Source organism: Tenrec ecaudatus, chromosome 4 (genome assembly GCF_050624435.1).
Source record: "Tenrec ecaudatus isolate mTenEca1 chromosome 4, mTenEca1.hap1, whole genome shotgun sequence".
NCBI lineage: Eukaryota > Metazoa > Chordata > Mammalia > Afrosoricida > Tenrecidae > Tenrec > Tenrec ecaudatus.
Genome location: NC_134533.1, coordinates 19,596,892 through 19,668,980, shown reverse-complemented (window position 1 = coordinate 19,668,980; position 72,089 = coordinate 19,596,892). Strand labels below are relative to the sequence as shown.

The 72,089-nt window shown below is 37.6% G+C and overlaps 3 protein-coding genes and 1 pseudogene across 3 annotated transcripts; 3 read left to right on the top strand and 1 right to left on the bottom strand.

The window, feature by feature from the left end:
• The first annotated feature begins 22,946 nt into the window (after positions 1-22,946).
• LOC142446449 (olfactory receptor 5J3-like) lies at positions 22,947-23,884 on the top strand (annotated as a pseudogene).
• A 9,576-nt stretch (positions 23,885-33,460) lies between these two features.
• Positions 33,461-33,825, bottom strand: LOC142446448 (translation machinery-associated protein 7-like). Its single transcript, XM_075548198.1, has one exon. The coding sequence runs from the start codon at positions 33,758-33,760 to the stop codon at positions 33,566-33,568; it is 195 nt and encodes a 64-aa protein (XP_075404313.1). The 5' UTR covers positions 33,761-33,825; the 3' UTR covers positions 33,461-33,565.
• A 12,783-nt stretch (positions 33,826-46,608) lies between these two features.
• Positions 46,609-47,553, top strand: LOC142446447 (olfactory receptor 5J3-like). The gene has a single exon (XM_075548197.1). The coding sequence runs from the start codon at positions 46,615-46,617 to the stop codon at positions 47,551-47,553; it is 939 nt and encodes a 312-aa protein (XP_075404312.1). The 5' UTR covers positions 46,609-46,614.
• A 6,214-nt stretch (positions 47,554-53,767) lies between these two features.
• Positions 53,768-54,700, top strand: LOC142446445 (olfactory receptor 8I2-like). The gene has a single exon (XM_075548196.1). It carries the CDS (start codon positions 53,768-53,770, stop codon positions 54,698-54,700), a length of 933 nt encoding a protein of 310 aa, XP_075404311.1.
• The last annotated feature ends 17,389 nt before the right edge of the window (positions 54,701-72,089 follow it).

The following is a 72,089-nucleotide window of genomic DNA, read 5'->3' as shown; positions in this document are numbered from 1 at the left end:
ATCGGTCTAAGTATGTTCAATTCAGAACTGAATAAACATGATCACCCCTCTCTCTTTCTGTCTGCATAAGAAATAAACTCATTCAACTGGTAAAAAAAATATCATTTTCATTTCCATTGTGCTCTCCTACAAACACCGTCAGAATGTATAATCAGGTCAAAAAGCAAAATATGCCATCAGGCCCATAGATAATCAATCTTGCAAAGAACTGTGAAGATAGCCAAATCAATATGCTAAAGAAAATGGAGAAATGTTACGAATGCTAAAGAATGAGATGGGATTTATGCCTTTCATCATATACAAAAATTAACTAAACATAAATCAGTCAGAAATATAAAAACTGAAACCTAAAATTCTTAGCTGAAAATTTAGGAGTATAACTACAGCTACATAAAAAAATAACAATCTCTGCCATTGTCATTTAGACTCAGCAACTCTACAGAATAAAACTTAGCTTTAAGTGTTTCTAAGATTGTCTATCTCTCCAGGAGCAGAGAACCTGATATTTCTTGCCAAGTGTGACCAGTGTGTGAGAACTACTTACTCTGTTTTTAGGAGTCCAACTCATCTCCCTTTAAGTGGAACAAAATGAAACTTACTGATGTAAATTCACGTGCAATGTTTTTAAGTTTAAATTTATAATAGAAAGTGCACTAAGTTTTGATCAAGAACACAAACAATACATTGACACTAATACTGAAACTTAAAAGAAAATCTGCTTACAGTTAGAATGAAATTAGAGTCCACTTCTCAATACTTTTATTAAGCATTATCTTAAAAGTCAGAAAACTTGTATTATGTCAAGAAAAAATGAAAGTAGAAAAAATTGTCAAATTTTAGATGAAAAGTTTTTGCTTAGACACTCCAGGTTTTAGATTGTTAAATGCCTATGGGATTATCAATAAACAAGAGAAAAATACATATATAAATTTTACTTCCAATACCTGGCACTGGTATAAAAAATTAATGTTTTAAAATGACAAGCACAGAGAAGGACGAGCAATGTAAAGAGGTCTTATTTATTCCCCCATTAAAAGAGCCACTGAACAAAAACTAAAAGTAAGAACAAACAGATCTCAGATATCTGTTGGCAGCTGAGGCATTGACAAGTCAGAGTGAATTGAAAGAAGCTGGGTAAAGAAGAGGACTGGTCCAGAAGCTGAGGGCACCTATGCACTATTATTGGTGTGTTCGCACAACATCTGTTTAGAGAAGGAGCTGAGCAAAAACAAACAGGGAACACAACAAGGGAACTTCATGAAGAAGCTGCAGCCCAGTATTTTGAAGGTACAGTATACCGGCCACAGGGATTCCTGGGCAATGCAATTGGGAAAGTGCAAAGCCTGTTGTTGAATTTTACTGAGATCTGAGACAGATGGGCATTAAGACAAGAAAAAGAGTGAATAGAGGCAAAGGAATGATGCGAGATGTATTCCAAATAGAAGGCAGGAGGATTTTATACGGACTCATATCTATAAATGGGGAAAATTAGAGAATTGTCTAAAAATGCAACAATTCAGGCAACTAGAGGGCAGGAGGTTTTCTAACTCAATAGTTAAGAACCATAAATATTACAACATCAGGTGTGTAAGAAATGAACACAGAGTAAACTTATCAAATACAAAGAACCCCCTTCCAAAATATCAAAATCTTTTTTTCAAAGATATGTACAAATTTGTTTAGTTTTATTTTTTAACAAAATAACCCTATCACCTTCAAAGCACTCTTCACTACACTTAATACATCTGTCAAGTTTGCTATTCCATTCTTGGAAACATTTTTCAATCTCATCTCTTTGGATGACTGACAGCCCCTCCCTCTATTGTTCTTCACCTATTCTCCATTGTCAAATCAATGTCCTTTCATGTTCATGTCCATCTGCATTCATGGAAACAAAAAGAAGTCACACAGGGTGAGGTCAGAAGAGTCGGGTGTGTGCGGCAAGAGAGGTATGCTGTTTTTGCCCAAAACTGGTGCACTGAGATGGCTGCATGAGCAGGTGAATTGTTGTGGTGGCAGAACCAGTATATTGTCCGACGCAAATCAGGCCTTTTTTGTCACACACTGCTACACAATATTTTCAGAACCTCTAAATAGAAAGCTTAATTAACAGTCTCATCTAGTGGAATGAACTCTAAATTCAAAACGACTTGACATTTTCATCCATTTGGGAAGTTGACAGGCATAGAGAACAAGGTTTGTCATCAATTGAAATTTCTACTTTTTAGAAAGGAGGAAAACCACTCATACACTTGAGTTTTTTCCCATAGCACTGTGCTTGCAAGCTGTGCTCAACATCAAAATAGTTTCTGTGACATTTTTCCGTGAGCAGGAAACAAAATTTTAACAGTCTCATGCTGTTCTCTTAAATCAGCCAACAAAACAATCACGGTTCAAAAGACATTGCTTTTACGAAAAAATTCACTGTGACAAGAAATAACCTTCCCAAGTGACACCACTGAATTGACTTTCTCAGAGAAAATTGCTGAATGCTTGCCTCATGGGAAAAATGTCAACTCTGAAAGCTCTGCTCTGCCCAGCACAATTCTGTTTTTTATGGAGTATGCATTTTAATTTAAATACCAACCTTAAACATAAATGATCTAAATGCCCTATGCAAAAGGCAGACAAAGAAGACCCATTATTTTGCTGTCTACAAAAATCACATTTTAGAATAAGGTCTCAAACAAACTGAAAATGAAAGAATGAAAAAAAATTACTCCAAGTAAACAAAATAGAGACGTCTATACTGATACCAGATAAAAAATGTAATTTAAATTTATAATTTAAATCACAATCTACTACAACAGATAAGAATGGCATAGCATAATAACAAACAAGTTCTTCCATTAAGAGGGCATAACAAATACACATATGTTTGCATTAATAGCAATGCATGAATCTTGGTGCCCTAGTGTTTATGAGCTGGGCTGTAATCTACAAGGTCAGGAGTTTGAAACCACTAGCCACTCCTCAGAAGACGTGGCTTTCTACGCCCCACACTCTCAGGGGCAAGTCTCCTGTGTCCTATAAGTCACTATGGTTTGACATTGACCTGAGAGTAGTGAGTTCACATTTTTTTGTTTAATAGCCATGCAACAAAAATACATAAAACAAATATGCAAGGATAGTAGATATCTCCACAATCATATTAGCGAGTGCCATCACTTTAAATTATAGACACAATGTCATAAAGAAGATAACTAAAACTAATGAGAAATTAAATAAAGCTGTGCCATCACTTAGATCAAATGGACATAGAAGAGGGCTTTAAAATTTGTGATGGAAATTCCATTGTCTTTTCATTCTAATTTATGTTGGATTTCCAACAGCATAAAAAGTCTAGAACCAAATAGTTACAGTGAAAAATTCTACCAATAGGTGAAAAGTTTATTTTTATGACATGACTGCTACCTAAGTGAGGTAAAGACTTCACACAAAATTTAAAAATATATATTACCGACAAAAGCCATTAAGAGAAGATAGTATGGAAAGACAGTAAGTACAGCAAAGATTAATAAGCAAAATATGCTTCAATCACAAAGTGGGTCACCTCAGGATTTGAGGAAGACTACCATACCTAAGGGTGTGATATTGGCTCTAGGAGCAGTACATCATTGGCTCCCCTCATTCCATATCCTGTTTCCTATTGGCCCTTATTCTTGCCTCTCAATTCATTCTTATTCCACCATAATGGTTGGTCTCTCAATCCAAGGTTTCTACACCCCGTTATCATGTAGACCAAATGTTAGTCAATAGGTTATTGGATATGACGTCTGGAATGAATAATGCCAGGCAATTTGGGATATGTAATCCAAATCTTTAATTGTCCTTGACATGACCAGTGGAATGGATCAGATAACATAATACAGGATAGGTCATTTGGAACTCATAGTAGGTCATTCAGGTCTCTACCCTGACAAAAATCTTAGGGACTTATTAACTGATGCAAAAAAGGCATTCAATGAAATTCAACATTCTTGTTAAAATATTTCAATGAAGCTGAAATAGAAGAGATGAAATTTCTCAACATAATTAAGGGCAAATATGCAACTTGAACAACCATCATTGTAGTCAATGGAGAATAGCTAAGCACCTTTGAGAGAATATGAATGAGACAAGGATACCCATTAATCACCCTTCCCCCACCCCCATCAAATGTGTGCAGAAGTCCTAGTCGTAACAATTTGGAAAGAGAGAGAAATAAAAAGGATCCAAATTACAAAGGAATTCTCTCTATTTGCAGATCACTTAGTCCTATTCAAAGAAGCCCTGGGATAGTCCATAAAAAACTGATAACAGAACAATTTAACATTGCTGGGTAGAAAAGCTCACAAATATCACTTATGTTCCTCTACATTAACAGACTACTCTGAAAAAATAAATTTAAAATATGCCATTTGCAGTAGCCTTCAAATCAATTAAATACATAAGAAATAATCTAACAAGAGAAATAAATGTTATACACTGATAACCACAAACACTGTTACAAGAGACTAAACCGACTTACAAAAATGGAAAGACACCTCTGGCTCACAGATCATTAAAGTTAATATAGTGTAAACCTTCATTTTGACTAAAGCAATCTGTGGATACAATGTAATCTTCATTGAAATTCAAACAACCTCCTTTAAGCAAATAGAAAAATCAATGGTTGATGGCATATGAAAAGGAAAATACAGTCAATTGACACAGAAGAAAAAGTACATCCTCCATGTGAAACATAAAGTACAGTCTGTACACAGAACAGCGTACTGCTGGTTCAAGACTCATACTGTTTTTAGGTGCCATTGAGTTGGGTCTCACCCATAGCAGCCCTATTCAGCACAGAACAAAACATTGCCTGCTCGTGCACCAACTTCACAATTGTTCCTACACTTGAGCTCCTTGTTGCAGCCACTTTGTCAATCTATGTCTTGGGGCAGACAAATGGAATTGAATAGATTTCAGAATTAAACCAGCCATTTGTGGACAACGGATTTTCAAAATGGAAAAAGATCCATTCAGTGTGGCAAAAGAAATATTCACTTTAATAAATGGCCCTGGAAAAATTGAATATTAACCTATAGAAAAAATGAAACAGGATCAATATTTCATCTTTTCTAGATGATTGACCAGGCAACTGTCTTCCAAACTTTTTGGCATATAGGCAAGTGAGAATTACCAATGTCTCAACAACTTGTGGTAAAATTTTAATTTGATTTTATGAATTCCTAGATCCTTGGTTTTCATTATTGCCTTGAGTACAGTGTAACGTACTTCCTTTTGGTCCATCCGTTTTTGAAATGTCTTTACATATTTGGAAATGGCTTTACATCAACCAATTCTCTTTGGGACAATACTGTTGTAATTCTTCCATCGTCTTTTAATGGTTCCTGCATTGGGCCATATTTTGCCTGTGGATTCCTTAAACAGTCAAGCTTGCACTTTTCTTTATATATGGTCGAAATATGCTGAGCATGTTATTCCTTTTTGTTTTGTTTTTCTAATTCCAGATCTTTGCACTTTTCATTACAATACTTTACGTTGTTTACCAGAGCTGCCATTTGAAAATCTGTTGTGTTCTTTTCCTTTCTCAGTTCTTCCATTTTTTTTAACTCTGTTCAAGAGCAAGTTTCTGAGTCTCTTCTAGAATTCATTTTGATCTAATCTTTCTTGTGTGTTAATGACCCTTGGTTTTCTTCATGTGTGATCTGCTTATTGTCACTCCGCAGCTTGTCAGATCTTCTGCCGTTAGTGTTCAATGTGTCAAATATGTTTTTGAGATGTTGTCAATAAATTATGTAAAACTATCTTTCTAAGATTGGAAAAATAGAAAGGTTGATCAGTGACATTAATAATCTCATCAATGCAATTTAAGGCAATAAAAGATATAATACACTTTCACTAGAATGTCGGAGAAAAGAAGAGAGAGAGTGGTGTGGTCAGAGACACACAGAGAGTACAAAGGCACTCCAGTAGGAACCACCAAGTAACCAAGTACTGACAGAGATGTGGGGTATTGGGAATTATCATAAACAAAAGATGAAAGCATTAATTGGAATATCTTCTCTGAAAAAAATGATAATTTCTAAGAAAGCTATGCACAATAGATATGGATTTCCTATAGTAAATTTTCTATGTTCTCTGGCTTACATACATATGGAAAAGAGATCTGTAATCAAGGGAAATCAGTAGAAACGATGCTACTCCTGGAGACCTCACCGCAGATCCACATAGCAGCCACTCAGCAGACATTCCCCTCCATTTGTTTCAAGCTGACAGGAGGTGACCTCCGGCCAAGTGACTTACACAATTCTTACCTAGATGATGTATGGTTCATTGGCACCAGTCAGTCTCTCTACCAGGATGTCTGGTACAGACCCCACCCTGGCCCCCTCCCAGCCAGAAGACTGGTTGACTGACAAACCTGAGCTTATGCCCATTCCACTGTTTGTTCCTACAGCAGTGGACTCAGACATTATTTTCTTCCTGTACTTGACTAACTTCATTCAACATAATGCCTTCCAGATCCCTCCATGTCTTGAGATGTTTCATGGTCAGATCACTGTTTTTTAGGGATGTAGTATTCAATTGTGATTATATACAAGAGGTGTGTTATCCAATCTTCTGCTGATGGGAATTTAGGCTATTTCCAGGTCTTGCTATTGTGAACTGTGCTGCAATGAACATGGAGGAGCAAATGTCTGTCTGTGACCTGTTTGTTATTCCTTTGGGGAATTTGCCAAGTAATGGTAGTGCTGGATCATATGATATTTCAATTGCCATCTGATTTATGTATCACCATATCATCTTTCACAGTGACTGTATGCATTTACAAGTCCATCAGCATCGGATAAGAGGTCCTATCTTTTGAGGTATCAAGGACCACAATTGAATGGGTCCAACGGGAAGTTGTGTAATTGAGGGGTAAAATTAAAATTAAAGAGACATTAAACAAGATAAAACCTGGGATTTCTCACCTCTGCAACCATCATGATTCAGCAGCAAGATCCATGCAGAGAGATAGAATATATTTTCAACCAAGGCTTATACACTCAGGGGGCGTGCAAGCCTCCCTTATTACAGGTAACCACAGACCAAACAAAATAGGCTCTACTCTAACATTAAAGGTCCCTGAGTATATTGGAGGAGTAATCTAACAGCACTGCCTGGGGCAGGTAAAGGAGGAGGGGCTGTCTTCAGAGCCTAGAGAGCCATAGCACTTGTCTGCACATAAATTTAAGGCTGACAGCTACACAGCAAATCAGCCATGTGTTTGTAAGAGGTAACTTTAAGGCAGCATTATTATGGGGGGTTAGAGTGGGGAACAATATTAATTATGAGAATGTGATTGGGACTCACCTCCAATTCACAAGGTTGAAGGCCTCTCTCCACCCCAGAAACCCAGCCTGCCAGGCTCCTTAATATATGAGACTAAAGGATTAATTACATACACTCCCTTGCCTTTCTCTGGTCCCTACAAGTCTCCCTTTTGTTCTATGTGTAAAACTCAAAAGGGCCATTGAGACTACATAATTCTCTTTCATATGCTTTAGCTTTGTACAGAAGCAGCACATGATTGCCGGGACAAAAATCATGATTATGAGAAGCAACTCAAACTGGAACTCAAGCTAAGGAAAATGCTCTGAATAGAGCCCAGGAGGTCAAGTCCCCCCACATTAACTGCCAGTCATCTAATTGCATCAGAGCTAGGGGACGATTGTAGCATGTTTCTAAATGTATGCAAGATTATCCATGTTTAAAGGTTTTTTTTAAATAATTTTATTGGGGGCTCTTAGATCTCTTATCATAATCTACATTCATCTACTGTGTCAAACATAATCCACACATTCTTCCACTGTGTCAAGCAAATTTGCACATATGTTGCCATCATCGTCTTCAACGCCTTCTCTTCCCACTTGAACCCTTGATATCAGCTTTCCATTTCTTCCCTTTCCCTCCCCCACCTGCCCTCCCTCATGAAACCTTGATAACTTATAAATTACTATTTTCATATCTTATGTGTTCCTCTGTTGCCCCTTACCCACTTTTCCGTGGTTCATCCCCCTGGGAAGGGGTTTTAGTTGATCCATGTGATCAGTTCCCTTTTCCTCTCGCCACCATCCCTTGTACTCTTGGTGTCTCTACTCTCATTGTGGGCCCTGAATTGTTTATCTATCCTGGATTCCCTGTGTTGTGGGCTCTTATCTGTAGCAGTGTGCATATTCTGGTCTAATCCTATTTGTAAAGTAGAACTGAGGTTCTGATATTGGTGGGAAGGAAGCACCATAGAACTAGAGGAAAGTTGTGTTTTTTATCATTGCTAGGCTGCACCCTGCCCAGCTCATCTCTTTCCTATGACCTCTCTGTGAAGGGATGTCCAATTGTTTGAAGATGGGCATGCGGCTCCACTCATGCACCACCATCCCATTCCAAATGGTTATGATTTTTTTCTGGGTCTTAGATTCCTGCTACCTGATTCCATCGGGACCTCATGATCACACAGGATGATGAACTTCTTCCATGTGGACTGTGTTGCCTCTCAGCTAGATGGTCACTTGTTTATCTTTAAGCCTTTAAAACTCCAGATGCTATATCTTTTGATAGCTGAGCACCATTGGCTTTTTTCACCACATTTACTTATGCACCCATTTTGTCTTCAACAATCATGTTGGGTAGGTGAGCATGACAGAATACCAGATTAATAGAACACAGTGTTCTTGCATCGAGGGAGTACTTGATTCGAAACCCAATGTCCATCTGTTACCTTAATTATTAATACATATATGTATGTATATATATATATATATATATATATATATATATTAGTACACAGTTCTATTCCCCTCTCATTATATACACACATATGTGCATGCCTATATTTGGGCCTCTATAAAAGTCCTTTGCCTCCTGGTCTTTTCCTCTATTTCCTTTTACTCTCCTCTTGTCCCATCATCATGTTTAGTCTTCATTCTGGCTTGGTAATTCCTAAATGCTACATTGCCTTTGATTGAGCCGCATTAGACATCCTACACCCTTCTCTCCATTGATTTTAGTTCACTTGTTCCCTTTTCTCTGGGTTGGCCCCCCACCCCCCAACCCCCGCTTCCTTTCTCCCACCTCCCCTTCTCCTGTACCCCCCCAGAAACATCATTCCAGTTCTTTTAATCTCCAAGTGGTTTATCCCACCTAGATGGGCATGAAGATACATTAATAAGTGCAAGTGTCTCTTAAACCCCTGCAAATGATTTCTAATTAAAGCCCAACGGTGTAAGGTTACATTGGAGTTACACAAAATCAGTGATGTTCCAGTCACACCTCAGCTTTTCTCCATTGAGTGTTACTTTGGCTATCGGTTTTTAGTATAGGTCCATTAGTTTACTGAGGATTTTCCCTTCTAATCCTATCTCCTTGAGAGTTTTATCAGGAATGGGTAAGGGATGTTAACAAATGCTTTATATTCATCAATTGATATGATCATATGCTTCTTTGCCTTTTCTCCTTTTTGATGTGGTAGATTATTTTAATTTTTTCAAATGTTGAAACATCCCTCTAACCCTGGTATGAATCCCACTTGGTCAAGCATTATTTTTTGATAATTTTTTTGCCAAGATTTTTTGAGGTATATTGCACCTATGTTCCCGAGAGAGATTTGTTGGTAATTCTCTATTCTTTTGGGGCCATTGCCCTATTTTGTTAACAGATTTATGACTTTATAGAATGAGTTTGGGGCCGTGCTGTCCGTTTGTATTTTCTGGATGCGATTGTGTAGGATTAGTGTTGGGTCTTCTCTGAATACATGGTATAATTCTCCTGTGAAATTATCTGGACCAGGAATATTTTTAAGTAAGAAGTTTCTTATTGACCTTTTCTATTTCTTCATTTACTATGGGTCTGTTCAAGTTCTTAATGGCCACTTGCTTTTATTTGGGGAGAGAATGATTTTCTAAGTGTTTGTTCATGTCTTCCAAATTATTTAACTTTTTACAAAACCATCTTTTGTAATACTGCAATATTACTCTTTTTATTTCATTAGTGTCTGTTGTGACTTCCCCTTTCCACCTCCAATTCAACATATTAATGCCTGGTCCTTCTTTTATTTGCTTTGCTAGTGGTTTGTCAATTTTGTTGATCCTTTTAAAGTACCAAATTTTGGCTTCGTTTATGTTTCCCTATATTCTTCTTTTTCCTAGCTCATTTATCTCTGCAATAATGTTTTATGATATTTTTTCTTGTGCTGTTAGGAGGATTATGCTGTTGATTCTATTCTAATGGCTGGAGGTACTGTGTTCAAGTGCTGACTCTGATTCTCTTCTCTTTTTTCATGTATGCATTTACTTCAACAAAATGACCTCTGACAACTGTATTTAATGTGTCCCATAGGCTTTAGTATATTGTGTTGTCCTTCGTAGTGGTTTCTAGGCATTTCCTGATTTGCTCTCTAATTTAATACCCAGTCTTTATAAAACATCGTGTTGTTGAGTCTCCATGTGTTTGATGTTGTGGAGGGGCTATGTGGTCTCCAGGCAGAGACCACAAAGCCCCTCCACAATTCCAAGGAGCTTATCTCTCTGGGCAGGGTCCACACAGCAGCTTCCCCCAGCATTTTGAGAAGAAAGTCTGCAAAACTCAAGATGCTTTACTCACAGACGCCAACCTGACTGAAATCTTGAAGCTGCAGCATTAAAAGCCTCCCTTCATCTTCTCAGAAAATACGTCCTTGGCTCGAGACCTATATATATATCCCACTGCCTCACTGCCGGGCAAGACTTCTCTGACCTAGCTCACGGTGCTATGGAATCCACCCAGGCATTCTTTCCCAGCCTCAGTAAAGCCATTCTTAACCTCACATTCTTGGCTAAATTGTATCTCTGCTCTGTCTCCATTTCTACCTCTCATTTGGTGGTGAAAACCTGAGATTGGTATAAGGGGCTCAGTGCCACCCCGGCCTCCCTCTGGCTGGTGCTTAGCCCCATCCTCCTCTTCCCTGAACCTCAGATGCCTGTATGAACAAGCAAGTTCTGGTCGGTACCTCTCTGTATATGTTTGTTCTTTCCTGTTTGTCTTGCTTGTCTTTCTGGACACTGAGGACCAGCAAACACATATAGGAACTTCGGGCCCCCGTTTTTCCAGGATGCCGCTGCATGGGTTTATTCTGCCACACTATTACTAAGGGGAGCTTTAAATAACTGCCTTTCACTGAAAGGGGTGTGATGATAAGGTCAGTTCCTTGTGTCCATCTTTTTTCTGTGCTATCTTCTCTCATGTGGCCTTCAGCCTTTTGACCCTGTGTTTACGTCCTGTGATTCTTGTCACTAACAGGACTCTTAGCAGTCACTGCACCTTCCAACTGGACTAAAATGAGAGGGTGAATCTGAGCTTCTACCTGTTTGTGTATTTTGTGTTTGCAGCTCTGAGGTGCCTGCTCCCAGAACTGCTTTAGGAGTTCCTACGTCCCCATTTCCTCACTCTGAACAAAGGCCTCTGACCTTCCTCTATTTTTATCAGCCACAAGGCCAAGCACCTCTCACCCCTTAGCTCCCTGCAGTGTCTCTCACTGATCCAAGGCCCCTGAGTGCCAGGAAAAGCCACAAGCCTGCACCAGGGAAGCTTCCTGCTCCACAGAATCTAGGACTCTCCCCTGGGTCCCTAACTCTGAACAACATGCATCTCAAGGTTACCAGGCCACTTCCAAGCTGACTGGTGTGGATGGGGACCAGGAGACATCCTCCTCTGCTCATACCCCCTGCAGCTTGAAACACTACAGGAAGTACCCTCTTTATACCCCCTAAGGACAGTCCTTTGGGATGCTTACTGGCAAATAGCACCAAGCTAGGCCTGGCTCCAGACATTCGCCCCTTATAAGCATCTAGTCTTTTTCTGTAACCAAGTGTGGCCACAATACCAATTAGACAATGGTCGTGCTGTCCAGAAAATGGTACTTTTGATTTTAATATTTTGTGTGACCTCAACAATTTTTCTCGCCAGACTAAAAAATGATCTGAGGTTCTGTACATTCAGGCTTTCTTTTTCCTTTACTCTTACTCATCTTTATGTTCCTCCTGACACCAACCAAGTCCTCCTTGCCCAATCACCCATGGTGGTCACCCGTTACCTCGTCATTGCATAGACTAATCTCACGCCGTATGATTCCATGGAAATGTTGTCATTCCTGCCTTCTCATCCTCCACCCTATTCCTTACCATCTCCTGCAAATCCTGTGCCTACTGAAGTCCCTCCTCAGTCTTAACATACCCCTGAACCCCATCAATACTCACAACCTCCTCAACCCCAACGCCCTCAGCCCCAACCTGCCCAACCCTCTACTATCCCTGAACCTCCTTAATCACAATGCCCTCAACCTCAACCTCCTGAACGCTCTCTTACCCCTCTAAACTCCCATGTTGCTTCCCACACCAGTTCACATCAAGTGTGCCAACTCCGTGAAGTAAAGTGACTGGGGTAGAAGGTCCTGTCAGGGTCCATGCACAATTTTCCCTCACGATGTACCTAAAATAGAAATACATTTAGGGACCTTTTCTAATGACCCTACTACCTATATATTCAAGAGTTCTGATACCTCACCCAAGTTCATTACTTAACCTGGTACAATCTTTATATCGTCCTCACCTCTACCCTCACCACTGATGAGCAAGAGTGGGTTTTCACAGCCACCCAACAGCATGCAGACCAGGTCCATCTCACAGATGTCACCAGGCCTGTAGGCCTTCAGACAGTTCCTAGAGAAGAGCCAGTTTGGACTTATCAGACAGACACCCAGCCTGGACAAGAAGGCCGAGCTAAACAAGACCACATGATATGATGCATGCTGGCCTGCTTAAAAGCCATTTCTCACAAAGCAGTCAATATTGACAAGCTCAGAGAGATTACCTAGCAGCCAAGTGAGAACCCTGCAGATTTTCTTTTGCGCATAACTAAAAGCTTACCCCAGTACACTAGGTTAGAACCCACCCCTTCAGCAGACGCTACTGTTTTAGCCACTCTTTTAATAACACAGTCAGCTTCAGATATTAAAAAGAAACTTAAAAAATGCTGAGGATAGCCCTCAAATGCCCATCTGTGACCCGTTAAACAGCGTATTTAAAGTTTTTAATGCACAAGAGGAACAGGCTTGGGCAGCGCACGAATCCTGAGCCCATCAAAAGGCTAGTTGGCAAGGCCAAGCTTTGGGTGCCACCCTGATGCCGGCTGGAGGGAAGGGTCAGAAGACATCAGGAAGTAGCAACTACAACCACATCTCTAACTGTCCACTGCTGGGACCAGGCTTCAAATATAACCAGGAGGGACCCTGGAATAAACATTGCCTGGAGCCCTGGCCAACCAGTAAGCTTTGCCAGGTGTGCAGTCAGCAGGGCCACCGGAGAAGCGACTGTCCCTCGAATCCTAGCCATAGAGTGACTTTCCTTCCAAACACCAGCCTGTCATTTGTGCTGCTGGGTCTGGCCATCAATAACAACTGAAGACACCGGACTCAACAACCCTGGTGACCCTTGCTGAGCCTTGGGAGCAATCAAGTTAGTGCATACGCCAGTTTCCTTTTTGGTGGACATGGGAGCTGTCTTTTCAGTCCTTCCTTCCTACTCCAGCCCAACTTCCTCTTCCTCATCATGGTTTTAGGAATGGATGGCAATCCCTAAAAACCTTTTGTAACCCCTCCTTTGTTTCTAGATATAGAAAACTCCCCACTTTCCCACTCCTTTTTAATAATCCCTTCTTGCCCTGCGTCATTACTAGGTAGAGATCTCCTTTTAAAGCTAGGGGTTAGTCTTCAGGGGAACCGTTTACTACCTGCTTCTCCTTCCCCAACTTCCTATTGTTAACACTTTATTCCACTGAACCTCAGTCCACACCCTCTCCACTCCACTTCCAGAGTGGGTGAACCCAGAAGTGTAGAATACCTCTAACCTGTCATTGTAAAGCATCACCAACCTGTTTTTATCTGCCTGAAAGATCCTTCCACTTTCCTATAACATCTGTGTTAGGCAGCCTTCTCTAAAGAGATAAAACCAGATTGCTGATAATTATATATATATATATATATATATATATATATATCACATGAAATGAATATTTAAATTATAAATCAGTACAAATGGCTCAGTGCAATTCACTCCGGTGAGAGAGTTGTGAGACACTGGCAGTCCTTCGAGTCTTGAGGGCCGCCAGGGAGTCCTCCATAGAAAGAGCTAGGTTATCCCAGCACAGGCAGCAAACAGTAAGGCAGGTCACCAACCGTCAGTCCCCAGCTCCAGAGATGTACATTCCAATTCTCTGGTGAGGCAAGTCTTAAAGGAATCTCAATTTCCAGTTTCAACGTTCACAGTGTAGGTGTCCCACGGGTAGTGTAACTTGCAAATTGAGACACAGAACAAGCAAGGCACCTGCATACTGGTCCGATGATGAAAGAGCCAGAATTAAGAAAGGTGAGGCTCACCAAGCCATTTATCTCTGTCCTACAATTAATTCCACATGTGTTTATCAGCCAGGCTGGCACAATAAACTATCTCACATCCCCACTTTCAAATCTCACTCACTCAATCACTCACTGTAAGGGCTTAAAACTTACCATCCAACACCTCCTGACTACCCAGCTCATTGTGCCTGCTCACTCTCCATGAAACACTCCTATTTTGCCCATCAAGCATGTGGAAAATTCCTATTGCATAGTATAGAACGTGTGCCTTATCAATGAAGCTGTAGTCCCTGTCTTCCCTGTAGTCCCTAACCCTTACACTCTCCTGTCGTGTATTCCACCTAATATAAGCCATTTTCCATCCTCGATTCAAAGGACAATTTCTTTACAATTCCACTATACCCAGCCTGTTAGTTTTTGTTTGCCTTCACTTGGAAAGACCCAGACACTGGAACTGCCTCCCAGTACACTTGAGCCATCCTCCCCAGAACTACCACAACTCTCCCCACTTATTTTGCCAAGCACTAGTTACCGACCTTTAACACTGCCCCTTCTCGCCGCCTTTCTTGCTACAGTACATAGGTCACCTGCTGCTGTGAAGCCCGTCTGAAACCAGTTCATTGGAACACATTGTCCAACTCAAACTTTTTAGCTTCTAGAGGCTATTGAGGGTCACAAACTAAAGCCCAACTCTCTCACAAAACCGTCACCTAGTTAGACCTATAGCTCACTCCCACCACCCGGGAACTTACCAGAGACTTATGCTAGGCAGTAAATAACTCCAAGCTCCAGAAACCATGGATCAGATACTTTCCTTCATAGGCTTTGTAGGGTTTTTCAGACACTGGATTCTTAACTTCTCTTTACTTGGCACTCTGGACTCTTCCTGGTTAGTCAAAGCAGCTTTTAATTAACCACAGCAAACTCTCCTTTAGTCTCCACCTTCATGCCTACCAAACCCTAATAAGTCTTTCTTGTTTCACACAGATGAAAATTAAGGTATAGCATTTGGATTCCCAATTCAGACCCTGGGGCCCACTCACTCCCCCCTAGCTTATCTGTCCAAACAGCCAGATATGACAGTCTGAGTCTCGCAACCATGCCTCCGACCCTGGTGGCAGCCACCAACCTTACCAAAGAAGCTCTAAAGCTGAGTCTTCCTTAAGGCAATGTCTTCCTTAAGGAATTCCACCCACAGGCAGCAAACAGTGTGGTGGGTCACCAATAGTCAGCAGCTCAGGAGCTTGGCAATGCAGGTCCAGGTGGGATCTCAAACTCAAGCAATGCAAGACAACAGAATCAGACAGCTTCAAGCTCAAGGAATGTATATAAATGCAGCTTCGTGAAGCAGGTCTTGAATGAACTTCAAGGTTTAGCAGCATGATCCACGTGTTGACTGTCCCAGAGGTATTGTATCTCACAAGAAAAGGCAGAGAACTGGCTAAAGCAGCCACAAGGTGGTCTGATCACCAGAGAGCAAGAGAGAGAGGGGCGGGGCATGCAAAGCCATTTATCTCTTGGTCCTCCAATCAAACTGTGACCCTATTAATCTCATATGTTCCTGTTGGCTAGGTTGGCCAATAACCTATCACACTGCGGCTTCCATGAGCATTAATCCTATATGCAAGGAATGAAAAATCCTTCACAAGTTCAATGTTTTCTCTGTTTATGATGAGGTTTCTATTGTTCCGTCATCAGGATTTTGGCTTTCTTTACATTGATGTAATCCATTCTGAAGACTATGGTACTATTTGACCATAGGCAAGTGCTTCAAGTCCTCTTTTCTATGAGCCAGCAAGTTTGTATCATCTGCATATTGAAAGTTTTTTTCTTGTTGCTGAGTTATTTTTATATAGTCAGCTATTATAATTATTGGTACATCAAATAGATTGAATAAGTATGGCGAAAGGATACAATCCTGCTGTATATTTTTCTTAATTTTAAAATATGCAATAATCTTAAATTCCATTTTACAAGTGCCTCTGGGTCTTTGTACACGTGTTGATTGAAGACGATGATGTATTCTGGAAGTTTTATTCTTCCCAAGGCTATCCATAGTTTGTTATTATCTACCTAAATGCTTTTGTGTAAGCAATAAGCAGTAGGGAATATAATTTTGGTATTCTCATATATCCATCTGACACCAGCAATGATATTCCATATTCCTTATATGCTTCTGAATCTGGCTCAAGCTTCTGGAAGCTCCCTGTCAGTGTAATGCTGCAGGATTTGTTGAATCAGATTCAGCAAATGTTGCATGTAATCTTACTGATATCATTTAATGATTTCCACATAAGCTTGCATCACCTTTATTTGGAATGGGTGAAGAAATGGGTCTCTTCCCGTCTGTTTGTTATTTAACTACATATAGAGTTATACAGAAAAAGTAGTAGAGAATAATCCATTGGGCACCACAGTACTGTGGACTACGTTTTATAATTTCTTTGCAGTTTTTATTCAAATTAATAGATAGTAGGCACAAATTTAGTGTGGAATATAGATATATGCATCATATGTTTATGCAGACACACATATATATACACTACACTTATACTCTATCTTTTGGTGCTCTGGAGGTATAGTGACTTATATTTAGGCTGTTAACCCCAAGGTCAGCAGTTCGATAGGGCCAGAAATTCCATGAGAGACATATAAGGCTTTATGATCCTTTAAAATGTACAGCTTGGGAAATTCAAAGGTCATAATGAGTCAGAATTGACTGAGTAGCAGTCAGGTATGGTTTCTGGGGCCCATTGGGTTATTAGAGTGAAGGAAAGCATAATTTTAAACAGAAATACAGCAATTTTTTTGCAGTTTTAACTTCACATTGTATGATGTTTTCATTGTATAATACCATGGACTCTATCACATGTATCTCATAATAATCCACTGGGGATGAGTATGAATATTTTTATTTTACAGAGAGAATCCAAATGGCTTGTTTATTTTCAGTGCATTTGGTCAGTATTTTTAGTAGCATATGGCGCATATTAGAGCAGAGAGATTTGGGTCATGTAGGTGCATCTACTATTTGCTTCATGACTTGACCACATGATCTTTGAGATGTAGAAAAGATAGGGGGTTTAATTTATTTATCTATTTGTTTTAGATCTGGTTTTATTTTTGGAAAGAAAATTATGTTTACCAAAGTGTAAAATCAAGTTATTTTTTAAAAATTCTCAGGAACACCTGAAGCTCTATGATTAGTTCCACTCTCAAGAGACCAGAAACGATATTAATTATGCAACCTTTGGACATCTGAGATTCAAGCCTAGAAAATGAGCTGCAGTTTATGTCCCCAAAGGAAGAAAAAAATGGTAAAGAAAAAACTCCTTTAAGCATCACTGAAGTTGGCCTTCTTCACTCAAGGACCCATACATTCTGGACATTGCTTAGCTGAGCGCATATGTAACAAGAGACTACGTAAGTTGTTTTTTTTTAATTCTGTTACATTTCCATGTCTTTATACTAAAATAATCAGGTGCTGGCTTTGGAACCTTAATATTATTCCAAAATAGTCAGAAAACACTAAATTATTTTTCATTAATTGAATGAAAGTGGTTCTTAATGAAGTGGTTGTTGGTTAAGAAAGTGAATATTTGACAAGACCCATATCTGGTATATTCCTATATGTGTGATTTTTAATGGAATTTAATACTTTACTTATACATATATGAATTTAAATTAAATGTATATTTATGAAAATCCTTTAATAAAATAGCTAATAATTTTGATATAACTTAGTTTTATGTTAAGAAAATCTATTCTTCCAGTATTATGTAAAACTTTAAACTAAACCTTGGTAATCATTTAAGCTCCATTTGTTTTTATAATTATGATGACAATATATTGGAAATTATTTTTATTTTCTATAGGTTTGTTAATTCATCCTGTCTAATAAAACCATGGTAAGCAAACAGATACTTAATTTCCAAAGCTAAAGATGTATTTTACTATAGCAAGCTACTACTTCATATTACAAGACTAGTGTATCTGAATAGAATATTTTTACATTAATGCATTTTCATTAAATAGCAACTTCTAAGGTGTCCTACTAGGTTTTCCAGTGTTAGAATTTTGTAGTTTTTCAATTTTAATTTTAACTGTAAAATTTTAGGCGTTTTTATTATGTCAGATTTTTTTAATCTTTAGTTCTCTGAATCAGTTTAAATCATAAACTATTCAGTACTTACTGTCTTAATGTGGATATACATGCCTACAACTCTGATTTCATATATGTGATATAAAATGTCTACAGCATTCAATCAAGTGCACATTCATTTATATATCATTTTAAAAATAATGTGACAAAATTTGTGAATTAGATTTTATGTGTTAAAACTAATCATTCTATACAGATTATGTGAGCAAAATTAATATTTTGCACACAAAATTTCATGAAAGCATACTGTGAAGCATGTACACTTTACAAAAACAATAATTCATAATTCCACAGAGTGGAGAAAGAATCCTTATGATAATCAGCAACTATCTCCTTTTTGCAACTTAAAAAATTTGTAAGTTAAATGAGTGTTTACATTTCAAATCATCAATTTGTACACAACATTTAGACTACTGATCAAACCTCCCAAGAGTTTATCATTCTTACCTTGATTTCTCTTCTCTCTCTTGTGGGCTACTATATTCTATTTCACCCAATTTAACACCTGTCAACAATCTAACTCAATTCATTGATTTATCTTCCAAACCTTTCCCTTCTCTCCTTGACATTCTCCAAAGTCTGTTCCTATCGTTATGCCACTCTTTATTGTGTATGCTTTTCCGTATAACCGTGGTCTCATATATTATTTTCCAGTTTAGGATTAATTGGAATTCACTCAGTAAAATATTCTCTGTCTCCACCCATGTCATGAACTATTGGGGTTGCTATTTGACTGTCTTCTCTAATTCACTGAAGTGAAAGACGTTTTCAATTGGCTTATTTATCTGAGTAATATCTCTATTTTTAATGGTGTTCTTAATCAGATGGTTGAATATATTTAATATTCCTTAGGAGACAAAAATAAAAATATACATTAGGTGAGACATTTCTTTTTCACACTGAATTATTTTCAACATGACTTTTCGTGATACTCATCTCAAGGTAAGTATTAATTAATTTGAAATATTTGTTTTCAAGCCATTCTTGTCCTAAGAGACTATGTAAACTTTTCAGTTTCCCAAAAAAGACTTAGCCTATCTGGAAGGCATCAGTGAGTGGTAGTAAACTCCTGCGTTTAGTGATAGAAAGAATACATGTACTTGTTCATTCTTATGGCGCAGACATAGCCAACAATAGCAGTTTGCTTCCTTTATTGTTTTTAATAATGACTTCAACAAGCAAAAGTATGGTTGTTAAAAATAGTGAAATAAACAGATTAAAGTCAAATAGAACTGCTTGATTTCATTGAGGAAAAATGCTGCCTTTTGATAATTTTATTCACATGCACAGACATTCAGGGGGAAAAAAACTCAGAAATGTCAACATGGCAATTAACAGTGATGGGGAAATATTTTCTGAACTATTTTTCTTAAAAATATCTCCCTATATTCTTTTGTATTTCTTTTAATATTATCATGAGTGTAATCGTATATAAAATGTTATAAAGCATTATTATTTAAATCTCCAAAAATTATATTTTTCACTCCCATTGTGCAGGCTCAAGTACAACAAAATATTGGACACATGTTTAGATTTGCAGTAAAAATGCCTGACTTTCTTAGCTGTGGGTTGGTACAGCAAAGGTGGACATAAACTGCTGGCAAGCCCTTGAGAGAATAAGCATATGAATGAAAAGCAGAGGGATCGAAGAGGTTGATGATGGATTCAAAATGACCTTGTTTGCATTCAGCTTCTAGACTAATAGTTAAATGCCTTTTGTTAGGTGATTAAATGTCTCATTGTCAGTTTACCTCATGTATAACCTATAGGATCTCAAATGTATGTGTCCTCAAGGTCCCTTTTCAGGGGAAAAAAGGAGAATAACTGAAGGGCCACAAGCAATGACAATCAATTTCATTACAGCCCATAATGCAGAATAAAAAATGTTGGTCACTGCTTTCGCATGCCCAGAGGCAGTATGACCAAATATGGGATACACTGGTCTAAAACATAAGAAATCATATTGAATTTTCTACGATGGTTTATTAGTACAGACAATTACACCCAGTACATCTTAACAATTAATATTAAGAAGGACTTTGGTGCTGATGGTTTATGTGCTCAGTTCCAAACTGAAAAGGTGCAGGTTCAAGTTAGCACTTCGGAAGAACGAGCTGGTGCTCTACCTCTGAAAACGAGCCAGTGAAAACCCTCAGGAGCACAGCTGTCCTCTGAGATACAAGTGTGGACTGCTGGGTTACTTAGGTGTGTGTCCCCCATTCTCTTCAGTTAGGACAATTTTTACTGACAATAGGGAAAAAATAATAAAAGCTTGCATTGCATTGTCAACCACAGAACAGGAAAGAAATCGTTTCATATAGTTTATCATTATAAACTCCTGTTAAGATATACCTTTCCACATTTAATCAGATTTTAAGACTACTCTGACATTTATGCTTTTGGTTAATTCTTCAGGGATCTATTGCTAACATGATGAGAACTGGGGAAAAAGTTACATCCCTTGATTCCACATTCGGCTCATCTGATCTTTCCCTGTGCTCTTGACTTCCCCCCTGTTCACTCTCTTTTCTACCTGGGTCCTGTTTTTCTGTGCTGTGATATTGAGACTTGTGTTTTTATAGCGTGCATCAGACCATTTTTGGAAAAATACTTTGAAATTGTACATCAGTTAAACCATCAGAGAATTTATATTTTTTCTCTATTGCTCAAAACAGTAAATGTAAATACTATACAAACTTATTAGCATAATATGGAGTATAATGGTGTTTAAGGAACTCAGATATTTATAATAACAAAGCCTGTTTGTACAATATATCTTCTCATGTCTTGGTTATTTTTATGGAATATTTGTAGATAAGCAAAAGAGACCAAAAGTCAAGAGTAATATCAGATTCCAGATCATCATTGTTCTAATTTATTCTAATGCCTTATGGGAACATAAGCAGCATCCCAAAAGAAAACAAGCTACTATTAAGAAACAAATAAAATGTCCTTTTGCATCCTTTTTAATAGACCTTATGTCCAATATATAAATTCATTTTGATTCTCTATTGTATGATCCATATTATTAGGATAACAAATTGCTGCTTCCAGGAATATTATTGTTTCTAATGCATACAACAGCTGGACTTTGATTTGCTGTACTGCACATGACCACAAATAAAAACATACACAGGTTATAATTCATAAAGAAAGAATGGAGAATATTGTTTTAATTTCACAACTCCTTGAAGAATAACCCTAACACTCACTATAATTTCAACATAGTAGAGATCATTTTCCATGAAGGCAATGCTCTTATGTTCTTTCTGAATTTTCTAATGGCACAAATTGTGCCTTACACAGAACATCTTTTCAGTGAACTGATTTCTTTATATTGAATCTATTTTTCAGTGAAATAGACATAGAAAAGACCCGACAAAGGCTGAAAATCTGGAAAGCTTATATAAAGGCAGAGTTTGATATGGTATTACATGCATATATATATATACCCACACTTACTGACACTGAGTCTAAGCCAAATCACAGTGGCCCTATAGGATTGTAGCCAACTCACAGTAACTCTATCAGACAGGATAGAACACCTGTGAGTTTCCAAGACTGTAACTCTTTATGGGAGTAAAAAGCCCTGTCTTTCTTCCTCAGAATAGTTGGTGGTTTTGAACTGAGGACTTTAAGGGTAGCAGATAGATAGATAAAGATAGAAATGCAGATCTGTTCATAGAAAATAGCCTTAAATAAGCCAATAAAATTAGACAACCAATAAAAATACATAACCTACTCTGGATGTGAATGAAATGGAATGTTTCATCCTTAGCATACTCTAATTTTAAGTAGCAAATTAAAAAAATATAACAATGGTTTTATTTCTTGCTCATAAGATCTGGTCATAAGATGAGGCTGAAAGAGGTCTGAGTTCTGATATTTTGGGAGGAAGAAGGTATAATTTTATGGAAGACAGGGCCATGAGCTTCAATGGGTGTAGACCAACATGAACAGGTTAGCTTCAGCTAAGGGAAGATTTACTATCATAAGGTATAATTCTGAAAAAAAAAAACTGGGCTTCTATATCTCATAGACTAAGTGAAAGGTTTGGGACCAAGTATTTTGTTTCATTCAATAGTTGTGTTATCTGGTATAATTATCTTATACCTGTTTGGGTTATGTGGAAACTGAGAACCTACATATGAAATAATTTCTAGTTTCAATACTTTGCATCAGCAAATGATATTACTATGATAAAACTAAAGTTCATTTCTTTTTTTTTCATTTGACTGCAGGCCAAACACAACTGCTCCATCCAATTATGAAAACTGGATCATGGAAGAAGCCATATTCTTTTTCATCTGAGTGAAATTTTCTTGGTCCTTCATTGAAGAGAGCTTTACCGAAAACCTAAATCTATACATGGCAGGTTGGAATCAGACAGGTGTGAGGGAATTCCTTCTAGTAGGATTAACTGAAAATCCTCATTGGCAAATCCCTCTCTTTTTTATCTTTGCTTTCATTTATTTCATCACTCTGCTAGGCAATGGAGGGATGATCATTTTAATTAGGTTAAATACCCGACTCCACACGCCAATGTACTTCTTCCTTAGCAACCTCTCCTTCTGTGATATCTGCTTCTCTACCACCATTGTTCCTAAGATGCTGGTAAATTTCTTATCAGAGCACAAATCCAGCACCTTTTCTGGTTGTGTACTGCAGAGCTTCTTTTTTGCAGTGTATGTAACCACAGATGTCATCCTCCTATCTATGATGGCTTATGACCGCTTTGTGGCAATAGCTAGTCCCTTGTTGTATACAGTTATCATGACTCAAAGGCTGTGCATTAGCATGGTCCTTATCTCTTACTTAGGTGGACTCATTAATTCCTTGACGGACACAATTGGTTTGCTCAGACTAGACTTCTGTGGTCCTAACATTGTGAACCATTATTTCTGTGACATCCCCCTCTTTTAAAGCTTTCTTGCTCTGACGCTCACACCAATGAGATGCTGCTTTTGATCTTCTCTGGCGTCTTTGCAATGTTGACTCTCATTATCATGATTGTCTCCTATGTCCGCATCATCATTGCCATCCAGAGAATCCGCTCAACTGAGGGAAGGCGCAAGGCCTTCTCCACCTGTGTCTCTCATCTGACTGCTGTTATCTTATTCTATGGGTCTCTGACCTTTAGTTATATCCAACCCAGCTCCCAATATTCCCTGGAACAGGAGAAGATTTCATCTGTGTTTTATACATTGGTGATCCCCATACTAAACCCACTGATCTATAGCCTTAGGAATAAAGATGTAAAAGAAGCTGCTAAAAGGTCACTATTTTGGAAGAGAATCCCCACATGACTCAGTGACATGATTGTTCTAAGCTGACTTTAATCTGTAGATGTAGGAGAATTACAAAATTGTTTCACGATTATAATCATAAGAATAAATATAATAAAGATATGTATTTAATGGCTATTGACATGAAAATTACAATAATTCTAATAATTTTTAATATTTTAATTTAAATTTTTTTTAGTTTTTCATTTCCTTAAAAGGAATAAATTATTTTTTAAACATATTTTGTACTATAATATGAAAGAGCTGGCCTTGAATTTAAGAAAATAAGACCTATTGCTTCAAGTCAAAACAATTCTCTATCCAGAGTATATTATAAAATATATTAATATCTTTGAAAATAATAAAATATACCATTTTTCTAATTGTCCAAGTTTTCTTATGCATATTGACTTTTTTCTAAAGATGCTTAGTCTAGAAAAATTGTATATACATATATATATATATATATATATATATACTGACAGCCATATCCACAGATAATTTGTGTCTCCCATTTTATTTTTATGTATACATATCTCAATAGTATCTTAGGAATAATGGTGATGGTAAACATAAAATATATAAAACCCACTTCTATATGAGAGAAGCTTAAGACATGGAGGAAAATATGGTAGACAAACTGGGATCACCGGAGTATATAGACTAGGGCTATTTAAGGGCATGGGAATCAATTTTTTTCTCTAAGATGGATCCGTTAAATAAAAACAGTAGAAATAAAGCCGGAAAGATATTGAGGTCATAAGTGTGAAAATATTTTGATGTAGCTAACGTGTTTTAAAACTCTCGCAAATGATGAAGAGGTGAAGTCTTATGTGGAATATAACTGGAATTCTTCAGGGGGAAAAAAGGTGATGCTGCTACCAACATAATGGAAAGAGGATCAAGTTGGGGAAAATTACTATAAAACTATTAAAAGGAAAATGTTTGGGGTTGGGTAATATAGAGAAGTAGAAAAATTAAAAAGAACTCTTGAAAATTGGCAATAGAATTTGAAAAATAATGAGACTTATTTTCAGGGCATGTTTGTATGATGAATAAAAGGCTTTGAGACTGATTGACTAAGGGTGATATATATATTTATGTACATGAATATGTGAATATATTTATTTATTTCAAAAGTTCATGGAACATAGAAAAATACAAAGGTACCAAACTCTTCCTATGAAGCTAGTATAACTCTGATACCTAAAGCAGGCAAGGATCCCACAAAAATTGGGAACTACAGACCAAAATTCCTAATGAACATCAATGCAAAAATACTTAATAAAGTACTGGACAATAGAATACAAGAGCATATAAATAATAATTCACCATGACCAAGTGGAATTCTTACCAGGGATGCAGGGATGGTTCAGCATATGAAAGACCATTAGTATTATTCACCACTTCACCACATTGACAAGAAAAATTATAAGAACCACATGATAATACCAATAGATGTGGATAATGTTTTAGACAACTTTGAACACCCATTCCTGTTTAAGACACTCAAGAAGATAGGAGTTGAAGGAAAATTCCTTAATATTATACAACCTAAATATGAAAAAAACCCAAAAGCCAACGTGGTTATCACTGGAGAAAAGACAAAATCACTTCCACTGAAAAACGGGACCAGACAAAGATAACCCTTGTCCCCAGTCCTATTTAACATCATATTGGAAGTCTTAGCTACCAACCTAAGACAAAGAAAAGACATCAGAAGTATACATCTGGGGAAGGAAGGGGCTAAACTACTTTTATTCACAGGCGATATAATTGTATATATTGAAAATCCTCTAAACTCTGAAATGGAGTGTTGGAAGCAATAATGGAATGTAGCAGAGTGACAGGGTACAAGATCAACAATCAGAAGTCTAACATACTGCTATACCCATCAGACAAGACCACAGAAGAAGGGATCAAAGAGGTAGTACTCTTCACAATAGACAAGCACAAATGGAAATATCTAGAGATATACCTCACTAAAAAAAAAATGAAAGAATTGTACGAGGAAAACAACAGAATCCTATTACTAGAAATCAAGAGTGACCTCAACCAATGGAAGTTTACTCCATGCCTGTGGACTGTAGAGATGTCAGTTCTTCCCAAGGCACTATATAAGTCTAAGGCTACCCCAATACGAAGATATGAATACCACCATCCTTCTGCAAAGAACTAGAAAAACTGATTGCCAATTTTTTATGGGGAGGAAACAAGCCAAGGATTAACATAGAACTCTGCAAAAAGGGAAAAGTGGGAGGGCGTACTCTACCTGACTTTAGCACATATTATAGAGCCACTGTGGTCAAAGCAGTGTGGTAGTGGTATAATGACAGATATTCAGACCAATGGAAAAGAGCTAAAACCCCAGAAATAAAAACACTGCATGCAGAGAACTGATTTTTGATAAGTTCCCAAAAATATCAAATGGGAAGCAGATGTCCTTTTCAATAAGTGTTGCTCTAAAAAATGTATATCTACCTGCAGAAAAATGAGGCAAGACCATAGCCTCATTCCATGCACAAAAATAGAATCAAGATAGATCACAGACATTGAGGTAAAACCCCAAACCATTAGGGTCATTAATGAGGGAATTGGGACAAACCAGAGAACCTTGCCACAGGGAATACATAGGCTATCAGAAATAGAGAAGCATATACATAAGGAGGAGTCACAAATTGGCAAGTGGGATATACTGAAGATAAAACACCTGTGTACATCAAAAGAAGTCACCAAGAGAGTAATAAGAGAGCCCGCAGTCTGGGAAACATCTTTAGCAATGACACATCAGACAAAGGCCTTATTACTAAAATCTCCAATACTTTGCAAGCTTCTAAAAAGAAAACAATTGCCCACTGAGGAGGTGGGAAAAGGAATTGAACAGAAGTTCCACGGGGGCAAAAATCCAAATGGCCAATAAACATATGAGAAAATGTTTCCGATCATTATCCATAAGAGTAATGCAAATTAAAAACAACTATGAAATACCACCTAATGCCCTCGAATATAGCCCAATTCAAAAAGTCAGAAAGAAACAAATGTTGGAGGGCTCTGGTGAGATAGGAATTCTAACCTACTGCTGGTGGACCTGTAGGTATGTACAGCCCTTATGGAAATCGATTTGACAACATCTGAAGCAGATGGTAATTGAGTTACCATATGATTCAGTAATTCCCCTACTGAGCATATACCCAGAAGAGGCAAGAAAGAAACCACGGCCAAACCACGCGACCAGCTATGCCCCTACCCTGAAGAGGCGAGAAACAAACCCCAGTGCACCAATGTTCATCGTGGCACAGTTCACAATTTCAAGGAGTTGGAAACAACACAAATTTCCATCCATAGACAAATGGATAAAAAAACTGTGGTACATACATGCAGTGGAGTACAACGCACCCCTAAAAAAGCAGCAATGAATGCATGAAGCACATTGCCACATGGGAAAAGTTGAAGGTAATCATGGTAAATGAAGAAGCCAAGCAGAAAAGGATAAGTACAACATGGGTCAACTGAGGTAAGCTTAAAACAACAGAAAACAAAAACTGGGCATAGGTGAAAAGCTACCATATGCATATATCCCTGGGGTGATGTCCAGCAACTCTGGCAGGTCTTAAGCCTAATATGGGGTTAGATACATCAGCCAACTAATAAGAGAGAGAAAGAAGGAGAAAAAAAGGCATGGGTGGTGGGAGCCGTGTACTAACCCACCCAAGCGGCGAGTATTGTTTATATCGCGAGGGAGAGAAAGACCAGGCTTCAATCTGATGCATCAAGACATGAATACAACATACTGGCATGCACCAGGAACCAACAGAGATGCCTGCACACCAGCCGCAAATATGTCGACACCACCCCTCCCTTTCAGAAGAATGTACTTCAGAGGACAGCACTGGGCCTACATCTTGGGTAGAGGGGCGTGTCTGATTAGAGCACACAGGAGTGACAAAAAGGGATTGAGAGGGAGGGGAGCACATCCTGGCCCACAAGGCCCAGGACAATATTTCTGCTCAGAGCCAACAATGCACACAGAGCACCATAGGGCCAACCCCACCGTGAGACATAGCACCCCTCCCTAAACCATAGTGCTATGGGGGACAACACTGGAGACACAGTGGGAATTGTGCACAATCTGACCCATCATGCAGAGGCGAAACACTAATGGCATGCACCAGAGCAGCAAGGGGAGCAAAGTGATTAAATTCCCGGGGAATACCAAAAATAAACTTTGGAAACAGAGAGGCACCCATCAGATTCGACTGGAAAACACATGTAAAGGCCAACAAAGACCCCTTTAACTATTTATAGTCCTTTCCATTTGTGTCAGTGGCCTTTTTTCCCCTTGTTGTTGTTATTGGTTTTGGCCTTGACTTCCTTTGTTGTTTTATTTGGTGTTGCCGAGTTTTTGTGTGTATTACTGTATCAGCATGTCTATCTAGATAAAATAGGAGGATAAATAATTCAGAGATGAAAAGAACAGGACCGATGGTTCCAGAGGGATACAGGAGAAGGAGAGGTGGGAGAAAGGAAGGTAGCGGCGTATCCAACCCAGGGACAAGGAAACAACAAATGAATTAAAATCAATGGAGAGAAGGGTGTAGGATGCCTAGAGGGGCTTGATCAATGGAAATGTAGCAGCAAGGATTTACTAATCCTAAATGAAAGCCAGATATGATGGTGGAGCAAGAGGAAAGTAAAAGTAAACAGAAGAAAGAACCCGGAGGCAAAGGACATTTATAGAGGTCTAAATACAGGCATATAAACATGTAAATATATATATATAATGAGATGGGAAAGGAACTATGTACTCATATCTACATTTTATGAATTAAGGTTGCAGATGGATTTTGAGCCTCGGCTCCAGTACTCCCTCATCAGAAGAAGACTTTGTTCTAACAATCTGGTATTCTGTGATACTCACCTACCTGACATCACTGCTGAAGACAAAATGGGTGGATAAGTAATTGTGATGAAGGAAGGTGATGGTACCCAGCTATTGAAAGATATAGCATCTGTGGTCTTAAAGGCTTGAAGGTAAATAAGCAGACATCTAGCTGAGAAGCAACAAAGTCAACATGGAAGAACCACACCAGCCTGTATGATAATGAGGTCTTGATGGGTTCAGGTACCAGGCATCTAAGACCCAGAACAAAATCATACCTGAGGTGAATGGCAGGGTGTGTGTGTGTGTGTGTGTGTGTGTGTGTGTGTGTGTGTGTGTGCGCGCGCGCGCGCGCACGCGCCTAGAATGAAGATCCAAAGTCGTTCTGTAGACAATTGGACATTCCTATACAGAGGAATCTCAGGGAAGAAACGAGCCGGTTAGGGTGCAGTATAGTTCTTTGGTGCTTTATACCACCCGCTATTATGACTTCAGGTCTACTTACAAATTGGATTAGACCAGAACATGAACACTGCTGTGGACAAGAGCCTGCAACACAAGGGATCCAGGAGAGATAAACCTCCTAGGGCCAACAATGAGAGTAGAGATACCACTAGGATTGAGGGAGACTGTGGGGAGAAAGGGGGAATCGATCACAAGGATCAAACTATAACCCACTCTCAGGGAGATGAACCATGGAAAAGTAGGTGAGGTGAGATGGAGGAATAACTTATCAAGGATTCATGAGGGAAGGTGGGTGGTGGAAGGAGGGGAAAATGGGGAGCTGATATCAGGGACTCAAGTAGGAAGAGAGTGCTTTGAAAATAATTATGGCAACATATGTGCAAATATACTTAACACACTGGATGAATATATGGATTGTCATAAGAGATGTAAGAGTCCCGAATAAAAGTATTTCATTTTTTAAAAAGACATTTTTTTAAAGTTGATGGAAAAATTCCACTATCTTTTAATTTCATCTTCCATGAACTTTTTGAAATAGAAATATATATACATCTCAAATATATACATACAAATATAGAGAGAGATAAATAATAAGTATGCATTAATTAGAATCCCTAAAGAGAGTACTTTCTAAAACGCTGATAGAACCATGAACAGAAATTTCTTAGAATATTTTGTTTTATAAAAGACAGCAGACAATAGGTAATAGTGTATATATTGTTTTTAAGCACATATACAATATGTACAAATAGGGCATATTCAGCATCCCAAATAAGTCCCACTATTCACCAAAGGATTATATATATTACTTTTATACCTCAGAAAACCTACTTAAGTTTATGAAACCAAATTTTCACTTTGAAAGAGATGATAATGATATTTTCTTCAGTCTTTTACAAGTATATAGATAATGGATCATATATGGACTTTAATTTCTGTTTAAGCCTGAAATCTAAAAGTTAAAAATAATATGAAAATGTTTAAAGGGTAAAAATAATATTAATTGACATAGCACATTAGCCAGAAACCTTGGTGGTGTTGTAGTTATACCTTGGTCAGCAGATAGGACATACTAGCTGCTCTAAAGACTGGCCTTTCCACTCCAGTAAAGAGTCTCAGAAGTTCAGAGGGGCAGCTCTCCCCTGCCCTACAGGTTGGTATCCCTGCCCTATGATGTAGCACAGACTCCAGGGCAGTGAGTTTTAGAGCACTATAGGCAGGGTTTTTCAGATTATTGTGAAATGAAAGTATTACTTAATGAAAATTCTTCAATTCTGAGCAACATGAGAATACTTTTAGAAAGAGAACTGTGGCTTTATTATATAGAATAAATATGTGTGTATAATTACATGACGATATGTATCTATGTATGTATGTAGGTAGAGAGAAAACAAATGCCCCTATTTCAATAGATGCTTATAGGTAGAGGATTCCTGAATGGTCATTTTAGTATTCTTAAATCTTTTCTCAAATTTTGAAAGTTTTCAAAATAAAATGTTACGAAAACATGGTAAAATTATCCTAAAAGAAACTCTTTCCTCTGGACGCAATGGTGGAGTTGTGCTCAAGGAAACATTCCTGCAAAAATAACAGGAAATTCAGGACATGAAGCAAAAGTAATCTACTGATATAGAGTAAATGTCTGCGAAGTAATGGAGAACTGGAAGGACTTTAAGTTCAGAAAGATTAGCATTATAGTGGTAAGCTGATAGATATTTTGCACTGACCAAGGGAACAACTGAAAAAAACAGATCTGGCTTGCAGACAGGGTCTCTGTGGGTCAGAGAATTTAGTAGAATTTATAGTTGCTATTCTATAATTCTCACCCTAGATGGCTGCATTTCCCAGCAAGACATCAGCCTAACTCTGGGGTTCAAAGCCAAATAGGTAGACATACAGATGAATTATTTGATGAACAGATAAATGAATTTTATATATATATATATATATATATAAAGGTGCTTTGAACAGATATAGAAATACAGGTAGAAAATACAATGGAATTTTTTCATAACCTTTGTGAACCCCCTCCACCCCCCGCAATGATAGTCATAAGTGAAGAACTATTTAAAAGCAGAAGAAAAAATTGGTGGTGTTTCAAGCCATGTATATATTAAATATTTTTGCCCATCATTTTCTAGACTTGTGTATTGGAATTTTTTATGCGAAAAAGAGTGATAAGTTGTATTTTAGGCAGTTATGTGATCTGGAAGAATTGCATCAAAGAGGACTCTAATCACAAAGGTAAATTCTGAATTGGGAGGCTGAGTTGTAAGAAGTGAGTCTTGAACTACAAGTCAGAGTCTTGCAGTCTTGCTGTATTTAGAAGTCAAACTCCTCTGGAAGGAAGACTGTCAACACGTGTAATAGATATGTCTTTGGCTCAAAACATTTTGCCATGTTTTGATCTTTCTATAATCTATGACAATGGAGGAAGAGTCCAAAATATGGGACTGAGGTAGAAAGAGAGAGTGAAGTCTGTCTCAGTATTTGGGTTCCTCTATCATAAACTCACAGTAGAGGTAAAGACCTGTATCAAACACAGGACTGCTCTCATAACAGAGAACAAGAACATGCACGTTAGAACATTAGAGCAAGAACATGCACATCACTGGAGGCTAAGAACACACCTCCAAAGAGAGGAAATTGAATCTTCTGAAGTCTTTTAAGGGTGAAGGAAACAACAGGAAAAAGAGAAATATCAGTCAAACCCAGTGTATAGCCCAGGAACATGCCAGAGGCAAAATAATAGTCTAATCATAAATCGCTCTAAGTAAGCTGAATTGAGAATTGAATAAACATGATCAGTCCCTTATTCTTTCTGTTTACATAAGAAATAGCATCACTCAAGTGGTGAAAATAAGTAACATTTTTCATTTCTATTTTATTTCTTTTTAATCATTTTTAGGGTCTCATACAACTCTTACCACTATCCATCCATACATCAATTATGTAAAACACATTTGTACATTCATTGCCCTCATCATTCTCAAAACATTCGCTCTCCACCTAAGCCCCTGATATCAGCTCCTCATTTTTCCCCTCCCTCCCCACTGCCTCTTCCTCATGAACTCTTGATAATTTATAAATTTTATGTTGTCATATCTTGCCCTGTCTGATGTCTCCCTTCACCCACTTCTCTGTTGTCTGTCCCCCAGGGAGGAAGTCACATGTAGATCCTTGTAATTGGTTCCCCCTTTCCAACCCACCCTTCCTCCACCCTTTGTTTTCAGTTCCTATCTGTACCAGTGTACATCTTCTGGCCTAGCCAGATTTGTAAGGTAAAATTGGGATCATGATAGCGGTGCAGGAGGAAGCATTTAGGAACTAGAGGAAAGTTGTATGTTTCATCATTGCTACATAAGAGAAATGCAAATTAAAACAACCATGAAATATCACCTAACACCCTCAAAGTTAGTCCAATTCGAGAAATTAGAAAGCAACAAGTGCTGGAGGGGCAGTGGGGAGACAGGAACTCTCATCCACTGCTGGTGGACCTGTAAGTATGTACAGCAACTATAGAAATCGATCTGGCGATATCTAAAACAGATGGAAATTGAGTTACCATATGACCCACCAATCCCCCTATTGGGCATATACCCAGAAGAGTCAAGAAACAAACCAAGGCCTGACATCTGTGCTCCAATGTTCATTGCAGCACAGTTCACAATTGCAAGGAGTTGGAAAAAACCCAAATTTCCATCAACTGATGAGTGGATTAAAAAGCTGTGGTATATACATACAATGGAGTACTATACATCGCTAAAAAGCAAAGATGAACATATGAAGCACATCGCTGCATGGGAAGAACTGGAGGAAATCATGCTAAGCAAAGTAAGCCAAGCGCAAAAGGACAGGTACAACATGAGTCCGCTGAGATAAGCTTTGAAAAAAAAATGCAAAAGGGTCATAGGGAAAAAGCTACTGTATACAATATTTCCCAGGGTGAGGACCAGGTATTATGGCAGGGACCAGACCAAATACAGGCATACATATAGTAGACAACTAAAAAGGAAGTGGGGGAAGGAAATAATAATAAAATAAATGGGTAGCGGGGGCACAGGGCACTAACTTACCCAAGGGGAGGGTATTGTTTATTTCTCCACAGGGAAAGAGGGGCCAGACTTCAATCCAGTACTCCAAGATGTGAATGCAACCTACCAGCATGGAGTAGGGAAACATTTTTCATTTCTTTTTTTTTTTTTCTTTTTTACAAAAGTTTATTCTTAAATGTACAGCAGGCTCCAAGACAACACTTCATTCTAACTATAAGTGGCAACAAAGTTCTAGTAGGGAATCCAGATGTCTACACAGGAACGGGATCAAGGGCCATCATTGCCTCAGCCACCAAGAACAGCTCACTTTTTGCCAGATTTCTTCATTCCACCTGTGGCCAGGGGCCCCTTCCCCGCGGCCTTCGCCTTTAGCTCCTCCAGTTTCTTTTGTTCTTCTTTCTGTTTCTGCTTGAAAGCCTTCTCTTCCTCGTCCATCTCCTTGTTCTGCTTCTTGGACTGTTTCAGGGGCTTCTTCTTGCCACCTTCGCGGCCCGACATGGCGCCTGCCGCCCCTTCCCCAGACCTGCCACCGAAAGCGCAGCTCAGCTCCCCGGCCCCACCTCGTCAGCCCATTTTTCATTTCTATGATGCTTTCCTGCAAACATAGTCAGAATGTATAATCAGGTCAAAATGCAAAATACACCAACAGGCCCACAGATAATCTATCTTGCAAAGAACTGTGAAAATGACTATATCAATATGCTAAAGAAAATGGGGAAAATGTTAGGAATGTGCATGAGAAGATCCTGTATTTTGAAAGGATTAAATGAATACAAACACAATCAGTCAACCAATAGTGCTGGGACAACCTGATCTCCACATGCTAAAGAATGAGATGGGACTTATGCCTTTCATCATTTACAAAAACTAAACATAATTCAATGTCATAAATATAAAAATTGAAGCCCAAAATTCTAGGTTGAAAATTTAGAGGTATAACTACAATTACAAAAAAAAAATCTCTGCCGTTGTCATTCTGACTCAGCAACTCTACAGATTAAAACTTAGCTTTAAGTGTTTCTAAGACTATCTTTCCAGGAGCAGAGAACCTTATCTTTCTTGCCAAGTGTGACCGGTGGGTCAGACCTACTGACTCTGTTGTTAGGAACCCCCCCCCTTTAAAAGCAACAAAATGAAATTTACTGATATAAATTCACATGCAATGTTTTTAAGCTTAAATTTATAATAGAAATTGCACTAAATTTTGATCAAGAACATAAACAATGCATTGACATTAATAGTGAAATTTTGGGAAAAAAATCTGCTTAGAGTTAGAATGAAACTAGAGTCCTCTTCTCAATATTATTATTAATCATTAGCATAAAAGTCACAAAACTTGTGTTATGTTAATAAAAACAGAGTAGAAAGCAAAATTGTCACATTTTAGATGATAAAGTCTTTGTTTAGAAACTCCATGCTTTAGATTGTTAAATGCCTCTATGAATATCAATAAACAAGAGGAAAATCCAGATATTAATTTTATTTATAATACCTGGAACTGATATAAAAATTAATGTTTTAAAATAACAAGTGCAGAGAACATCGGACAAGATACAGAAGTAAATGACTGGCCTTATTTATTCCCCTATTAAAAGAGTCACTGAAAAAACACTAAAAATAAGAACAAACTGAGATCTCATATCTCTGTTGGCAGCTGAGGGATTGACAAGTTAGATTGAACAGAAGCTGGGTAAAGAAGAGGAATGGCCCAGAAGCTGAGGGCATCTATGCACTAATGTCGTTGTGTTCACACCACATCTATTTAGAGAAGGAGCTGAGCAAACACAAACAGGGAACACAACAAGGGAACTTCATGAAGAAGCTGCAGCCCAGTATTTTGAAGGCAGAGCATATTGGCCACAGGGATTCCTGGCAATGCAATTGGGAAAGTGCAAAACATGTTGTTGACTTTTACTGAGATCTGAGACAGATGGGCATTAGGACAAGAATAATGAGCAAATAAAGTAGGGGACAGACAAATAACAGGGAATGTACTCAAATAGAAGGCAAAGACATTTTATAGAGACTCATATCCATAAATGGGGAAAAATAAGAGAACTGTGCAAAAATGCAACAATTCAGGTAATTAGAGGGCAGGAGGTTTTCAGGGAATTAACTCAATGATTAAATCCCATAAACAATACAACATCGGGCGTATAGGAAATAAATCCATAGTAAACTTTTCAAATACAAGGGGGGTAATCCCCCCCCAAAATCAGAATCTTTTTTCAAAGGTATGTATGATTTTTTTTAAAACAAAACAACCCTGTAGCCTTTAAAGCACTCTTCATTACACTTAATACAATTGTCAAATTTGCAATTCCATTCTTGAAAACATTTTTCAACCTCATATGTTTGGATGGCTGACAGTCCCTCCCTCCTTTTTTCTTCACCTTTTCTACATTGTCAAATTGATGTCCTTTCATGTCACTCTGAATTCATAGAAACAAGAAGTGAGGTCAGATGAGTCAGGTGTGTGGGGCAAGAGAGATATGCTGTTTTTGCCCAAAACTGGTACACTGAGATGGCCGCATGGGCAGGTGCACTGTCATTGTGGTAGAACCAGTGTACACAAATCAGGCCTTTTCTGTCACACACTGTTACACAATATTTTCAGAACTTCTAAAATAGAAAGCTTGATTAAGAGTCTCACCTAGTGGAATGAACTCTAAATTCACTACAGCTTGACATTTTCATCCATCGAGGAAGTTGCCAGATGTCCAGAAGGAGGTTTGTCATCCATTGACATTTCCACTTTTTGGAAATGAGAAAACCACTCATACACTTGAGGTTTTTCCATAGCACTGTCCTTTTAAGCTGTGTTCAACATCAAACCCATCTGTGATATTTCTCCTTGATCATGAAACAAAATTTAACAGTCTCATGCTGTTCTCTTAAATCAGTCATCACAGAAAACACAGTACAAGAGACGCTTTTATTAAAAAAAAAAAAAAAATTCACTGTGACCAGAAAGAACTTTCCCAGGTGACACCACTAGGTGCACTTAATCAGAGCAAGTTGCTAGATGCTTGCCTCATTGGGAAAATGTGAACTATGAAAGCTCTGCGAAGCACAATTCCATTTTTATGGAGCACTTCCTGGTATATGTTGTACAATATTGTCCATGGAGACACGCCAACAGAAATGGTAGAGAGTGGAGTCTATATTGCATATATGCGTTATGTTAAATTTGAATGTTAACTGTTGTTTTAGAGTAAATATTGTTATCATTGTCGGTCGTGTAATATAACATATGGTGTAACCACTAAGATCATCAAGAAGAAAGAAAAGGAAATAAAAAAGCATAATTTCAAGTAGGCCAAACATAGAAAAATCAGGACAAAGAAAACTCAAATAATAAATTGAATGAAGTAGACATTTTAGTTTAAATATTAACCTTAAACATAAATAATCTAAATGTTCATGCAAAAGGTAAACAAATAGAGGTCCATTATTATTTTGTCTAAGAAAAGCACATTTTACACATCAGTTTTTCAGCAAAGTGAAAATGAAAGAATGAAGAAAATTGTTCCACGTAAACAAATTAAAGCGGAGAAGTTTATATTGATATCAGATTAAAAATATAATTTAAATCACTATCTACTACAATAGATAAGAATGGCATGGCATAAGAATGAACAAGTTCATGCAGCAAGAGGCCATAACAAATACACATGTTTGCAATTAATTGCAATGCAAGCGTCCTGGGGCTCTTGTACTTATGAACTGGGCTGTAATCTACAAGGTCAGCAGTTCAAAACCACTAGCCACTCCTCAGAAAACACTATTTTCTATTCTCCAAACTCTCAGGGGCAGGTTTCCTGTGTCCTATAAGTCACTGTGGGTTGGCATTGACTTGTTAGTAGTGAGTTTACAGTTTTTCTTAATAGCTTTGCACCATAAATAAAATACATAAAACAAATATGCAAGGAAAATAGATATCTCCATAATCATAGTTGAGAATGTCATCACTTCATTTTAAATTATAGCCACAATATCATAAAGAAGATAACTAAAATCAATGAGAAATTAAATAAAGTCATGCCATTAATTGGATCAAATCGACACATGGGGACTTTAATAATTGTGAGGGAAATTCAATTGTCTTTTCATTCTAATTCATGTTGGATTGTCAACAACATAAAATGTCCAGAACCAAATAACTACACTGGAAAATTCTACTAATCAGTGAAGAGTTGATAACCTCTAGAATTATTTTTATGAAGCCTGATCTCTTTGTGTTTGACTGAATATTGTTAAGCTTGCTTTGTGTTGTCAGCATGTGTTCTATTTTAGAATATGAGTCATGAGCATTGGAGAAGAATGTCTTTTTTTCTTTCTGTTGGTTTCAAAGTTATGTAAATTCTTAAAATGTCAAGTTGTTTGTGTTCCTCAGCACTCTGCTTCTTCATTGAGTTTAACTGTTGATCTATCTTTCCATATACTTAATCTATCTTAATCATAATGTTGATCTCTCTCTTTTCATCTTATAGAGGATATGGTTGAAAATTTTTAATGGTCTTTTGTTGGGCGCACATGTGTTCATGTGTTCTTGTTCTACTGATTCCTTGAACACCATGTAAAGCCCAATCATAACTCTTTCCATATCCTGTACCTTGAAGTCTATTTTTAAAGACATTAATATTGCCACTCCTGGTTTTTTTTAATTGTCATTAGCTTGCTAATTTTTTTTGCCAGACGTTGACTGAGTGTACTTTTGTCTGTGAGTTTGAGATGTGTCTCTTTAAGGCAGTAGATTCATTAATATTGTTATCTAATTCAGTCTGCTACTCTTTGTGTTTTAATTTGTGAGTTTAAACCATTTGACATTAGGTGTAATTAAAGCTAAATGTACATTAGTTACTGGCATCTCATCCTATTTTTGTTTTATATTTCCCTTTTATACTCTTTATAAGAGCGTTGTACGTATTGTATTCTTGTCTTTTTTTCTCCACTGGATCTGTAATGTTTGGGGTACTGTTTTAAATGTGTTGGATTCTAAGTGGTGCTGCACCCTGTGGTGGTCTCATGTTTGAATGTTGTAGTCATTGCTTTCTCCCTATAGGGAACTGGAAAGCTATCATGTGTTGCTGGCTTTGGTTTTACAAATTCTCTAAATGTCTCTTTAATTTAAAAAAAACTGTATTTCTCCTTCAAATTTGATGGAGACTTTGCTGTGTAAAGGATTCTTGGGTTGAAATTTCCTTTCAACTTTCTGGATATGTTGCTCCAATTTCTTCTTTCCTGCATGGTCTCTGAGGAGAGGTCTGTGTTTATTCTTATTTGTTTACCTTTATAGGTAACTAATTTTCTATCTAGCTACAATCATCTTTCTGCTTTTCCTTGAAGTTGTATAATCTTACTTCCATATGATGGGTACCCCCCAATCCAAAAAAATGTTCTCCTGGGTAGAACTTTGAAAGTATGCATTTTTCCCCCTCACTGTGAAAATTGAACAATTCACTCTGAATTAATGTACCCATTGATGTTGCCTGGAAAAGTTCTCTTTGGTCACAGTGAATATTTTATTAAAGAGGATTTGCTTTATCAACATTTTTGTGATGGCTGGTTTAAGACAACAGCATTAGGCTGTGAAATTTTGTTCGTACTCGGGGACAAATGCTGTAGATATTGTGTGATGTTGAACATAGCTTACTAGGACAGTGCTATAAGAAAAACTCAAGTGTTGGAGTGGTTTTCTCATTTAAAAAATTAAAATGTTGATTGATGACAAACCTTGTTCTGGAGGTTCATCAGCTTCCCAATCAGCTGAAAATGTTTATCAACTTTGTGCACTTGAGATTGAAAACTGATGACAGACCATTGACGATATGAGGAAGTTATATGTACTGTATTGTATCTCAATTCAGTGAATTTCAATGGAAGATCTGGCAATGAGAAAAGTCGCTTTGAAATTTGTGCCTTGGGCTCTGACTGACCAGGAAGAAGAGCACCAAGTAGAAACATGCTGTGGTTTGAAAGAACAGCTCTGAGTCTACCCAGACATTTCCCCCACCAAGGTCATTACTGGTGATGAAACATGTCTTTATTTACTTTTTATCCCTGAAAGTAAACATCAATCAAGCCAGTGGAAGAGGTCATCATCACTGTATCCCCCAAAAGCTTGTCAGATGAAACAAAAAATAAAGATGATGCTCATATGTTTATTTGATGTGAGGGGGATAGTGCGTTTGGAGTTTGTTTCACCAGATTAGACTATCAATCAAGCTTTTTAAAGGTTCTGAAAAGATTAAGTAAATGGGCCACACAAAAAAAGACCTGATTTTTGGCAGACAGGGAAGTGGTTTTGCCACCACGACCATGCACCTGCTCATAAAGCCTTCTTAGGATGCCAGTTTTGAGCAATACCCGTAATGCCTCTCTTGCCTCATCCACCTTATTCTCCTGACCTCCCTCCGTGTGATTCCTTTTTGTTTTCATGAATGAAGGGGCACATGAAAAGATAGTGATTTCATGACATAGAAGAGGGGAAGCAAAAACGAGGGAGGTGCTGTCAGACATATCAACAGATAAGATTGAAAAATGCTTTTCAAGAATGGAATCTCAGATTTGATAAAAGTAATAATGGTTAATGGAGAGTACTTTCAAAGTGATAACGTTGTTTGGTAAACTTTTTTTAATATGTTCATTTGAAAAAATAATTTCATTTTTGGATGTCTTGTTTTGTTTTGTTTTTTGCTGATAGTGGTTAATCTAATCGGTCTTCTCTCTCTTTCCTGATTGGTTATTGTCTCCTCTTTTGAGATATAGAGGACATTTTCTTCCAAGAATTCCCTTGCTAATTTAACTGTAAGCTTATTTGTTTCTTCCTGTTCAGCCATCCCAATAATTCAAATATAGTTTCTCTTGATGGTATCCCACATCATCCTCAGGTTTTCTTCATATTCTTTTATTTTTTGTTTGATTGTTTCTCTGATTTGCTGAATTCTGCTTAGTAATCTTAAAGTTCGATGATTTGATTTTCCATTCTTTCCATTGTATTTGATCATGTACCTTGTTCCTGATTTCTGCTATGTCATTACAAACTCTTGAATTTCCCTTGGGTGTGAGTATTCCAGTACCTCCATTTTTTTTCATCAGTTTTCAGGCTTGATTCCCTAATTTTTTGTAAGGCCTAAGCATCATTCTGTTGTATTCTCTATCTTTCAATTTGAGGGCTTCTGTGTAATCCATTGTGTTGGGATAATTTTCAGTAATTGACTTTTGATTCTCTTGAATTTTTGTAGTAGCTGCTGTTTGTGGTAATGTTTTTTAAGCATCATCGTTTAGCTGAATGTTCTGTGTAGGCTTACGGGATATGGAGTGGGGAAAGGGATGGCTCTTGATGTTAGGGGAGGATCAAATATGTGTTTGAAAATGTATCTTGTGTAGGTGAGGATGCAGTGTGAGTTGGGTGAGTAGGAGTGAAAGGATATCAGTTCTCAGGGTAGATTTTAAATGATGCTATTAATCATAGGAGGTCTTCCTGTTAAGTAATTTTAAAAAATCATTTTAGTGGGGTTTATACAGCTCTTATCACAATGCATACACACATCCATTGTGTCAAGCACATTTAAACATTTCTTGCCATTATCATTTTCAAAAATTTTCTTTCTATTTGAGCCCTTAGTATCAGCTCCTCATTTTCCCCTCCCTCCTTCACACTCCCTCCCTACTAACCCTTGATAATTTACAAATTGTTATTATTTTTCCATGTCTTAAACTGACTGATGTCTTCCTTCACTCACTTTTCTATTGTCCGTCCCCCAGGGAGGGGTTACATGTAGATCATTGTGATCGGTTCCCCTTTTCTCCCTGCCACGTTCCCCTTCCTTTCCTGGTATCGCTACTTTCATTATTGGTCTTGAGGATTTTATCTGTCCTGGGTTCCCTGTACTTCCAGCTCTTGTCTATACCCATGTACATTCTCTCTTCTAGTGGATTTGTAAGGTAGAATTGGGATCATGAGTGGGGAGAGGAAGCATTAAGAACTAGAGGAAAGATAAGTTTCATTGGTGCTATCCTGTACCCTGACTGGTTCATCTCTTCCTTGTGATCCTTCTGTAAGGGGGGTATCGAATTGTCTACAGATGGGCTTTGGGTCTCCATTCTGAAATCCCATTTTTTTCACATTGATGTGATTTTTTTATCTATGTCTTTCATGCCAGATACCTGGTTCCATTAACACCTTGTGATCACATAGACTGATATGAGTCTTCCGTGTGAACTTTGTTGGTTCTCAGCTAGATGGTTGCTTGCTTATTTTCATGCCTTTAAGACCCCAGATGCTATACCTTTTGATAGCCAAACACTATCAGCTTTCTTCACCACATTTGCTATGCACCCATTATGTCTTAAGTGATCCTGTTGGGAACGTGAACATCACAGAATTCCAGGTTATTAGAACAAAGTGTTCTTGTGTTATTTGAGAAAGTATCTGAGTAGAGTTCAAAGCCATCTCCTTCCTTGATACTTAACATATAAATATATTTACATAAATCTATTTCCCTAACATTATATATAAATATATTTATATATGTACATGCCTATATTTAGACCTCTATAAATGCCCTGTGCCTCCTAGTTCTATCCACAATTTCCTTTTAGTTTCCTCTTGTCCCACTATCATGTTCAGCCTTCATTTGGGTTTCAGTAATTCTCAGTTACGTTGCCCTTGATCCAGCCCTACTAGACATCATATGCCCTCCTTGCCATCAATTTTAGATCACTCCTTGCTCCTTTGTCCCTGGGTTTCTCAGCACCCACTTCCTTTCCCCACCTCTCCTCTCCCATGTCCACGTGGAATCATTTTACCTATTGTTTTCTCCTCTGGACTTTTTATCCCAACTATCTTATCTATATAGACATGCATAGACAGTAATATACACAAAAACATGGCAGAGTAAAACAAAATAACAAAAGAAAACCAAAACACCCAACAACATTAACAACAGCAACAACAAAAAAAACAATTACCAAAAATAATAAAAGCCCTATATATAGTTGTAGGTCTGTTTGTTAACCTTTAGCAGTATATTCTGGTCAAGTATGAGGGGTTCCATGCCCTGGGTTCAAATTCTATGTTTGGAATTCCCCAGGGACTTCATTGCTTTGCTCCCCTTTGGGCTCTGTTGCACACCCTTAGCATTTTGCAGCAGTGTTGTGGGGTAAGATTAAGCATAATTCTCAAACTGTGCCTCCAGATATTTCCCTCATTGGATTATGGGTCAGTGAGGGATGTCTTGTCTCATGGTGGGGTTGGCCTTATGGTCTTCCCAGGGAATTGTCTGCTCTGAGCAGGAATATCACCCTTGGGTCTTGATGGATCAGGATGTGTTCTACTCTCTCTCCTTCCTTCCCTCTTCGTTTGCTCCCATGTGCTCTGATGAGGCCTGCTACTCTCCCTGAGCTGTAGCTTCAGTGCTGTCCTCTGTAATGCATTCTTCTGCGAGGGGAGGGAAAGTCATGAGTCTACATAGTTGGGATTGAGGCAGGCCACACAGACATCTCTATTGATTCCCTGCTTCTTGCTGATATGTTGCATTCATGTCTTGGCATACCCGGTTGAAATCTGGTTCCTCTCCTACGAAGATATAAACAACACCCTCCCTGTTTGTTGGTTAGTGTCCTGTTCCCACACTACCTGCACTTTTTTTTCTTTCTTTTCCCCTCATTTTTATTTGGCTGCCCTATGTATCCCTTGATTGGGTCTGGCCCCTGCAATAGTACCTGTACCTAACACAAGGTATGAATGTATATAGTAGCTTTTCCCCTATGTCTCCTTTGCATTTTAAAGTTTAATTATACTAATTTGTATAGAACATGAGATTTTACTTGGTATATTAAAGCAGTGTGTTACTGAGGTATAAGAAACAAGATCTAGAGGTTATGGTGGTTGTGATAAGTGACGGTACATTAAATTTACCAGTCATTTAATGACCCTATATATTATGTAGGGAGGGTGCAGTCCCGCAGGTATTGTGTTTATAAGAAAAGCACACTTTATAGTGGATTTCTCATCAACTTAGAACTACCTGCTCCTTATGCTGTGGTAGTAGATGCCTACGGGAGGGTGGCTGCTGCTCAGAGGACGATCTGACTAAGGACAGTTGGTCTTCATGTCTGAATGCTGCATAGACAGGGGTTGGGGAAGCCACGAAGAAACCCAGAAATGCTGGACTGCCCTTGAGGGGCAGACTGTCTTGGATTACTTCCCCATGCTGGTTTTTCACCAAACCCAGGAAGCTAGGGGATTTGAGGTTTGCAATTGCTACCTGGGTTCCTGAACTGGATTGCACTTTCTGACAAGGCACAGGCAGGTGGTGTGCAAAACGAATATGCTCACAGGGAGCACAGCTGAGCTTTCAGTGGTAAACCTTTCCAAAGAACCCTGGTATGTTGCTAGACCTGCTCTTACACCTGAAGTCTGCAAATTGGCCTGTTCACCAGTAAATATGGTCAGCTATCTCTTCTGGTTTTGCATTATGCTACTTCAAGAAGAAATTATGTCCCCCCAATTTCTCTTCTCCAAGTCATTAAGCTTCACTGTACTTCTGGGAGGAAGCACTTTCCTTCATGTTTCTATTCCTTCTATCCTGAGGGGTTCCTCTTCCAGCATTGTGTCAGTGTTGTTACTATTTATAGGATTTTTTATTGGTTAAACTTTTAGAAGGCCATTGAATGGGTCTTAGACTGGAAGCTCTTCTAACACTTTCTCACCATGGATAACTCTGCTAGAGTTTGAAATACAGATGGCATAACATCCAGAATCACAGCAACCAACAATCCACCAACATATGACAGTGTGACCTGTGAGTTGTGGCGGCAACAGATAGTTGACCTGAACTAGACCCTGTAATTATTTGATTTTTTTAACTCAACTGTTAAGTGCCATCAGGTCAGTCTCCACACATAGCAAATTGTGCAAAACAGCACGAAACACCATCCATTCCTGCACCCCCCTCAGAGTGGCTCCTCTGTTTGAACCCAGTGTTGCCGCCACTGTACCAATCCATCTATCTTATTGAAGGTCGTCCTTTTTTCTCTGTCCCTTTTACCAAGCCTGATATCATTCCCTAGGGATTAATCTCTCCTAGAAATATGTCCAAAGGATGTAAGGTCAAGTCTCACTATCCTTCCTGTAAGGAACACTCTGGATGCACTTGTTCTATATTTTCTGCACATATCTTATAATTCAGTATCACATTCAGCCAATTAAATACCTTAGGGGCTATTATGTTCTTGAGAATTTCTTAAATCCCTCAGGAAGCATGGAGAAACTTTTAATAATGCATTTATTATGCCTGCTTAATCATCAAATTTACCACCAAGGAGTTTATTCCCAACTGATCTAAGAAAAATATATAGCTAAACATTTGATTAATGCTGCCTTTTGAAATATTGGTTAGTCATCCCGTTCTTGCTTTGATACAATGGAAGCTGTACCTTAGATATTCATATATTAAATAATAATTTTACTTTTATCTGGATACCTGTGACTACTAAAATTTGACTTATTTCCTGTATCACTACAAATACCAGAAAAAATTTTACTGATGTTTTTCTTATATAAATAATAACCCATGGGATTAGGTGAACATGAGGTTCCCAAATAAGACTAGATGTTGACCATTTTCCTTTGAAGTGGTAAGTTAAATTAATTTATTTGTATATCCTATATAATTATATTTAAAATATCAATACACACATGCATACATATGCACTCAAATTTTAATTTGATAAGCATTTGAAAATGCAATATTGGAGAAATTTGTAATTTAACCATTGATTTTTTTTGTATTTTCTATCCTAATTATTTTTTATACATTACCCTTAAATTTTGTCCCTTATTTAACTGGAGTAGTGATAAATCATAGCCATATTTTGATTTTTAAACCATTTCCCCCTAAAAGCTATATTGCAGTATAAATCATAAGTTTATATTTCTATGAAATATTCACTCAACACTATAGATTCTCGAGAAATATATTCATTGTGTATGTAATTATTTTATTCTTTGAGTAGGCAACAATACTACTGTTCTCATGGAAACGTGTATCCCAATGAAAGTATGAAGCACAGACACATTTATCTTTTATTTTACATATGTAAAACTACTCATATAATGGATTGTTTAAAATATTTTCGTTATTTTTATATAAAGCATATCAATGAGAGTAAATGTAGAAATGATCTAACCAATGAACCCCATCTTTGTACAAAAGACATGATGTGTCCTACGTATTAAGTTTCAACATTGAATGTAAAAGAAAGCATTGCAAAGAAGCATCTGTATTATTTACAAGTGTGTTGATTGATATATGCTTGCTTTACATTTTCTCTGAAAAAAATATAAAGACTCAAGAAGTGTTTCTAGTGAACATCAAACATCAATGACAATTACTATAAGATTCTGTTTTCCATGACTTCAATGCCCCTTCTCCTGCTCCCATAGGGCGCTCTTCTTAGAAGCCAATATAGCTCTTTTCCAAGGATAACATCTCTAGAGTTTGGAATGCTGGAGCCCTGGTTTGTTTTGTTTTGTTTATCACTTCTAATTTAAAAGAAAACTGAGGTATAAGCTGAACATAAATAGGGCATCTCAGATTTATACTGCATTCTTAGATCTTGTTATACCACACCAAACTTATTGTTGCTGAGTTGATAGGACTCTCAAAATAAAACTACTACACAGTAGGTTCCACAGATAATTTTTGGTAGGAAAGCATCGATTTTCTGCTGAAGGCACATAGAACCCCTAAACGTTCTCTTTGCAGCCCAGCATTAACTGCTTACCTTCAGCAGGTCTGTCTGACTTACCCCATGCATTGCTATCCAGTAAAGCCCACCTTGTAGCTCCCCTGCTGGGGTTCCAAAGCTGTAGATCTTTCCCACAGCAGACCCTGCAGCGCCCCTGGTGGATTTGAAATGCTCTATCACTGTTAATAGATGCTGTTATTGAATGAGAATTAAAAATCTAAAAATTCAGTAACATACACAGTTTAAATTTCCAAATATTTCATAAATTGTACTTCTTTTCTTTAGTTTAAATTTCACTTAAACTTTACTGTCACAGCAATGCCAACATTTTAAAGGGATCTTGAGACATTTATCTTCTTAGGGAACCCACAAACAGTGTTTGAAGAGATTGAAATGTTATAGTTAGGTGCCATTGAGTTGGTTCTGATGTGTTTTTTAATGTCATAAATAATGTAGCCAGAGGGATGGAATTTATTAGCTCAAGTCACAAAGCTATCCAAGAATTACAAATTGTCTTCCTATGCAACACTATTATTATCTTTTAATTTATACTAATTTCCTTACCTTTAGCAGGCAAGAAGAAACACAAGGAAATGGCCCGTGAAAATGTTTCAGTGGTTACTGAGTTTATTCTTTTGGGACTGACAGATCGTTCTGAACTGAAAGTGGTCCTCTTTGTTTTGTTCCTGCTGATCTACTTCATTTCTTTGGTGGGAAATCTGGGAATGCTCTTTCTAATCCAAATCACTCCCAAGCTCCACACACCTATGTACTGTTTCCTGAGCTCTCTGTCACTTGTAGATGCCTGCTACTCATCCGTCTTTGCCCCCAAGATGCTGCTGAACTTCTTTGTTAAACGGGAGGTCATCTCATTTTCTGCATGCATTCTGCAATACTTTCTATTTGTGTCACTCCTAACTTCTGAGGGCTTCTTACTGGCAGCAATGGCTTATGACCGCTATGTGGCTATTGCCAACCCTCTGCTTTATACCGTGGCCATGACTAAAACAGTATGTGTTGTGCTGGTCATAGGATCATGTGTAGGAGGTGTGATCAACTCATTAACACACACAATTGGCCTGCTGAAACTCTCTTTTTGTGGACCAAATGTTATCAGTCACTTCTTCTGTGACCTTCCCCCTCTGCTGAAGTTGTCCTGTTCTGACACATCCCTGAATGAATTGTTGCTTTTAGTTTTCTCTGGTGTGATTGCTATGATCACCTTCTTGACAGTGATCATCTCCTACGTCTTCATTGTTGCTGCCATCCTGAGGATCCGCTCCGCTGCTGGCAGACGCAAAGCTTTCTCCACCTGTGCCTCACATCTGACTGCTGTGACTTTATTCTACGGGTCTATTAGCTTTAGTTACATTCAGCCAAGCTCCCAATATTCCCTAGATCAAGAAAAGGTGGTGTCTGTGTTTTACACCCTAGTGATCCCAATGTTAAACCCATTGATTTATAGCCTGAGGAACAAGGATGTTAAGGAAGCTGCAAAAAGGGCAATAGAAATTAAACATTTTTCCTGTTAATTTTATGCAAATATATTTCTGAAAATAAAATGCGAACCTGTGATCTGTTTAATGGTATCTAAATAAATTTAGGAGGCATTCAAGCTGAAAGGTCCTTGGAATTTATGTAATTTAATCCATTTGCTTAAGGAAGGAAGGAAGGAAAGAAGGAAGGAAGGAAGGAAGGAAGGAAGGAAGGAAGGAAGGAAGGAAGAAAGAAAGAAAGAAAGAAAGAAAGAAAGAAAGAAAGAAAGAAAGAAAGAAAGAAAGAAAGAATGAAATAAGAGTGAGATGCTGTGGGATATATAGCAATTAACTTAAAATAAGAACTATAATGCAGGCCAGATGTCTCCAGAAAATTCATGATTTTTACTTTTCTATCTAATAAGAAATAAGTCCATGAATTTTATAGACATATACACACACAAATACAGAGAGCAATTCAGTCATAAGTCTCAAGAATAATAAAATATCTCTTACCTGTGTCTCTCCCCATTGAGGATGAAAAAAATACTTCAAAACAAAAATCATTGGTTCTTTAATTATTCAGAAAAATTACAGATACATTTTTCCAAGTGTTCTCTGCATTATGTACAGCTTGATAGTCTCCAAAATAAAATGTAAATTCTGAAAAAGCACTTTGAATTGGATTTTAGTTTACTTTTCCATTCGCAGTACTTAGTGTAAACTATTTAACCATCCCTGGTCTTGATTTCCATCACAATAAACAAAGTCAAACAGGAAAATTCTACTGTCATTACTACTCCACATTCAGATGTCAGGAACATTTAGAGAAAGCTTATTTGCAATACTTTTAATTCAGTTTAGAATCTTCTGACACTTGCTTAGAACTCATACAAATGATTTTCGGTGAGTTTAATTTTCAGGATAAATTAACAGCACATAGTGTAGCCCTTCACAATTTCCCAAGGATTTTAAGATTGTTATTTGAGATAGAGACTCACAAAACCACATGCGTGTGACATTTATATATAGCAGACATTCATGTAAGTATATTTTTATTTTGGTTTCATTTTCAGATTAGCATAGAGACATAAAACTGGAATGACAGATGTCATTTGTAGGCTAGATGTCTGAAAAATGTGTAATACAGCATTGAACTATATTGGAAAATGTGTACTATTGTTCCACTTGATAAATATATGTGCGTACATACACGTTGATAGAAAAATGTTAACTAATTATGTAAAAGGATAAAAGAAGAAAGTCTGTTTTATTATATGCTAATATAGTTAGAAAGTAGTAAATGAAAATAGATTCATCAATGAACTATCTAAAGTTATTCCATGTGCTGTTATGTAATATACTGGGGTGAGGGTGTGGGATCCAAGAACAGGCTCTTTATGCTACAATTCCCTCTTCTACACACAAAATCTATTACTGCTAAATCTAAACAGTTGGTGAAATCAATATTTAGCAAATATTTATCTAAGGCTTAATGGAATCATTGGAAATACGCGCTATTTTATTGATTTCTTGTGTGTCAATTTGCAGTTGCACTTTGGGAACTGGTTGCACTGATCCAGGAAATAAGTTACTGGTCCTGTATGACCAGAAATAATTTTTCCAGATTCAATGATAGTTATTGTTTAGTCATGTTGAGTCAATTCCAACTTTTAGTAAGCCTACATACAACCAAATGGAGCGCTGCTCAATGCTAAGGCATCCTCAGGATAACTGCGACGTTTGAGCTCAGTGTGGTAGCCACTGTGTCGCTCTCTCTCCTTGACAGTCTTCCTCTCTCTCTCTCACTGCCCCTCCCCTTTACCACGTATCACTTCATTTACTAGGTATTGATAATAACCCATCCAATTTACCTGAGACAAATTTCACCACTCTTGCTTCTAATTTCTATTTTCCTCTTTATAAGACAGGTCTATTTGCCCTTCTTGCAGTCCATCATATTTTCAATTTTAATTTCCATAGAAGCTTTTTATTTAATAAAAAGACACAAATATAAAAGCAGGAAACCATCATAACAATTTTGAAATAGTTTTATTTAAAGCCAACCAATCAAAGTAAAGCTAACTATATCTAAACCAAAGGAAACACAAATCCAGAGCGAATCAAAAATCCTGTTTCTCGGTAAGCGAGATGAGTTTAGTCTCTTTACTTCATTTTCTTTTTCTTACTTTAATTATACATTTGCATAATGGTAAGGCAGTTTAAACATAACTTCTTCCTTTTTCCTCAGAACGATTTCCTTTCAGTAGGAAAGTTAATATCTAAAAATAATAGTTTAATATGCCAAAAGTGATTACTCATTCTTTTTTTAATGTCTGACAGCTCTATAAATAGACATAATAAAATAAACCTTGCAGTAGTGTTTATAGTATTTGAAATTATATCTAAAATATTATTTTACATTGCACCATTAGAGATTCAAGCCCCTGTTTTCAAATTCTTTATTCAAAATCAGGAAAGGTTTCATCTAAAAGTATAAGTTGCAAAATATTGTTTACATACTGATATTATCCAATCATATTTATAAACTATCAATAGAAAACAAGAATAAGAATCTGTGTTATAAGGAATTAATTTATGCATATTTGTGTATATACATGTGTACACATATACAAACCCGTACATTGTGAAACCCACATATATACTATATACACATTGTAATGTGTGTGTGTGTGTGTGAGAGAGAAACATTACTGCCATTGAGTCGATGCCCACTCAGGGCAAATACCTCTGTGGGTTTCAGAGACCTTAACCGTTTACAGGAGTAGAAAGCCCTGTGATTCTCCTGTGGAACTGCTGGTGGTTTCAAATGCCAACCACAAGGATTGCAGTTGAGAGAGCATCATACTTCAGAAGTAAATCACCAGACTTTTCTTCCTAGGCATTTTTAACTAAAAACATCCATCCTTAGATTAGCAGCTGCGTATGCTAATTAATTACACTAATGTAGTGAGGTAAAGTGGCTTAACATAGTTGCTCTATCTATCTGTTAATCTGTAATACAATTATGGAGTAGAAAAAAGGTAATATGGCTTGCTTTACTGTCTACAAATACTTGCCCATCACTCTTCAACTGTATCACAATCATCAAAGAAAAGACTGAAGACTTGTCAGAGAAAGGGAGAGAATAAGGTGCCATGCACCAGGTGCAATGTGAGGGTGTGAGTTAGATTTTTGATGTAGGAAAAGGACATTAGTAGAAAAACTCGTGAGACTGAATGAAGCCTTACTTTCATTAATATTATTGTAAAAATAAGCATTGACTAGTTTTAATAATTTCACTGTGGCTCATGTCAAACATGTTGTTAGCATGATTATAAAGTTAAATATAGCTGATTAACAGAAATCAAAATAGGCATTTAAACAAATATGGATTCCATTAATAAATAAGTCTTTATTAAATGTCTACAATTCACATTTTATGAACACTGTAGGAAATAATACCAATTAAATACTGGTTAGTATAATAACAACAATTAGTTCACTAAATATCAGAGCATTATAGTAACAGGATAAATTTTAACTCACATATGAGGGAACTCACTCTTAAGGGAAAATGATTTAAAGTATTTAGTAATGATGATTAAAGACTAAATCTTTCAGTATGAATTATACTTCTATATTACCTACACCCTACCACCAAGTCAATTCTGACTCATATTGGCACCATGTAGGTTTAACAGTGCTTTGTATACCTTTATGGGATCTTGAAGTCTCATCCTTATTTCACAGAGCAATTGGTGCATTCAAAGAGAGGACCTTCAGCTAACAGTACAATGCTTACAGGACAATACCACTATACACTTTAAACTTCAATGTAAGGGGAAAAAATCCACAGCTGGACAAGTAATTATGCTTATGACAAATAGATAAAATTTGGGTGCTTTCAAGGATTTTCATTGACTTACATCTATAATCAACACACATGGAAGCAACAGTAAAGAAATTGCATTTCATGTTGTCATGTACCACTGGGAAATGTTCTTGTAAAACAAATCAAACAAAACCCCACTCAATCCAATGCCAGGAACAGGTAGACTATCTACCTTGGAATCATTTGGCCCAAAGTTATATTCACTTACCTCTGCATCCACCAGTCTGTGGCCATCCTCCTTCATTACCCTGCTTCCTGTTTGTCACCTTCTATTGTTGCTTGAGTCAGCAGAAGCATCCACCTGACATCTGACCTATGGATTTGAACTGAACTGGACTTGCATACCTCTATAACTATTAAGTCTTTCTTGATATAAATACTTTTCCAATTTACATATACATACAACATCACTGATTTTGTTTCTCTAGAGAACCCAGCCTAACACAAACATGAAGTTAGAAACAAGCTCATGTACACAGTTGTAGTGTAGCACACAGTAAAATATCCCTATCTAATACATGCTTTTTAAACAGCTTTATTGGCATTTCATGTATATGTCATATAATTCAATAATTCAATCATATAAGGAAGTGTTGTACAATTATCACAATCAATTCTAAAACATTTTAGTCTTCCTTGTACTCATTATTATTCATTAAACTATTTTAATTGTGGCAAAATATACATAAATGCTTTAAAAATGCGTGATAAGTGAATAAGTAAAGGACAGACAAAATACTGTGATATTCCAGTATATTTCTCAATTATTTCAGTTTTATTTTCTCAAAAAGGTTACTAGAAGAGAAAAAATGATCAGTCTATTTGGATGTGGAAGAGATGAGCATTTGAAGAAAAACATGTTCATAACATCAGATTGAATGCTTAATGACTAGTTTTTGGAGAATTACTTAAAAATATTTCACTCAATAAAGTAGTATATTGTTAAGCAGGAGTTAACTTCATCAGTAGTATGTGATCAATATAATAAGACTAGATAAGATTACAAATTTACACTCCATAACGTTATGCTTGATATGTATTAAGAACACCATGAATTTAGATATCTTGATGATGATAATGATGATGATTGGTCATCATGATACTATGATATATGTAGCTGGTGCAGAGATAAATATGCAGGAAGTTAATAATCTCTATACAAGTTCTAATTACTTATTCAAAGTATAAGTAATAATATATAATATTTTAATGTAATCTGACTTTAAAATGACAATTAATTTCTTCAATATGCATTATTTACAATTAAATATATAAAAGTGAGGAATATGCATTTCCGAGCATTTGAATCAGAGAAGTAAGCCACACAAATTAAGAATTTTAGGACCTTGGGGTACAATTAGAATAAAAATCTCAAGAGATGCAAGATGTTAATTGACCAATTCCTTTATGAGATCAGTTTAGAAATTTGAAGAAGAGATTGCTAGTATAAGAAGACTGCTCAGCACATTAGACTTTAGAAGATAACACTGTGTCATGAAACAGCTTTAGAAATAAACTAAGAGCAGTGTTGCCCTCAATACAAAACTAGATTTGAGCTGGGAAAAAAGACACTAGACAAAGAATTATTATAGCTATTCAACTTACTATTTTCTATCCTGTCAATGGGAAGAAACATCCATAATATCCAGTATTATCAACAAAAATACCTTTATATTTTTATCGACATATTTATAGGAGTTCGTTATATAAGCAATGAATCTCTGTGTTAAATAACAACAGATGTAGACTATTATGCTGACAGTTCATAGGGTACAGATTAGGCATATACATGCAAAATATTAAGGATGTCTTTGGTGAAGGCCATTACCTTTCTTTTTTATTATCTGGAAATAGGAAGATAGCTACTAGAGAAGTTAATTTCCATTGGATAGCCAAATTCTAGGTAAGAGTAATTCTATTATCTCAATCTGTCTGAAACTGTGCGTGTATTTCCATAATAACAAATACCAGTAGCCTTTTTCCCCACTGTCAGCCTTTTTCAGTTGATCTTAAGAAACCTTGCTCTAATGGAAAGCAAGACAAAATTCCTCATTGAATAAATACTTGTTAAATGAATACATAGATAAAATGAAATGTGTAGATAGTAAATGATTAAATACCATAAATTCCCTTTGAGTTATTTAACTAGTGCATTCTTTGCCTTAAACAAATTTGAGTTAAGTACAAATAATTATTTTACTCTGCCAATTCTGTAAAGACTGAAAATGGTATGTATTGTCTAACTTATGGTCATTCAGGATTTTATCATATGGTAATACTTAAATAAGCTCTGCTCTTTTAGGTCTTTAGACTTACATCCTTCTCTGACTTGTATTACTCTGTGAACTAGGTAAGCCAGCAATCTCACTGAAATAAATGGCTGGGTCCAATTTCACTGAGGTGACCCTCTTCGTCCTCTCTGGATTTGCTAACCATCCTGAACTACAAGTCAGTCTTGTTTTGATATTCCTGTTCATTTATCTTTTTACTGTCATGGGGAATCTTGGACTAATCATGCTAATCAGAGTTGACTCTCAGCTTCACACACCTATGTACTTTTTTCTCAGCAATTTGGCGTTCATTGACATATGTTATTCCTCTACTGTCACTCCCAAGGCTCTTGTTGATTTTCAGTCCAACCACAAAACCATCTCTTTTGTTGGCTGCTTTGTTCAAATGTACTTTTTTGTTGGCCTGCTGTGTAGTGAGTGCTTTCTTCTGGGGTCCATGGCTTATGACCGCTATGTAGCAATCTGCAATCCTTTACTCTATTCTGTAGTTATGTCCCAGAAAGTGTGCAACTGGCTGGCATCCCTGCCTTACATGATTGGCTTCACCAATTCTCTGATATCCATCTGTGTGATAAGCAGTTTGGCCTTCTGTGATTCCAGTATCAATCATTTTTTCTGTGACACCACAGCCCTGCTGGCCCTGTCCTGTATCGATGTTTTTGACACAGAAATGGTGATCTTTGTGTTAGCTGGCTTCACCATTATGAGTTCTCTTCTGATCATCATGATCACTTACATTGCCATCATTGCAGCCATCCTGAGGATCCAGTCTGCATCGGGCAGGCAAAAAGCCTTCTCCACCTGTGCATCCCACCTCATGGGTGTAACCATCTTCTACGGGTCCCTGATTTTTACGTATTTACAGCCTGATAATACATCTGCTCTTACCCAGGCACAGGTGGCATCTGTGTTCTACACCATTGTCATTCCGATGCTGAATCCATTGATCTATAGTCTGCGGAACAAAGATGTGAAGAATGCTCTCTTGAGAGTCATTCATAGAAAACGATTTCCATAAGAAATTTATGCATGTGATATATATTTAAAACCAGATGAATTCAGGCATTAAATTATTCTAACAATTAGAACATATCTATGGTAACCCCAAATGACATTTCCAAAACCAAATGATCGATAGGCTCAAACTGAGAAGATAAATATTTATTGGTTTATATGAAAAAGCAAACCACTCGATTAGATGGTTCTTTAGATACATCATTAATTATAACATAAACATGTTCAAATAAGGAAAGAGCTTTCTGTAGTGACAGAATTCACACTCAATCAACTTTGCGTGAGAACTCTGTCATATTGAAACATGTGAACAAATAATTGAACTGATTCTCAGTGTAGCTTGTTGTTCCGTCTGCTGAGCTTTCAGCAAATTGATAGCAAGAAATTAGAGGATCAAAATGTGAGTAAACATATTTTTTACTGACAGTAAGAAATGATATTTGATAGTTTGAAAGCATACAGGAAAGAGAACAGAACTAACAAAAATTTTCCAAACATGAAAATATTGTGATCAATGCAATAAGGTGCAAGCATGAATGAGGCCAGAAGGCACTGGGCAGGAAACAGAGAAAACTCCAGATGATTTGATCCTTTTGCAATAAGACATACTTTTTATCATATTTCTCCTATGTCTCAATCAAGCCACCTAGATGGATAATGGATAATAAGTCATTAATCTAATGTGTTGGTATCGGTGAGAGTGTGTGTATGTAGATGTTTGCCAGTTTTATTTTCTTTTCTTCTCTGATTGATATTAGAGGAGATTCAGTCTTGCAAATGATTTTATAATGTAATATATAATATTGTAAACTGAAATCATAAGGGTCAACTTCCAAACATAATTTTAAGATTAAAGATATATATTGGAAATAATGTTTCCCTCATTGTACACCCCTCTATACTAAGGTCTAGGAGCCCTAGTGACACCGTGAGCCCCATACAGTGAGGGAGCAACTAATCTCAAGGTGAGTGGTTGGAACCCATCAGCCGTTCCAAAAGAGAGAGTAAGATGGGGTCATCTGTTCCTAAGATGAACTTTTAAAATGTCCTAGTAATCCAAATAAATGTATTTACTCAATGGCTCAGTGAATTTTAGTGAGATACAAAATACACATGAAAATTATTTTTCCACTCACAGTTTCTGAATTAATATTGGTGACTGCAAACTTCCCATTATCGTCACCAGGGAGATTCACAAAACTACTATATTTTCTTTCTTTTCTCCTATCAGGGATTTTCATTGTAAATATACTATTCAATTTTCATGTGAAACAGAACACTTGCATACATTCATATTTGACCAGAATCTGGCTTTATTTGTTATTCTTATTTCCCAACTGTACTTAAAATGCATTCTTCAATAGATGTCTAATGTCTGGTCCATTTAATTTTTTTAGTGTTAATATAAGTATGCATCTCTTGGTCATTTTCTTGCTTCCTTGTTTTTATTCCTTCAGGAGCAAAAGACTGTTACACTGTACTTGTCCAACATAGAAATTAGAAAAGTCTTTCTCCAAATTAAAATTCTTCCATTCAACATAAAATGTTTGATGTATCAAGCTTAAAAATAAATAAAATTATTTTTGTACAATCTGTAAGTCTGTGGTGTCTTATTACAAACAACATCAACATTTGTATTTTTTAGTTTATGATTTTTATTTTATAAAACATTTTTTACTCCATTTTCCTGATCCTCACTTTCTCCAGAAATATATATGATTTCCAAGTTTACTCTTTTCAAGTTGTTTACATGTATTCGCTTCACTGAAGACTCCTGGGATAACTTTTTAAAAAAATGTTTTCTTTATAAATTACTTTATTGTTTCTCTGGAACAAAATGAAAGTCATACATAAAAGCAAATTTAAGATTGATAGAAACATTATTATTATTATTAAATGGGTAAACATAAAGTCACTGAATCACAACATGTTTAAATTATGATAAACCACATTTATGACCATCCTTTTATCTTCAATTATATATGATGTTAGAATGTATACTAAAAATATTGTAGAATGTAATGTGCTGATGGTATATCAGCACTCTCAGATGGTATATCAAATGGTTTTTCGAAGACAAAAATGCTTAGATTTATAAAGATACTGAGGCAGTTAGCTTAGTGTGCCAACCTGACTAATAAACACATGTGGGTTTAATTGAAGGTTGGGGGGATAAATGGCTGGGTGATCCTCTCTTTTCTAGTTCTCGGGTCTGTTGCTTTCTGATTGTCGGACCATGATGCAGCTGCCTTAGCCAGTTCCCTGCTTTAGCTTGCAAGGTTCACTTCCTGCAAGACATCTCTGAGGAGAAGCCACATGGATCTATGCTGATGCAAGCCTGGGTGCTGGAGCACCGTGTGGAGACTCCTGCCAGTGCTGAGATGCTTACACATTCACTGACTCAGCTTTCCCCCTGCAGTCGGCATCATTGCATGTGTTTTGTGAAATGGAGCAGGACTCTGTGGAATGGTGTTGGACATATGGGTTATTAATGGGTTAATGTTTGACTTGTGGGCTTGGGCAGCACTGCATTGAGATATTTTCTTGATGCACACTTATCCTTTATATAAAAATCTCTCTTATACATGAGTTTCTGTTGATTCATTTCTTTAAAGTACCCAGACTAACACAGATACTGACAATGAAAGGCAATAATAATGGAAAGGAAAAGGATAAAGGGGGTTATTCAGCTTACTTGAAACCCATTATAGATCAGGGACTATCTGCATACATAATGAGCCATTTGTCAATTCAGCACTCTTCACATGGTGATGTTATTGCTATTGTCGTTGTTAGGGGTCTTTAAGCAACTTCTGACTTACTGACAAAATTTTTTAAATTGCCTATCTTTGTGTCATCCTCATAATTGCTGTTGTGGTTGAGCCAGTGTTGCATCCACTGTGTCAGGTCACCTTGTTAAGCATCTCCCTCTTTCCTTGCCCTTACATTTTTCCAAGCATGATGTCCTTTCCCAGGGATTGGTGTCTCCTGATCACATATCCAAATCAGGGGAGACAAAGTCCCCCTGGCTCACTTCACAGAAGCATTCTGACTGCACTTCTTCAAAAACACATTAGTTTGTTCTTTTGGCAGTCCATGGTACTTTCGATACTCTTCGTCAAAATCATAATTCAAAATGCATTAATTCTTCTTTGATCTTCATTTTCCATGTCCAATTTCCATATGTGCATACAATGCCCCAGTTTGGGGCAAGTGAATGGCATTATTGTTCTTAATTAGTTGCCCTCTGGATTTCTGCCCTTTGCCATGCAGCTTTGCACTTCTTCCCAGTCCAGGTGTAGTGTACTTTCCCAGCTGAGGTGGCATATGGTTTCTGTAAAACGGATCACAACAAGATTTCCAGTTCCGTATTTTATTACAGAACTTAAACATTATCAATATATTTTCTCTTAAATAAAACAGTAGAGATCTTAAATGATATTGACATTATAAGTCATTTATTTGTTTCTACAGTGCGTGTCTCTATGTGCTTGTATTTCTATGTGTGTATGTGTTGGTTTTTGCTTCAAAGTAAGGAATATATATGTATTTATTAGTAACAATGTTTCCTAATGTAATTTGGAATGTTATTTATTTTAATAAATAATTTTACTGAGGGTTCATACAAGTCTTATAAAAACCCATACATCAGTTGTATCAAGCACACTTGTACATAGATTGCCATCATCATTTTCAAAATATTTTCTTTCTACTTGAGACCTTGGTATCAGCTCTACTTTTTGCCTTTCCTCCCCCACCCTTCCACCCTCCTTAGGTTATTTTTTCTCTAAATGTATAGTCAAAGTTTTGTATTTTATGGTTATTATTGATGATTATTTTCTGTGTGGTTAGATCATAAAGAAGATATACAATTGGGTTTTATTCCTGTTTGTGTTGAAATTGAAAGATTTATTTTTAAAGAAATTGCATTGGCTGAATCAAATTCACTGCAATCTAGTACATTCCAAGTCAGAGAAAGCCTACAGAACAGAGTATATTTGTCCCATGATGTGTTCTAGATTTTATTTTTACTTATTTATTTTTAATTTATATTGTGAGCTAGGTAATGGTTTCCTGAGCAGATCATCAGGTATATTTTGTTTCTGAAACTGTACATTTTAATAGAAATAGATGGTTACCCTAAAGATAGCTGATCTTTCATTTGACAGGCCAAATATTCTCTACTGTGCCACCATGGAAACGTGTCCCCATGATAGTGCTAAATAAATCAGCCAAAAGGTATTTAAAACAGTATTTTTAACATTATTATTCAGATATCTTTATGCTAGGTAGAATCGCTGGTCTAGGTTAGACTCAGTTGGTGGGTTTCATGAGTCTCTCATACTTCTGTGACCTGGAGAAGGTTCTGAGTTTCAAGCCTTTGCACTACTCAGTTCTTGTTCTGCTCCCAAGAAAGATTTCAGGAGAGGGCCAAAAAGCAAGAATCGAAGAAAAGGTTTGAACAGAAAGAGTATATTAATTGAAGGAAGGGTAGTATTTTGGAAAAGAAGTCCAAAGGGCCCTTAGCTAGTTTAAAAGGTCTGACAAAATGTATAGCTGGTCCTTATATTTTGCTAATGGTGGACTTCCCACCATAGACTGTCATTCTGGTGGGTCTTGTATTATTGGTCCCTAGTCCTCTGTAATGACTCTCCTCTAGTTGGTTATATATATTAATCACCCCACTACCCCAGTGCCCCAGATGCCATGCTGGGTTGTTGTCTCAGACCAAAACCCAATATTCTATTCTGTCATTGTGGAGGTTGTATGAACATTCTGTCTCTCCTCCCAGCCACTTCATTATCTCTAATATCTCTGGTCTCCTCCATTGATAAGGAAATGTGATTTTTTTCTGTACTTCCAATTCCGTCTTGCTGGAGAGGCTTATGTGAAAGCCTGTCTCCACCTCTTTTGTGTTTAAGATTCCTGAAAGTTTCTTCCAATTTATCACCTCTTCTCCCCTTGCCAGTGTAACACTTTCTGGAACATTAGGCTACAGAGACATGCTCTTTGGTGGCAATAGTAAATACACAAGATCAACTACCTAAACACAAACACATTGCCGACAAATAACAGCTTTGTTTTATTTAAAGTTAGTTATGGCTAATCCCCAAATTAGAGGATAGTATCGTACGCACTCTGTCTGTAGGATTCATTACCCCAAAACTTAGTGTGTAAAGCAACCGTTATTTTGTGCACGGACTCTATAGGTCAGGTCATCAGTATGGTACGAATGACATAGTTATACTCCCAAAGTGTGGAGCTTTAGCTGGGTATCTTGGAAGACTAACAATGGGAATCATCTAAAGATGTATTCATTTGTAACAATTGATACTGAAAAGTAGTGCTTCTTTACTGGTGGCATCAGTAATATCTCTAAATAAAATATGTAGCAAATGTGGGCTTTCTTACAACATGGTGGCTGTATTTCAAAGTGGGGTGCCCTGTAGAACAGAGAAAGCTCCGTGGCGGTTGCATGCTTTCTTTATACCTCAAAATGCATGCAGTGTCGCTTTTGTCCAACCTATTTATACAGGCAAAGTCCAATAATTCTGCCCAAGGTTAAGAAGAAGGTACAATGGATTCCATTTCTAGATAGATGATAGATAGATAGATAGATAGATAGATAGATAGATAGATAGATAGATAGATAGATAGATAGATAGATATGGAAACTGGGAAGAGAAGGATAAAGGGGATTGTCTCCACTAAATGCCTACACTTAACTGGCCATACCACAATAGCGGGTTGGAAAGAAATCAGGAATATATTAGACACATGTGGGGAAGATCCAAAGCTGGTGGTGTTCCATAACTAGCTTAGAGATAGGGGATTGTCCCTCCTATGCCTGCAAAGGCTTCCATAATGGAGGTTAAAGACATCAGGACCTACGAAGATCCCAAACTGAGCATGCTCATACTTAAGCCCCAGACAGGTGGGAGGAACAACTGAGCATCCAAACTAGACCCAGGCTCATGACATCACTCAGGTGGGGTTAATTTAGCCAATAAAGGTCACTAATACTTTCAAACACTCATTCCTCCAGGCAGGGGTTGGCTACAATAAAGGCAATGCAAGCTTTCTTGCCCCCTTTCCCTCTTGCCCCTTGCTCCCTTGACCACTCAGTCCCTGGGTTCCACTCCCACCCCACCGCCACCACCCCCCAGGAAACAAAATTTCATAGCCACATGCTGTTCTCTTAAATTGACCATCACACACACACACACACACACACACACACACACACACACACACACACGGTTCAAACAAAACTGCTTTCACTGTGAAAAAAAAATTCACTGTGACCAGAGAGAACATTCCCTGACGATGTCACTGGGTGCACTAACTCAGAATGAGTTGTCAGATACTCAGCTAGCAGAAAAATGTGTTCTAGGAAAGCTCCACCCAGCAGAGCCTTTTCAGTTTGGGGAGGCATACCCTCTCATAAAATAGGGATTGTTACAAACACATGTAGGAGGGAAAAAATTTCAATCGAAATAAACTAGGAAAATTCTTTTAGAATACAATTTGACAAATTGATTGTGAAGGATAATGATTCAGAATATGAAACTATATATATTAAAATTTAAGGCATTATTATAAATTCACAAGAGCTTCTTGCTAAAAAAAGTAGAAAACTAAAACACTCTTTAGAACCAGATATTTAAGGGATAATTTCTATCAAACTCTTGTGTAGAGAAGTATGTAAATATTATAAAAGGCACTTTCAAAAAGGAAAACAGGAAGAAATATTCCAAAATCATTATGTGGGTTTAATATTAGTCTACTACAAAAATGTGAAATATATATTTCAGGGAAAATAATGGCAGACACATCCTCAATGCTTATATGCTCAAAGTCATTTAATAAATATAAGTAGAGTACAATTAAATCAGAAATAGGTAAAATTATCATATAGCATAACCAAGTGGGAGTTAACAAGAAATAAAGTATTTAATAAATATTCCAAACCAGTGAATATTTCATCTGCCATACTAGTATAATAATAATTGAGAAATTATAACATTATATTTATAAAAACAGAGGAAAATTTAATACTTAATCCTGATTATAAGAGCAAAGCAAAATAAAGCAACACAATCTAAGAAAAGTTTCTAAGTCTGTTATCATGATTTGGTTAAATTTTGTTATATACTGTTTCAAGCAAATTTGCCACTTCCTCAATTATTAGAAACAAGAAAGGAATTTTACACTCTTACTGTTTCTATTAAGCAGTGTAAAGAGAAGAAAAAGACATAAAACTTATACTGATTGGAAAATTAGTAAAATGAACTCATAACTGATAACAGAATCCACACAAAACATAGTAAATGAACATTTAAAAGGTATATTAAATAAAAATAATATATGAAGATAAAATCAGTATTCAAAAATTAATTAGAGCTCTTAATACCACAGTTCAGGATAATATTTTATTCTAAGTCCAAGTTTACCATTTTTTCAGATTCTTTGTTTCCTCATCTTGGTCAATTTTTTACATAAAATATTTCAGCATTTTCATATATTAAATTATTTTCAATATATTTAAAGATATTTTGGACTGACATAAATATATTTATTTTTAATCATTTTATTGGGGGCTTGTACAATTCTTATCACAATCCATACATCCATCCATTGTGTCAAGAACATATGTACATTTGTCGTCATCACCATTCTCAAAACATTTGCCTTCTACTTGAACTTTAATATCTGCTGCTTGTTTTTCCCCTCCCTCCCTACTCCCCCTACCTCTGGAACCCTTCATCATTCATCATTCATAAATTATTTTTATTTTGTCATATGATGCACTGTCCAAACCCTGCCCCCACAGCCTTCTTCTCTGCCATCCATCCCCCAGGGAGGAAGCTATATGTAGATTCTTGTAATCAGTTCCCCTTTCAACTCCACATTCTCTCCACTCTCCGGGCACCACCACTCTCACCACTGGTCCTGAAGGAGTCATCTGTCCTGGATTCCTTGTATTTCCAGTTGCTATCTTTACCTATGTACATCCTCTAGTCCAGCCAGATTTGTAAGGTAGAATTGGGATCATTACAGTGGGGGGCGGTGGGGGGGAGCATTTAAGAATGAGAGGAAAGTTATATGTTTCATTGTTGCTACCCTGAACCCTGACTAGCTCCTCTCCTCCCCACAACCTTTCAGTAAGGTGGTATCTGGTTGGTTACAAACAGGCTTTGAGTCTCCACTCTGCACTCACCCACATTTAGAATGATGATTTTTTGTTGCTTGATGCTTTCTTGATACCTGATGCCTTCGACAGCTCGTGGTCACACAGGCTGGTGTGCTTCTTCCATGTGGGCTTTGTTGCTTCTGAACTGGATGGCCACTTGTTTATCCTCGAGCCTTTAAGACCCCAGACACAATACCTTTTGATAGCCGGCACCATTAGCTTTCTTCACCACATTTACTCATGCACACGTTTGTCTTCAGTGATCATACCAGGAAGGTGGGCACCCACTGATATGATTTTTAGTTCTTTGATCTCTAATAACTGGTCCCTTGTACACCTCGTGGTCAGACAGGCTAGTGTGCTTCTTCCATGTGGGCTTTGATGCTTCTCAGCTAGATGGCAGCTTGTTTATCTTCAAGGCTTTTAGTACATCAGATGCTATATCTTTTAATAGCCGGGCACCTTCAGCTTTCTTCACCATATTTGCTTATACACACATTTTTCTTCAGCAATCGTGTCAGGAAGGTGTGCATCCTGGAATGCCAATTAATAGAACAACATGTTCTTGCATTGAGTAAGTGCTTGAGTTGAGGCTCAATGTCCATCTGCTGCATTAATACTAAAGCTATAAATATATGCACAAAGATCTGTTTCTCCACACTCTTATATAAATATATTTACATATGTACATTCAAGTCTTTAGACCTTTATAAATACCTTTTGTCACCTAGTTCTTTCCTCTATTTTCTTTTACTTTCCTCTTATCCCACTATCATTCTCAGCCTTCATTTGGGTTTCAGTAATTTCTCTAGGCTATCTTGCCCTTGTTAAATCCCTACCATGCCTCTCACACCCTCCTTGCTACTGATTTTGGATCACTTATTGCTCCCCTGTCCCTGGGTTGGTCAGCACCACCTCTTTATCCCCACCTCCCCCTCTCCCGTGTCACCCCAGAACCATTGGTCTCGTTGTTTTCTCCTCCAGACTATTCATCCAGTCTATCATATCTAGATATGTCCGTAGAGATAATAATATACACCAAAAATCAAGTCATAGCAAGATAGGCGATGAGTGAGAACACAGCGATGAAAATGAAAAAGGAAACCAATTATCCATAGAAGAATAAATTAATTGAAAGAAAAAAATTTTTAAAGAAAGAAAAATATGAAAATAGATCAAGGTCTAATTTTTGATTTCTAAGCGTGTCCTTCAGTAAGGTTCCATGGGGTACCATACTTTGGCCCCAGAATTTGTTCTTTGTACTCCCTCTGGGGCTCCCTGCTCTGCTCCCATGGTTGCTCTATCACATGCTTTTAGTGGTTTGCCTCAGTGTGACAGGGTCAGTCTGGGCCAGTCACGACCCTGAATCTCCAGTGTTGTCCCCCTTTGGCCCTAGGACATCAAGGGATGGTGTGTCTCAAAGTAGGATCAGTCTTATTGTCCACTCTGTCCATTGGCTGTTGAGAGCAGGGATATCGTCCTCCAGGACTGATGGGCCAGGATGTGTTCCATTGTCTCTTCTTCCCCTATCATTTGCTGCCATTTGCTCTGATCAAGCAAGGCCCTTTCCTCTAGCTGCAGCTTCAGTACCATCTCTCAAGTAAATTCTTCTGGGGTGAGGGTCAGTTGTCCACATAGCTGGTATGGGGGCCAAGCCCTCAGGTCCCTCAACTGGCCCCCCACTCATGCTGGCACACTGCATTCCTCTGGCACTGGCTTTATATCTGCTCCCTCTTTCCCTGTGGAGACCCAAATAATATATTCCCCTTGGGTGTGTCAGTGCCCTAGTCCCCCATCACACATAGTTTTTTTTTTCCTTTCCCCTTTCTCCCTCCACCCCCGTTTTAGTTGGCTACCATATGTACCCCTGGATTTGGTCTGGCCCCTGCCATACTACCTGAATCTCACCCTTGGAGTGTTTGTATACAGTAGCATTTTCCCTGTGCCCCTTTTGCACTTACCTTTCTGTTCCCTTACTCTTTTCTCCATTAACTACTGTGTTAATTAGCTGTTGGTTTTTCATATATGGCTTGTATAATATTGAGAAAATTTCCTTCTATTTTTATCTTCTTAAGTGTCTTAAACAGGAATGCGTGTTGGAGTGTGTTAAATGCTTTTTCCACATCTAGCGAAATTATTATGTGTTTCTTATAATTTTCCTGCCAATGTGGTGAATAATGCTGATGGTGTTTCGTATGTTGAACCACCCCTGCATCCCTGGCATGAATCCCACTTGGTTGTGGTGAAATATTTTTTTAAATATGCTTTTATATTCTATTGGCAAGTATTTTGTTAAGGATTTTTGCATCAATGTTCATTAGGCCTGAGTTCAGGCCATTGATATTCAGTGTTATTACATCCATCTGTGCACTCTGTAGTGTCATCTTGTATCTTTTGTGATGGATTTGTTCTTATATATCTTATCTGCTTGTTTTGTTTATTTGGTTTATGTTTGCCTTCTTTACATAATTGAGCTGATGCTATCCTGGGGGCTGTTTCCTATTTGTCACCCTATGGGTGGAGTTGCTCTCTGTGATGGTGTCTTATTTGCCCTCGGTGAGTGTTGATCTTATTCCCATACTGAATCGGCAAGGATCTTTTGTAGGGCTGGGTTTCTTTTTCTGTATTCTTTGAGGTTGTCCTTGTCTCAGAAGACTCTTCCTTCTCCATATATCTTAATAGATAATTTGGCTGGGTAAAGTATTCTTCGGTTTACGTTGTTTTCCTCCAATTTTTGGAATGTTACTCCATTCCCCCCTATTCATCGTTTCCACTGATAGGTCTGAACATACTCAAGTAGGGGTACCTTTATACATGACTGCTTTTCACTAGCTGCTTTTATGATCTTCTCCTTTTACTCATAGTTGGATAATTTGACAATTATGTTTCGTGGCAATTTCTTCTTGGAATTCAGTCTGCCTGGTGTTCTTTCAGACCCTTTTTCGATTGCCTGATTGTCATTTATTAAGCTGGGGACGTTTTCTCTAAGAATTCCCTTTCTATTTTAGTTATTGACGTCTTTGTTGTGTCTTGTTCCGGTAGTCCCATTATTCTAACATTGTTTCTTATCATAGCATCTGACATGGCTCTCAAGTTTTCTTCAGCTTCTTTGATCATCTTATTTGAATGCTTTTCCTGTTTTACTGAGGTCTGCTTGATTATCCTCTAGGTCACTGATGTGTTTCTCTGCCTCATCAAGCCTATTGGCAAGGTCTGTGAATTTGTCATTGGATTTTGTTATTTCATCCCTTAACTCTTGTATTTATCTTTGGTGCGTTGCCTTTATCTCCTCTATCATCTTTTTTCTGCATTGCTTACCTTATAGCCTTTATGACTTCAAGCAGCAGTTTGAATTTTTTTTTTTGGTGGCAGGTCAATATCTGCTTCTTATATACCCATCATTAGGTTCATGACTTCTTATGGAATTGTCTTCTGTTTCTCCTGCTTTTTCGTTGAAGCTTTTAGTACTGGTTGCTGTTTACATGTTGTTTTAGAGGAGCTTGAAGCCATCTTTCTGAGTCGAAGAGCCCAGGCCTTCTCTTGGGGAATTTGTATGAGTACTTCTATGAACTACGTGCTGGTAGTTGTTCTGAGGGTTCAGGTTATCGCTATATATTCCTTTTGTTTCACTCTTATCCTAGCCATCCAAAATTCTGTTACTTGGAATGTGTGCTGGATATTCCTCTCATATGACACTGGTCAGGTTATTGTGGGCCCATGAGGGTATCACTTCCATGGCCTATCTCTCAGTAGGCTTCACATTTCTTGGAACATCTCAGCTGGCCTGTGGTGGTTTTCTCTGCAACTGTAGTGTGAGGAGGGCATGTGGGCATACCCTCCTTGGTGTAGAGCCATGTAGCTGGCAGAGTTATTACCACAGACAGAGATCACCTTGGAGGTTGGGTGGATGTTCTCGCAGTAACATGGAGCAGCACAAGTGGTGGTCAGGTTTGTCACCCAGTCAGTTGTAGGGCCTCAGGATTTAGTGTGAAGTTGCCCCCACTCTTTGTAGGGGAGAACCCACTGCTGCTTGGTGTGTGCAAGAGTGAATTCCCCCGCTGTTTGCCAACCAATAAATGCGAGTGGGGGCTTCCCCAATTGTGCCTTCATATTTGCCCTAAGCACTAGAGTCTTGTGACAGGAAAGAGAGTGAAAGGAGAGGAGAAAGAGAGAAAGAGAAAGACACAGACTGGGGCAGTAATGCTAAGCAAACTGACACGTACTCAACCATACACAACTAAAATGCACACAGTAAACAAAGTTGAAAACAGTAAAAATATAAGAAGATAGAAAGAAATAAGAGAAAACAACTAAAGGGAGAACTAAATCTGCTGAGGCTGTGGTAGGAAATAGAGAAGAACTTCAAGGAGAGGAAAAAAGAAGAAAACATGTAAGAAGGATACAAAGAAATAAAAAAAGAGAAGAGAAAAGGGAGAAGAGGGTATTATATAAATAGTTAAAGAAATAGTTGACCACCTGCTGTGCTATGTGTAGCACTGACTCGTCCACTGTTTTAGGTGTCAGGCTGCCCACTGGGAGGACAGCGTTGTCCTAAGCTGAGTGTTGGGGTCTGAGAACCAGCATTGGCCTGTGAAAGGGAGCAGAGAGAATCATACAAGCAGAGAGAGAAGTGAGGATAACAAAGACAGAATGAGGAAAGAAAGAAAAAAGAGAATAAAGAGAAAGAAGGGGGAAAAACATCTGAGTTCACTAAGGTTGGCTATGATGGTAAAGAGAGAGGAGAGAGAGAAGGAGGAAACAAAGAATAAAGAGCTATCTGGTCCCTGATTGGTTGAATGTGGGGCCAGAGGGGTTTAGACCCTGCATCAAAATGGCAGGTTGGTCTGTCCTTTAAATGTCGGGACCCAGTGGTACCAGGAAGAATTGCTCTAGTTGATGTGATCACCTTAGAGGTCTGACAGAGGTTTCCTCAGTAGCGCAGCGTGGTGTAAATGTTTGTCCCAGCTGCCTTGTGTGTTGTACAGCACTCCCAGAGAGGGCAGGATAGATTTCCTCCTGCTATTTGGGTTGATTTGCCCTAAGCAGAAGGTAGTTACCTGGAAGCCAATAGTGGCATATGATAGGAGAGAGTGGGAGAGAAGAGGAGAAAGAGGGAAAAAAGAAAAAAAATAAAGAGGAGAAAAATGAAGAAAGAAAAAAAAACCCAACACAAACCTGAGCTTGTTGAGACTGAGTGTGGTGGGAATGATAAAAGGGCTAGTGAATAAAGGGGGAAGAACTAGAGTAAGTAGATAACTGAGACATGATCACCTGTCCGTGAGACTGGAGGAGTTCCAAATCTTCCTTAAGGTAGCAGGGTGGTGTACCCGTTTGATGTAGGGTTCCACAGATGCTGTGTGAGATTACTTCAAAACCAAGATCGCACCTGTGGCCAGGCATCACTTGGGTGCTGGAGCTTGCGTGTGTACCTGCCTTGTGATGTATGTAGCACTGCAGCAGGGGTGGGGAGGAGGGCACTGGGGTGTTCCCACAGCCCCGACTAGGGCCCCAGGACAGTCAGGGCCTCCCCAGCTATGTGTAGAATCACTGAGAGGGAAGCTGGGCTTACCATCCTATCTAGTCTGCTGATGTTTACTAGATCAGTGGATTTTTTTTAAATTTTTTTATCACCCTGGTCAGAATTAAATCAAATGAAATTGTCTCTCACAGTCACAGGGCTGCAGCTCCATGCTGTTTAAAGCTGACACTTGCTACATCGGGTCTTTGCAATGCTAAAAGCCACCAGGCCCTGTAGCTGAGTTCTGGCATACCTTAGCTAGCTTGCTTCTTATGCTGATTTATGTTAAGGGCCTCCGCCTATGTGCTCCTTGGAGCTGAGCAGCCAGACTTGGGTTTGAGTTTTAAACCAAAAATATATATTTCACCTTCTTTTATTTGTATTATGCTTGTGATGTGCTCTGATTTGGGGGCTGTCAGAATGACCCCCAGAGCGGGAGATCCAATTTATCAGGGGGGTTGTTTGCTTCTCGGCCAATTGGAACTAAATGTCCTCCCTGGACTCCCGACTTTCTCCTATTTTCTCCCACACCATGATCTACCTGAGGTAATAATCTACTTTTTCTTCTACTCTAAATTATGGTTACCTGCCACCACTACTCCCCAGGCTGTGAGCTCAAGGCAGCAAACTGTGTGGAGAGTTCTAGCGAGAGGTTCCCCTCATGTCTGGGATTCTGTCCCCTCTATGGCGTCTGCCTGTAGAAATTGCTGCTCCTGGCAAGGTACAGTCGGTGTCTGAGGGCTCTCCAAAGCTTGGGCATTTTAGAGCGTTCTTGGTTTGCTTTGTGAGTGAAAATCCCACACAAAAAGGGGTTTAGGAGAGACCCTGGTATACTAGTTCCAGTTTCAGGAATCTACCTCCCTGTTTCCTTCACCTTTCCTCCCAATTTTAAGGTTAGGCAGCAGGAGCTCTGGATAGATGAGTCCTATCTGGTCGCCATTTTTCCCCTCCAATATATATATTTATATCTAACATCAAAAATATTTTTAGTCATCACTCTATCTTATTTTCACTTTATGCTCTCCCTTATCATTTTGTAAAGCAAAACCAAAATTTTTAAAGTAATTCTGTTTAGATGAATCAGGGGCACTGTGTATGTGTACATGGATATGTACATTAACAAGGGTCCCTGAATGTGCATTGACTTATGAGTTGGGCCACAAACCATGAAGTCAGAAGTTGGAAACCACCAGCTACTCTGAGGGATAAATATGAGATTTTCTGCTCCTGTACTGATTTACAACTTCTCAAATCCACATAGGCAGTTCTTCCCCACCGCCCCCACCCCTCAGGCAGTTTTACTCTGTCCTTTGGCTGACTATGTATTTGAATTGACTCTGTTGCTGTGAGTTTAGCTTTTTGATTTAGATCAAACTTAATTGGAGAAAGTACTTTGTGCCTTTCTTATGAAGTTTCTCAACTGCTGGTGGACAGTTCTATAGAGAAGATAACTGCAGGAGGATCAATGACAAATACATGGAGTTGTCTGTTTTATAGAAGAGTCATTAACACATCGAGAGGACCATGGACTACCAAAGGCCAAACCCATCTGTCTAGGAAGAAGTAAGAACAGAGTCTTTCTTAGAGGCAGGGATGGTGAAGCTGCTTCTTGCTTACTTTGGACAGGATCTCAGGAGAGACCAGTCTCTGAGAAGCACATGACACTTGGTAAAGTAGAGGGGTAGGGAAAAAGAGCAAGACTCTCAACAAGCTGACTTGACACAGTGGGCTTCATCAATGGGCTCCGACATAAGGACTATTGTGAGAAGGGTGCAGGACCAGGTAGAGTTTCATTCTGTTGCTCTGAACCGGGTGCTTAACAGTAACCACAACAATCAACACTAGACAAGGCACAGTGTACTTTTCTAGTAATAAAACATGTGTGGGATACTAAATGGACAGAATAATAATTGAAGCAATATGTAAGTACACTTCTAAGTAAGCATTTCAGGCATTGACCAACAAGAACAATGACCACCTCGCAGTTAAGTACTTTGCTTTTGACTGACAACCATTAAATATTTATCCAGAAATAATTTCTCTAATATCCTAGTAAAAATATTGAATATCTCAAAGGGAGAGTAAAACTGATGTAATTCTCATTAGTATGACACTTCTCAGAGCATAAGAACTCTCAAAGGGCCACAAAAACTGATGTAATTCTCAAGAGTATGTCACTTTCCAGAGCATAAACAATGATTAGTTACAAGCCTAACACGAACCTATTAGTTCTGGAACATTTATTCTTGGAAATGTGCCACCGATCTCCCTTAGATATTCATTCCTGAAGATGACTGGATATTGCATTATGAACAATCCTTAATGTATACGGTGCCCTGGAATGATTAAGGTGATAGGCAAGGGATGCACTGCTTGCTTTTGTTCATAATAGTTCATAGCTCATTGCAGAGAAATACTTTCTTGTCAATTGCATTTTTTGGGGAACTGAACAAAATTTGGAGGCTGATTTATTTTACCACAGGAAAAAAAATGCATGCACAAGAATGTAAACATAATTTATCTGAGAGGAAATATTATACCACAGAACTTTTCATTTTCTTAAATATGTTTCAAATTTTATTTAGAAGAAAGGTTTTGGTTTGACAAAATTCCAGAGAGGTTACATTGGAAGAAAAAGGTTTCTCCACGTTTGACTCATGGTAAGTATTAGTTTCAAAATAAAAGTCAAGTCAAACAGCTGTGGTAGGTCAGTGAGTGAGTGCTTGGCTGTGGAAAAAGTCCAGCAGTTGGAACCCACCAGCCCCTCTACAGGAGAGAGGTGTATCTGTTTCTATAAAAATGTATAGCCTTAGAAAATTTTGGAGCCATTGTCTGTCTCATAGGATAACTATGACTTATAATCAAATCAATTGCAATGGGGTTTTGTTTGGTTTGGGACAAATCAAACCAAATACAGACAGTATGAAAGCAATGGATTTTTTTCAAAAATGTTTGTGAAAAAAATTTTAATTATCTGCTAATTTCCTTTCCATGAAATCTTGGAAATGACACTGCTATGCATATAAATTGATGAAATGAACATGAGCTATTTACCAATGTTCGTCATTTGGCTATATAGCTTTTAGAAAAAATTAAAATTGAATGTTCAAATAAAGAGCATAAAATATGTTCTGGAAATGAATAATTTCTAGTCCGTAACTTTCGTCCACCACATTGAAGACTGCAGAGATTGAAATTTTGTCAATAGTGTTGAATACTTTCATAAAGAAAAGACAGTGTTTGATGCATTAAAATTATGTTTCCATCATTGCTTACTACATGAAGAGAATTTTTGTTGGGATTCTGAAACTTATTTTAATTAAGACAATTGTATTATAAGAATTGTTTTCAGAATAAACCTAACATCATAGAATTATAAGGCCGGCAATTACTAGGTCTGACATTGAATAAAATAGCAAAAAACCTTGGCCAATTAATTTCTTTTTATGTAAAATTGGTTGTAACTGTAATATCTATGGTATATTTCTTGAGGATTGAGTTAAGAAAAGTAAGCATTCTATAATACATAATATTGTTACTCTTAATTATAATATATTTTAATGGTAATTTCTTACTATTATGTCTATATGGCAATGAAATGAAATTTTGCTCATAAAATTATATAAACCATTCTTTATTACCAATTTCTAGAAACACAAGATTATGTTTTTTCAAATGCAA

Excerpts from the sequence above, each read along its gene's own strand:
- LOC142446448 (XM_075548198.1), bottom strand. The coding sequence starts at position 33,760 with ATGTCGGGCCGCGAAGGTGGCAAGAAGAAGCCCCTGAAACAGTCCAAG.
- LOC142446447 (XM_075548197.1), top strand. The coding sequence starts at position 46,615 with ATGGCCCGTGAAAATGTTTCAGTGGTTACTGAGTTTATTCTTTTGGGA.
- LOC142446445 (XM_075548196.1), top strand. The coding sequence starts at position 53,768 with ATGGCTGGGTCCAATTTCACTGAGGTGACCCTCTTCGTCCTCTCTGGA.